This window comes from Pristiophorus japonicus, chromosome 20 (assembly GCF_044704955.1).
Source record: "Pristiophorus japonicus isolate sPriJap1 chromosome 20, sPriJap1.hap1, whole genome shotgun sequence".
NCBI classification, from domain to species: domain Eukaryota; kingdom Metazoa; phylum Chordata; class Chondrichthyes; family Pristiophoridae; genus Pristiophorus; species Pristiophorus japonicus.
In genome coordinates this window covers 90708283-90779715 of record NC_091996.1, presented here as the reverse complement: position 1 = coordinate 90779715, position 71433 = coordinate 90708283, and the positions used below count along the sequence as shown (strand labels likewise).

Here is a 71433-nt window from a genome sequence, read left to right as displayed (position 1 = left end):
ACTACTGACTTGTTTAATTGAATTGCAAGGTCAGAAGACAGATTGGTCTTTTAATGAATAGAGTGATAGCAAATGAAGAGCGAGATTAGATGCACCTCATTATGCTAATTTATTATTAGTTAGCTTTATGAATGGTGAATCCCTTTCGAAAGCTGCCAGGCTGTTTTGAGGCATAACTTGTACAGGCCCAGACTGAATCCTGGGATGGGAGGATTGTCCAATGAGTAAACAAGGCCTATCTTCTCTTGAGTTTCGACGAACAATAGGCGATCCCATCGAACCGTATCAAATTCCTGGAGGGCTCGACAGGGTAGATGCAGGGAGGATGTTTCCCCCCGGGCTGGGGAGTCTGGAACCAGGGGTCACACAGTCTCAGGATAAGGGGGCGGCCATTTAGGACTGAGATGAGGAGGAATTTCTTCACTCAGAGGGTGGTGAATCTTTGGAATTCTCTGCCCCAGAGGGCTGTGGAGGCTCAGTCTCCGAGTATATTCAAGACAGAGAGCCGTAGAATTTTGGATATTAAAAGAATCGAGGAATATGGGGACAGTGCAGGAAAGTGGAACTGAGGTAGAAGATCAGCCGTGATCTCATTGAATGGCGGAGCAGGCTCGAGGGGCCGAATGGCCAACTCCTGCTCCTATTTCTTATGTTCTTTTGTGCATAGAATGCTTCTGTGGAACACCATTACACCTTGATTTTGTGATTTCTTACCGTTGTTTTCAAACCCCTCCATGGCCTCTCCTGACCGCCGCACTTTCTTCCAGCCCCACAACCCTCTGCGATCTCTGCGCTCCTCCCACTCTGGCCTCTCACTCATCCCCCGCTTTGCGTCGCCCCGCCATCGGTGGCCGTGCCTTCAGCTGGCGAGGCCCCAAGCTCTGGAACTCCCTCCCTAAACCTCTCCGCTTCTCCGTCTCTGTCTAAGACGCTCCTGAAAGCCCACCCCTTTGACCAAGACCGGCCCCCTAACATCTCCTTATGTGTCTCGGAGTCGAACTTTGCCCCGCGAAGCGCCCTGGGGGGGGGGGGGGGGGGGGTGGGCGACGTTTAACTCTGTTGAAGGCGCTATATAGATGCACGTTGCTGGTGTAAATGGCCCCAAGGTGCTTCACCAAAGGCCAGTGTGCATAATGAGCAGTGGCAGAGGAATTGGCCTATCGGCACGGTGAGAGGGGTGAATACTGAAGAGGCATTTAAAGGGGGTGGCCGAGATGGAGGAACATGAAGGGGTTGCGGGCGGGAGTTCCTGAGTTGGGTTGAGTTTGGGAAGGCTGATTTTGGAGGGGAGCGGAGGGGGAAAATAAAAGACAGAGTCAGAGGACCTGACATCATAGTCTGGAGAGGGTGGCAGTGGTTGAGGGTGAGCTACCAGTCATCCTGGTTAACCCTTGCCACTGGACCAAGACCTCGCTCTGTCAAGTCCGTGTGGTGGCTGGTGTGCAACGGCCACCCCACGTTAAAACAATCCACCCACCGGCATCAATTAGTCCTTCATTGAAACACCCGCGAACTCATCCCTTTTCAAGAACATAAGAATTAGGAGCAGGAGTAGGCCATACGGCCCCTCGAGCCTGCTCCGCCATTTAATACGATCATGGCTGATCTGATCATGGACTCAGCTCCACTTCCCCGCCCGCTCCCCATAACCCCTTATCCCCTTATCGGTTAAGAATCTCGGTCTTAAATTTGTTCAATGTCCCAGCTTCCACAGCGAATTCCACAGATTTACAACCCTCTGAGAGAAGGTTGTAAAACTCATGTCAGTTTTAAATGGGCGGCCCCTTATTCTAAGACCGTGCCCCCTAGTTCTAGTCTCCCCCATCAGTGGAAACATCCTCTCTGCATCCACCTCGTCAAGCCCCCTCATAATCGATAAGATCGCCTCTCATTCTTCTGAATTCCAATGAGTAGAGGCCCAACCTCCTCAACTTTTCCTCATAAGTCGACCCCCTCATCCCCGGAATCAAGCGAGTGAACCTTCTCTGAACTGCCTCCAATGCAAGTACAGGGAACTCTCGTTTATCCGGATCGCTCGGGAATTCGGCAATTCCGGGTGAACGAATTTTCCGTTCGGGCGAGTTTACATTTTAAAGTAAAAACTTTAATGAATAAATACAATCAGCTACAAACAGTAACAAAAGATGGACGTTGCCTGCATGCATGGGCTTTCCCCCGGAGGCACGAATGCAGCACTGGGAGAGGCTGCAGTCGGCCTCGAGGAGGAGATTGTCTCGCTCCGGGTTCCTCAACGTCAGCGGTGGCCGCGAGAGACAGCGGCTGCAGCAGCACGCACACGCACACGCACGCATACGCACACGCGCACACACACGCACACACGCATACACACGCACACGCGCACCCACACACACACGCATACACACACGCACACGCACACGCGCACACACACACACACGCATACACGCACGCACACACACGCACACACACACACGCACACACACGCACACACACTCACACGCACTCACACACATGCACACACACGCACACACACTCACACGCACTCACACACATGCACACGCACACGCGCACACACACACGCATACACGCACGCACACACACGCACACACGCACACACACTCACACGCACTCACACACATGCACACGCACGCACACACGCACACGCACACGCACACGCACACACGCGCACACGCACTCACATACATGCACACACACTCACACACATACACGCACACACACACACACATACATGCACACACACTCACACACATACACGCACACACACACACGCACACACACTCACACTCACACGCACTCACACACATGCACACACACTCACACACATACACGCGCACGCACACGCACACGCACACCGGCAAAGCGAGGGCATTGGAGGGTGAACTTTTTAGATTTTTACAGTAGATTTTCTGAGTCCTTGCTCATGGTGAGTGTCACGTTGTGCAATTGTTATCGATTTTACAGCCGAAGGATCTGGATATGATATACGTCAAAGTGTTACGGGTGAGAAGTGGCGACTCAATATTTTTTATTCCGTTACAGCGGGGTTTTCCGTTACATCCGTATTTCCTGTACATCCTTTCTTAAATATGGAAACCAAGACTGCACGCAGTACTCCAGGTGTGGCCTCACCAATCCCCTGTAGAACTGTAGCAAGACTTCCCTGCTTTTATACTCCATCCCCTTTGGTGAAAGCGAGTCATCCTCGCTACGAGGGAGCGCCTCAGAAGAGAGACCCGACTATCAAGGGGCTGGAGTTGAGGGCAAAGACTTGTGGTGGAGGGCAGGACAGGGACAATGGGAAAATGGGACAACCTGAGAGGGCAGCCTGGGCCTCGGTTTAACGTCTCATCCCAAAGGCGGCACCTCCGACAGTGCGGCGCTCCCTCAGCGCTGCCCCGACGGGCTAGCCTGGATTACGTGCCCAAGTTTTAGACCAGGGTTGGAACCCACTGAGTACCTTCGGACTCAGAGGTCAAAGTGCAAGCACTGAGCAAAGGCCGAAGCCCAAAGGGACACCAGCTTGTTGTCCTACGAGAGAGCTGGGCTTCTCGATGGGCACGGACCGACAAAATTAGCACTTATTTGCCAATCTAATTCAGAGAGGCCGCACGACAGCGGGTCGGTGTTGTAGGGGGCGCCCTTCTGAGATGGTGGCTTCAAATCTCTTATGGGTTTGGGTCGAGCACGAACATTGACCTGCGCCCAGAAGGCATCTGCCTCTGCTGGGGTCATCAGATTTCTAAGATTTATAAATAATAACACAATACGCCAACAATAAAAATGAATATCTGAAATGATAGCAATGTCCTTCTGAAGTTACCTTGGAATTGTGTCAATATATCCAGGACCCCCCATTCACAGAATATCTAACCCCGTGCTGTACCTGCCCCGGGAGTGTTTGATGGGACAGTGTAGAGGGAGCTTTACTCTGTATCTAACCCCGTGCTGTACCTGCCCTGGGAGTGTTTGATGGGACAGTGTAGAGGGAGCTTTACTCTGTATCTAACCCCGTGCTGTACCTGCCCTGGGAGTGTTTGATGGGACAGTGTAGAGGGAGCTTTACTCTGTATCTAACCCCGTGCTGTACCTGCCCTGGGAGTGTTTGATGGGACAGTGTAGAGGGAGCTTTACTCTGTATCTAACCCCGTGCTGTACCTGCCCTGGGAGTGTTTGATGGGACAGTGTAGAGGGAGCTTTACTCTGTATCTAACCCCCTGTACCTGCCCTGGGAGTGTTTGATGGGACAGTGTAGAGGGAGCTTTACTCTGTTTCTAACCTCGTGCTGCACCTGCCCTGGGAGTGTTTGATGGGACAGTGTAGAGGGAGCTTTACTCTGTATCTAACCCTGTGTTGTACCTGCCCTGGCATTGTTTGATGGGACAGTGTAGAGGGAGCTTTACTCTGTATCTAACCTCGTGCTGTACCTACCCTGGGAGTGTTTGAATGGACATTTTGGAGGGAGCTTTACTCTGTATCTAACCCCATGCTGTACCTGCCCTGGGAGTGTTTGATGAGACAGTGTAGAGGGGAGCTTTACTCTGTATCTAACCCCGTGCTGTACCTGCCCTGGGAGTGTTTGATGGGACAGTGTAGAGGGAGCTTTACTCTGTATCTAACCCCCTGTACCTGCCCTGGGAGTGTGTGATGGGACAGTGTAGAGGGAGCTTTACTCTGTATCTAACCCCGTGCTGTACCTGCCCTGGGAGTGTGTGATGGGACAGTGTAGAGGGAGCTTTACTCTGTATCTAACCCGTGCTGTACCTGCCCTGGGAGTGTGTGATGGGACAGTGTAGAGGGAGCTTTACTCTGTATCTAACCCCGTGCTGTACCTGCCCTGGGAGTGTGTGATGGGACAGTGTGTAGTGGGAGCTGACACCAGTACGTTCTGCATCCTTTATAAACATAATTTCCTTTATTTATTGAGCTCGGTGAATACAATTCTCCAGGTCACGGTAATTATTGAGAGGAAGGTATTGACGTGGCAATGTCTGGAGCTGGCGGATGGTCGAGACATGTTTTGTTTCCCCAGGGGTTCGAAGTGGAACGGATTCTGCGACGAGGCGTTTGAGTTCGACACTTGCTTTGCCGGCTCGGAGGTGATTTCCTTCCTTGGGAAGTAGGGCTCCCCGACCTGTTCCGCCGCGGCTTCCAGCCAGTCGATGTAGTTTGAGAGCAGAGTGTACACACCTGGGCTCTGGGATTGGCCACAGCCTTTCCCCCAGCTCACAATCCCGATCTGGATCCACGCCTCCGAGTCTTTACCCTTGCACATTAAAGGACCGCCGCTGTCTCCCTGTAAAACAAACACGAGCCACTCGAGCATGAGACGCACGACGGTCAGCGGGCCGGGCGCGGCAAGCAGTTGGGAAGGCAAACGGAATACGGAGGGAAAATTGCTGGGAATACTCAGCGGGCCGGTCTGCATCTGTGGAGCGAGAAACAGAGTTGACGTTTCGGGTCCATGTCCCCTTCGTCAGAATGTTCGAAAAGAACGGGTTCTTAAAGGAGCACTGGAAGGGGGAGGGGGAGGAGGGGAGGAAAGAACAAAGGGGAAGGTCAGTGATTGGGTGGAAGGCAGGAGAGATTAGAGAGATCAAAGGAATGATGGGCCAAATTGAAATGGAAGGAGCTAGAAAAAGGTTAGTCGAGATAGGGTGTGAATGGCAGAGTAATGACCAGCTGCCATTGGAGACAGAGAAAAAAGATATAAGATCGAGGGGGCGGGTGTGGGGGGAGTGGGGAGGAGGAGGACAGAGAAAGGGAGCCTAAAATGGACCGAGGCCCTGGTCTGAAATTGTTGAACTCGATGTTGAGTCCAGAGGGCTGTAAAGTGCCTCAACGCAAGGTGAGGTGCTCTTCCTCGAGCTTGCGTTGAGCTTCATTGGAACAGTGTTGGAGGCCGAGGACGGAGAGGTCAGAGTGGGAGTGGGGCGGGGAATTAAAGCGACAGGCGACCGGAAGCTCGGGGTCACGCTTACGGAATGGATTGGAATGTTGGCCTTTACTGCAAGGGGGATAGAGCATAAAAGCAAAGAAGTCCTGCTCCAACTGTACCGGGTATTGGTGAGGCCACACCTGGAGTACTGCGTGCAGTTTTGCTCTCCGTATTTAAGGAGGGATATAGTTGCAATGGAGGCTGTTCAGAGAAGGTTCACTCGATTGATTCCTGGGATGAAGGGGTTGTCCTATGAGGAAAGGTGGAGTAGGTTGGGCCTCTACCCATTGGAGTTCAGAAGAATGAGAGGTGATCTTATCGAAACGTATAAGATTCTGAGGGGGGCTTGTCAGGGTAGATGCAGAGAGGATGTTTCCCCTCGTGGGGGAATCTAGAACTAGGGGGCAGAGTAAGGGGTCGCCCATTTCAAATGGAAATGAGGAGGAATTTCTTCTCTCAGAGGGTCGTGAATCTTTGGAATTTTCTGCCCCAAAGAGCTGTGGAGGCTGGGTCATTGAATATATTTAAGGTGGAGATAGACAGATTATTGAATGATAAGGGAGTGAAGGGTTATGGGGAGCGGGCGGGGAAGTGGAGCTGAGTCCATGATCGGATCAGCCATGATCTTATTGAATGGCGGAGCAGGCTCGAGGGGCCGAATGGCCGACTCCTGCTCCTATTTCTTATGTTCTTATGCTTAGGGATTGTATCTTTGAAAGCCTTTCCATTACGTTGTCTTCCTCACCAAGCCCGTCTACTTCCACCTCCATAGCATCGCCTGTCTCCGCCCAGTCTCACCTCATCAGATGCTGAAACCCTGAGCCGTGATATTGTTACCTCTACACTCCTGTCCCGCCTCCCACCTTCCACCCTCCGCACACTTGAGCTCATCCAAAACTTCTGCTGCCCCGTGTCCTAACTCGCACCGAGTCCCGCTCACCCATCACCCCCTGTGCTCGCTGCCCCGTGTCCTAACTCACACCAAGTCCCGTTCACCCATCACCCCCTGTGCTCGCTGCCCCGTGTCCTAACACGCACCCAGTCCCGCTCACCATCACCCTCTGTGCTCGCTGCCCCGTGTCCTAACACGCACCGAGTCCCATTCGCCCATCACCCCCTGTGCTCGCTGCCCCATGTCCTAACTCACACCCAGTCCCGCTCACCCATCACCCCCTGTGCTCGCTGCCCCGTGTCCTAACTCACACCAAGTCCCGTTCACCCATCACCCCCTGTGCTCACTGCCCCGTGTCCTAACTCACACCCAGTCCCGCTCACCCATCACCCCCTGTGCTCGCTGCCCCGTGTCCTAACTCGCACCGAGTCCCGCTCACCCATCACCCCCTGTGCTCGCTGCCCCGTGTCCTAACTCACATCCAGTCCCGCTCACCCATCACCCCCTGTGCTTGCTGCCCCGTGTCCTAACTCGCACCGAGTCCCGCTCACTCATCACCCCCTGTGCTCGCTGCCCTGTGTCCTAACTCGCACCGAGTCCCGCTCACCCATCACCCCCTGTGCTCGCTGCCCCGTGTCCTAACTCGCACTAAGTCCCGTCCACCCATCACTCCCCTGTGCTCGCTGCCCCGTGTCCTAACTCGCACCGAGTCCCGCTCACCCATCATCCCCCCTGTGCTCGCTGCCCCGTGTCCTAACTCACATCCAATCCCGCTCACCCATCACCCCCTGTGCTCGCTGCCCCGTGTCCTAACTTGCACCGAGTCCCATTCACCCATCACCCCCTGTGCTCGCTGACCTACATCAGCTCATGAGCATCGAGCAACACCTCGATTTTAAGCAGTTTTCAAACCCCTCCATGGCCTCAACCCCTCCCTATCTCTGTAACCTCCTCTAACCCCACAACATTCCGAGATCACCGCGCTCCTCCAATTTTGGCCTCCACCATTGGCGGCCGTTCCTTCAGTTGCCTGGGCCCTAACCTCTGGAGTTCCCTCCCTAACCCTATCCGCCTCTCTCTCCTCCTTTCAGAGGCTCCCTAAGATCTACCTGTTTGATCAAGCACTTGCTCATCTGTCCTGTTATCTCCTTATGTGGTTGGGTGTTGAAGTTTTAGCCTTCATTTCTGTTTGTTATTCTGTCTGAGCTTCCATATTGTCTTGGTGCGTGGCGCCTGCAATATTGGTAGCGAGCACTAACTGGCCATAGTGTGTCAGCCGTGGCTCAGTGGGTAGCACCCTTGCCTTTCATTCAGAAGGTTGTGGGTTCAAGCCCCACTCCAGGGACTTGAGCACCAAAATCGAGGCTGATGCTCCAGTGCAGTGCTGAGGGAGTGCTGCACTGTTGGAGGTGCCGTCTTTCAGATGAAAAATGGTACTATTTCGAAGGAGAGCAGGGGAGTTGTCCCTGGGGCCAATATTTATCCCTCAATCAATATTACTAAAAACAGATTATCTGGTCATTATCCCATTGCTGGCTGTGCACAAATTGGCTGCCACGTGTCCTATATTGCAACAGTGTCTTCATTTCCAGACCCAAGCTCTCTCTTGTCTTGCTTTCGCTATTCTTTGACAGGAAGATGCCAGAGGGTCTGGAAATGCAGTGGTGACGCTATTGTAATGTAGGACACGCAGGGCAGTCCACTTGTGCACAGCAAGCTCCCACAGATAGCACGGACTGTGAGATGAACGGACAGATGATTCACTCGCATCAGCTTTGGTCGAGGGCGGAATGTTGAACAGGACACCGGGAGACATCCCGTGCTCTTCTACAACTAGTCGTTCAAATAAAAACAGAAAATGCTGGAAACAGTCAGAACATCAGTTTGCTGTAGTGCGATGTTTAAATAGATTCTGTGGACTGTTTGCTATCATGCGATGTTTAAATAGATTCTCAGACTCTTTGGTGGAGTGCAATGTTTAAGTAGATTCTGTGGACTGTTTGATGTAGTGCGATGCTTAAATAGATTCTGTGGACTGTTTGATGTAGTGTGATGTTTAAATATCTTCTGTGGACTGTTTGCTGTAGTGCGATGTTTAAATAGATTCTGTGCACTGTTTGGTGTAGTGTTTTATTTAAATAGATTCTGTGCACTGTTTGGTGTAGTGCGATGCTTAAATAGATTCTGTGGAATGTTTGATGCAGTGCATTATTTAAATAGATCCTGTGCACTGTTTGATGCAGTGCACTGTTTAAATAGATTCTGTGGACTGTTTGGTGCAGTGCATTGTTTAAATAGATTCTGTGGACTGTTTGGTGTCGTGCGATGTTTAAATAGATTCAGTGGACTGTTTGGTGTAATGCGATGTTTAAGTAGATTTTGTGGATTGTTTGGTGTAGTGCGATTTTTAAATAGATTCTGTGGACTGTTTGGTGTAGTGTGTTATTTAAATATATTCTGTGGACTGTTTGGTGTAGTGCGATGTTTAAATAGATTCTGTGGACTGTTTTATGCAGTGTACTGTTTAACTAGATTCTGTGGACTGTTTGGTGTAGTGTGATGTTTAAATAGATTCTGTGCACTGTTTAATGTAGTGTACTGTTTAACTAGATTCTGTGGACTGTTTGGTGCAGTGCGATGTTTAAATAGATTCTGTGGACTGTTTCGTGTAGTGCGATGTTTAAATAGATTCTGTGGACTGTTTGGTGCAGTGCGATGTTTAAATAGATTCTGTGGACTGTTTGGTGGAGTGCGATGTTTAAATAGATTCTGTGGACTGTTTGGTGGAGTGCGATGTTTAAATAGATTCTGTGCACTGTTTGGTGTAGTGTGTTATTTAAATATATTCTGTGGACTGTTTGGTGTAGTGCAATGTTTAAATATATTCTGTGGACTGTCTGGTGTAGTTCGATGTTTAAATAGATTCTGTGCACTGTTTGGTGTTAAGAACATAAGAACATAAGAATTAGAAACAGGAGTAGGCCATCTAGCCCCTCGAGCCTGCTCCGCCATTCAATAAGATCATGGCTGATCTGGTCGTGGACTCAGCTCCACTTACCCGCCCTCTCCCCGTAACCCTTAATTCCCTTATTGCTTAAAAATCTATCTATCTGTGATTTGAATACATTCAATGAGCTAGCCTCAACTGCTTCCTTGGGCAGAGAATTCCACAGATTCACAACCCTCTGGGAGAAGAAATTCTTTCTCAGCTCGGTTTTAAATTGGCTCCTCCGTATTTTGAGGCTGTGCCCCCTAGTTCTAGTCTCCCCCACCAATGGAAACAACCTCTCTGCCTCGATCTTTCTATCCCTTTCATGATTTTAAATGTTTCTATAAGATCACCCCTCATCCTTCTGAACTCCAAGGAGTAAAGACCCAGTCTACTCAATCTATCATCATAAGGTAACCCCCTCATTTCTCGAATTAGCCTAGTGAATCGTCTCTGTACCCCCTCCAAAGCTAGTAGATCCTTCCTTAAGTAAGGTGACCAAAACTGCACGCAGTACTCCAGGTGCGGCCTTACCAATACCTTATACAGTTGCAGCAACACCTCCCTGCTTTTGTACTCCATCCCTTTCGCAATGAAGGCCAACATTCCATTTGCCTTCCTGATTACCTGCTGCACCTGCAAACTAACCTTTTGGGATTCATGCACAAGGACCCCCAGCATGTTGTAATTTCTCCCCATTCAAATAATATTCCCTTTTACTGTTTTTTTCCCAAGGTGGATGACTTCACACTTTCCGACATTGTATTCCATCTGCCAAACCTTAGCCCATTCGCTTAACCTATCCAAATCTCCTTGCAGCCTCTCTGAGTCCTCTACACAACCCGCTTTCCCACTAATCTTAGTGTCATCTGCAAATTTTGTTGCACTACACTCTGTCCCCTCCTCTAGGTCATCTATGTATATTGTAAACAGTTGTGGTCCCAGCACCGATCCCTGTGGCACACCACTAACCACTGATTTCCAACCCGAAAAGAACCCATTTATCCCGACTCTCTGCTTTCTGTTAGCCAGCCAATTCTCTATCCATGCTAATACATTTCCTCTGACTCCGCGTACCTTTATCTTCTGCAGTAACCTTTTGTGTGGCACCTTATCGAATGCCTTTTGGAAATCTAAATACACCACATCCATCAGTACACCTCTATCCACCATGCTCGTTATATCCTCAAAGAATTCCAGTAAATTAGTTAAACATGATTTCCCTTTCATGAATCCATGCTGCGTCTGCTTGATTGCACTATTCCTATCCAGATGTCCCGCTATTTCTTCCTTAATGATAGTTTCAAGCATTTTCCCCACTACAGATGTTAAACTAACCGGCCTATAGTTACCTGCCTTTTACCTGCCCCATTTTTTAAGCAGAGGCGTTACATTAGCTGCTCTCCAATCCGCTGGTACCTCCCAAGAGTCCAGAGAATTTTGGTAGATTATAACAAATGCATCTGCTATAACTTCTGCCATCTCTTTTAATACCCTAGGATGCATTTCATCAGGACCAGGGGACTTGTCTACCTTCAGCCCCATTAGTCTGTCCAGCACTACCTCCCTAGTGATAGTGATCATCTCAAGGTCCTCCCTTCCCACATTCCTATGGCCAGCAATTTTTGGCATGGTTTTTGTGTCTTCCACTGTGAAGACCGAAGCAAAATAATTGTTTAAGGTCTCAGCCATTTCCACATTTCCCATTATTAAATCCCCCTTTTCATCTTCTAAGGGACCAACATTTACTTTAGTCACTCTTTTCCGTTTTGTATATCTGTAAAAGCTTTTACTATCTGTTTTTATGTTTTGCGCAAGTTTACCTTCGTAATCTACCTTCCCTTTCTTTATTGCTTTTTTAGTCATTCTTTGCTGTTGCTTAAAATCTTCCCAATCCTCTAGTTTCCCACTAACCTTGGCCACCTTATACGCATTGGTCGTTGATTTGATACTTTCCTTTATTTCCTTGGTGTTGTGCGATGTTAAAGTAGATTCTGTGGACTGTTTGCTGTAGTGCGATGTTTAAATAGATTCTGTGGACTGTTTGGTGTAGTGCACTGTTTAAATAGATTCTGTGGACTGTTTGGTGTAACGAGCTGTTTAAACAGATTATTTTTGCTGAGTAAATAGTCTGATTGCTGTAAAATAAATGATCTGCTGTGAGTCTGTCATAATTCCCACCCCGCCTGGAACTTGCTGACTGACACCATGCATGGTGTCAACGGACACTCCTCTTCGAAGAGACGGCTTGAGCAACATCACTGCAGGTGCCGGTCCCAGTTAGTGATCGAGCCGGTGTTTCCGTCATAGATCTGTCCCCCCCCACCCATAACCTGCTGGGACCATGACCCAGCGCCTTGAGAACCGCAACGGCCTCGTGCAAACACCGCGGTTACCGATGGTTGCCGACGGTTACCGACGTGGCCCGGCGCACCATCCGAAGCGCTTGTGGGTGAAGCGCCAGCCGCAAGGCCTCGGCAGAACCAAAGGGTTGTCACGAGCCCATGCTGAGGAGTTTGACGGGTATTGGTGAGGCCACACCTGGAACACTGCGTGCAGTTTTGGTTTCCATATTTATGAAAGGATATACTTGCTGTGGAGGCAGTTCAGAGAAGGTTCACTCGGTTGATTCCAGGGATGAGGGGGTTGACTTATGAGGAAAGGTTGAGTAGGTTGGGCCTCTACTCATTGGAATTCAGAAGAATGAGAGGTGATCTTATCGCAACTTATAACATTATGAGGGGGCTTGGCAAGGTGGATGCAGAGAGGATGTTTCCACTGATGGGAGAGACTAGAACTAGGGGGCATGATCTTAGAATAAGGGGCCGCCCATTTAAAACTGAGAGGAGGAGGAATTTCTTCTCTCAGAGGGTTGTAAATCTGTGGAATTCTCTGCCCCAGAGAGCTGTGGAGGCTGGGTCATTGAATATATTTAAGGCAGAGATAGACAGATTTTTGAGCGATAAGGGAGTGAAGGGTTATGGGGAGCGGGCAGGGAAGTGGAGCTGAGTCCATGATCGGATCAGTCATGACACTAAGTTGGGTGGCAGTGTGAGCTGCGAGGAGGATGCTTTGAGGCTGCAGAGTGACTTGGATAGGTTAGGTGAGTGGGCAAATGCATGGCAGATGAAGTATAATGTGGATAAATGTGAGGTTATCCACTTTGGTGGTAAAAACAGAGAGACAGACTATTATCTGAATGGTGACAGATTAGGAAAAGGGGAGGTGCAACGAGACCTGGGTGTCATGGTACATCAGTCATTGAAGGTTGGGATGCAGGTACAGCAGGCAGTTAAGAAAGCAAATGGCATGTTGGCCTTCATAGCGAGGGGATTTGAGTACAGGGGCAGGGAGGTGTTGCTACAGTTGTACAGGGCCTTGGTGAGGCCACACCTGGAGTATTGTGTACAGTTTTGGTCTCCTAACTTGAGGAAGGACATTCTTGCTATTGAGGGAGTGCAGCGAAGGTTCACCAGACTGATTCCCGGGATGGTGGGACTGACCTATCAAGAAAGACTGGATCAACTGGGCTTGTATTCACTGGAATTCAGAAGAATGAGAGGGGACCTCATAGAAACGTTTAAAATTCTGACGGGTTTAGACAGGTTAGATGCAGGAAGAATGTTCCCAATGTTGGGGAAGTCCAGAACCAGGGGTCACAGTCTAAGGATAAGGGGTAAGCCATTTAGGACCGAGATGAGGAGAAACTTCTTCACCTAGAGAGTGGTGAACCTGTGGAATTCTCTACCACAGAAAGTAGTTGAGTCCAGTTCACTAAATATATTCAAAAGGGAATTAGATGAAGTCCTTACTACTCGGGGGATCAAGGGGTATGGTGAGAAAGCAGGAAGGGGGTACTGAAGTTGCATGTTCAGCCATGAACTCATTGAATGGCGGTGCAGGCTCGAAGGGCCGAATGGCCTACTCCTGCACCTATTTTCTATGTTTCTATCTTATTGAATGGTGGAGCAGGCTCGAGGGGCCAAATGGCCGACTCCTGCTCCTATTTCTTATGTTCTTATATTTGTTACCTCCAGACTTGACTATTCCAACGCACTCCTGGCTGTCCTCCCACATTTTACCCTACGTAAAGTTGAGGTGATCCATAACTCGGCTGCCCCGTGTCCTAACTCGCACCAAGTCCCGCTCACCCATCACCCCCTGTGCTCGCTGCCCCATGTCCTAACTCGCTCCGGGTCCCGCTCACCCATCACCCCCTGTGCTCGCTGCCCCGTGTCCTAACTCGCACCGAGTCCCGCTCATCCATCACCCCCTGTGCTCGCTGCCCCCGTGTCCTAACTCGCACCGAGTCCCGCTCACCCATCACCCCCTGTGCTCGCTGCCCTGTGTCCTAACTCGCACCGAGTCCCGCTCACCCATCACCCCTTGTGCTCGCTGCCCCGTGTCCTAACTCGCACCGAGTCCCGCTCACCCATCGCCCCCTGTGCTCGCTGACCTGTGTCCTAACTCGCACCGAGTCCCGCTCACCCATCGCCCCCTGTACTCACTGACCCGTGTCCTAACTCGCACCGAGTCCCGCTCACCCATCACCCCCTGTGCTCGCTGCCCCGTGTCCTAACTCGCACCAAGTCCCGCTCACCCATCACCCCCTGTGCTCGCTGCCCCGTGTCCTAACTCGCACCGAGTCCCGCTCACCCATCACCCCCTGTGCTCGCTGCCCCGTGTCCTAACTCGCACCAAGTTCTGCTCACCCATCACCCCCTGTGCTCGCTGCCCCGTGTCCTAACTCGCTCCGAGTCCCGCTCACCCATCACCCCCTGTGCTCGCTGCCCTGTGTCCTAACTCGCACCAAGTCCCGCTCACCCATCACCCCCTGTGCTCGCTGCCCCCGTGTCCTAACTCGCACCGAGTCCCGTTCACCCATCGGATTGGTCGATTCCCTTTGCGACACTTCAACATCGCTTGCCTTCCGCCGTAGGACTGGAGCGGATGTGTTCGCAGGTGGTGGGGAAGGCTCTCGATGGGTGGGGACTGGGGACACGAGAGTTGCTTTTCATTCACCACGGAAGCGCCCCAACCCCGCGATTACCTGGCAGGCATCTCGTCCGCCCTCCTCGAAGCCGGCACACAGCATGTTCCTGGTGATGTCGGGCACCCATTTCTGACAGTTGGCCCACTCAACCAGCTCCACCTCCACCTCCTGCAGGATCAGCGGTGTGTTTTCTGTGGAGCGGGATTGGCAAACGGGTTACTGCTTCATCCAGCTCCGGGCACAACCAACCGGGGTAGGAGGATGGGGGAACTGGGGAGGGGAAACAAGGGTGGGGTAGAAGGGGATTCGGGGGTGGGGGAGGAGAGGGTGGGTAGAAGGGAAACGAGGGAGGGGATCGGGGTGGTGGAATGGGGAGAGGGTGAGGGAACAAGGGTGGGGGAGGGGAGGGTGGGGTAGAGGGGGATCGGGGGTGGGGGTGGGGGGATGGGGGAGGGGGAACGGGGAGGGAAAGGGGGGGAAGGGGGAACGGGGGAGGCGAACCGGTGCAGTGGGGTAGGAGGATCGGGGGCAGGGGGAGGGTGAACGGGGGAGGGGGAAGTGGGGCGGGGAACCGGGGGAGCAGGTAGAGCGGGGGGCGTGGGGGGAAGCGGGGAGAGGAGGCACACTGGGGGGTGGGGTGAGGGGGTAGGCGAATCGAGGGAGGTGGAGGGGGAACTGGGGAGGGGTGAGGGCGCGGGGTAGAGTTGAGGGGGAGCGGGGGAGGGGAAGGGGGAGGGGGAATGTGGAGGGGGAACAGGGGAGGGGTGAGGAGGAACAATGGTGGGGGAGGGGGCGGGGTAGAGGGGGATCGGGTGTGGGGGAGAGGGAAACGGGGGAGGGAGAACGGGGGAGGGAGAACAAGGATGGGAGGGAAGGGAGTGTGAATGGGGAGGAGGGGAATGAGGGTGGGGGAGGAGGGGAGCGAGGGTGGGGAGTGACTTGACGCAGGGAGAGGAGGGGCTTGAGGATGGGAGCGAGGGTTGGAGAGGAGGGGGCGTGAGTTATCCCCGGTATCCTAGGGCCGATATGCATCCCTCAACCAATATCACTGAAGAACAGATTATCCGGTTACTTATCTCATTGCTGTTTGTGCGACCTCCCGCCTCCTCCCCCCCTCATTCCCCCTCCCCTACCCCTTTCCCCCCTCCCTGCCCCTTCCCCACCCTCGTTCCCCCTCCCCACCCTCCCCCGCCCTCATTCCCTCTCCCACACCCCATTCCCACTCGCCCTTGTTTCCTCCCTCAGTCTCGTTCCCCCTCCCCACTCTCCCTTCCCCTCCCCCTCCCCCGCCCTCATTCTCCCTCCCCCACCCTCGTTTCCCCTCTCCTACATTACAGCAGTGACTACACTCCACAAGTATCTCATTGGCTGTGAAGGACTTTGAGACTTCCTATGGCAGTAGAGAGAAGAGAGGCGATCTCATTGAAGCATATAAGAGCTTTAGCTGAGACCACCTCTCCTTCTTCTAAACTCCAGCAATTATAGGCCCATTCTACTCAATCTCATAGGAGAAGCCTCTCGTCCCAGGAGGCCATGAGCCAGCGACTTAGCAAGAGAGCCAATTCGGCACGGCGCGGTGTTCGAGACACCAACCCCACACCACCCTCAGTTTGGGCTCGGTTTGAGCCTAGGCCCCAAAGGTGAACGATCAGTGTCAGAGTCACCACACAGCCCGTGTTTCCTGGCCGCACTGTCGCTGTTCAAGCGACACGCTCCAAAGCCCCCGTGGATAGCAGGAGCGCGTTAAGTGCATTTTAAAGCAGCGGGTCCCAAAATAGATCCCTCGATTGTAGCTCAGTTCAGGAAGGCAGGGGGCACGGGGGAAGCTCTGGGCCATGGCTGAAGTGCTTGCTGTCAGATTTATTCACAGCCCGATAACACAAAAGTGCTTTGTGTGAAGTGCTCCGAGGGTTCGGGACAATGTGTGTTAGCACGGAGTGGCTGTCTGCTCTACTGAAGATTGTTACGTCCGCCGTCGCCCCATAGCTGTATGCCCGCAGATTGCCCCAGGCCAGCTCGTAATAAGGAGCGACATCAGTGCCCTGTTTTAGCCACCACTCATATATTTCACCCTGAAGGGCCTTCTGCTTCAATTAAAGTTCAGCCTTACTGCTATCCATTGTTCGATGTGTAATCCTCTGACTGTCGCCCCTGTTCGATCGCAGCCTGTAACTCACTCCCGGGTATCTGTTATTCTATATATAGCCCCCCGAACCCCTCGATTAGATTCCAGCCTGTAACTCACTCCCGGGTATCTGTTATTCTATATATAGACCCCCCGAACCCCTCGATTAGATTCCAGCCTGTAACTCACTTCCGGGTATCTGTTATTCTATATATAAACCCCCCGAACCTTCGATTAGATTCCAGCCTGTAACTCACTCCCGGGTATCTGTTATTCTATATATAGACCCCCCGAACCCCTCGATTAGATTCCAGCCTGTAACTCACTCCCGGGTATCTGTTATTCTATATATAGACCCCCCGAACCCCTCGATTAGATTCCAGCCTGTAACTCACTTCCGGGTATCTGTTATTCTATATATAGACCCCCCGAACCTTCGATTAGATTCCAGCCTGTAACTCACGCCCGGGTATCTGTTATTCTATATATAAACCCCCCGAACCCCTCGATTAGATTCCAGCCTGTAACTCACTCCCGGGTATCTGTTATTCTATATATAGACCCCCCGAACCTTCGATTAGATTCCAGCCTGTAACTCACTCCCGGGTATCTGTTATTCTATATATAGACCCCCCGAACCCCTCGATTAGATTCCAGCTTGTAACTCACTCCCGGGTATCCGTTATTATATATATAAACCCCCATTGAACCCCTCGATTAGATTCCAGCCTGTAACTCATTCCCGGGTATCTGTTATTCTATATATAGACCCCCCGAACCCCTCGATTAGATTCCAGCCTGTAACTCACTCCCGGGTATCTGTTATTCTATATATAAACCTCTCGATTAGATTCCAGCCTGTAACTCACGCCCGGGTATCTGTTATTCTATATATAAACCCCCCCGAACCCCTCGATTAGATTCCAGCCTGTAACTCACTCCCGGGTATCTGTTATTCTATATATAAACCCCCCGAACCCCTCGATTAGACTCCAGCCGGTAACTCACGCCCGGGTATCCGGTGTGACAGGCTCATTGAGAGACTCACCGTGGTGTGTTAATCCCCAGCCAATGACGAAGCAAGGTGCCCAGTTCGCGAGGTTGAACTGGTCGCTGGGGGGCAGGATCACGGGCATCTGGTCACTATCGTACCGGATCGGCGTTTTCAGCAGCAGTATGGCGATGTCATTGTCAAACGTCGAATGGTTGTAGGCCTCGTGAATCAGGATCTCCGTCACCTTGTGTGTCCGGGCTGCGCTGTGACCCAGTTCTACCGATCCTGTCTCCACGGAGATGAGGGCAGCTCTGGGATGTTGGAGGGGGGAGGTGTAAAGGATTCCATTATTTTCTGCCCTGGCCTTTCCCCTTTCATCTCCCTCTCAGGCCTCCTCCCGCTATCTCACAATGTCAGCCGTGGCTCAGTGGGCAGCACCCTCGCCTCTGAGTCAGAAGGTTGTGGGTTCAAGTCCCACTCCAGGGACTCGTGCACATAAATCCAGGCCGACACTCCCAGTGCAGTGCTGAGGGAGCGCCGCACTGTCGGAGGGGCAGTACTGAGGGAGCGCCGCACTGTCAGAGGGGCAGTACTGAGGGAGCGCTGCACTGTCGGAGGGGCAGTACTGAGGGAGCGCCGCACTGTCAGATGGGCAGTACTGAGGGAGCGCCGCACTGTCGGAGGGGCAGTACTGAGGGAGCGCCGCACTGTCAGAGGGGCAGTACTGAGGGAGCGCCGCACTGTCGGAGGGGCAGTACTGAGGGAGCGCCGCACTGTCGGAGGTGCCGTCTTTCGGATGAGACGTTAAATCGAGGCCCTGTCTGCTTTCTTGGGTGGATGTAAAAGATCCCATGGCACTATTTCGAAACAAAGCAGGGGAGTTCTCCCCGGTGTCCTGGAGCCAATATTTATCCCTCAACCAACACCACTAAAACAGATTATCTGGGTCATTTATCACGCTGTTGTTTGTGGGAGCTTACTGTGCGCAAGTTGGCTGCCGCGTTTCCCACATTACAACAGTGACTACACTCCAAAAGTACTTTACTGTAAAGTGCTTTGAGACGTCCGGTGGTCGTGAAAGGCGCTATATAAATGCAAGTCTTTCTTTTCTTTCAAGTGCCGATCCCTCAAGAAGGAACCTTGACAGATCGGCCCAAATTTACACAGGCCCCGCGCCTTATATTGGAGCTACCACTGGCCATGTTTAAGGAGGGGGTTGTGGGTTGGGGACTCTGCCTGTCCCAAGCAAGGCCAGTGATGCAGAGGGCCCAGGATGCCCTTGCAATGGGACTTCCTGCTTCTTCTACGCTAATGAGGCCTTGTGTACGTTTGAAGGCCGGGAAGCCCAGTGAGATGAGGTGTACTGACCTCTCGAAGAGCATAAGGTTGACCAAGTGTGAAATTGGTTGGGCCAGGGACAGAGGGGATTAAGAGACACCAGTCAGTGTACAGATATCTCCCTGAGGGAGAAAGACTGAGAGACACCAGTCAGTGCACAGATATCTCACTGAGAGAGAGGGACTGAAAGACACCAGTGTACAGATATCTCCCTGAAGAAGAGGGACTGAGAGACACCAGTCAGTGTACATATATCTCCCTGAGGGAGAGGGATTGAGAGACACCAATTAGTGTACAGATATCTCCCTGAGGGAGAGGGACTGAGACACACCGGTCAGTGTGCAGATATCTCCCTAAGGGAGAGGGGCTGAGAGACACCAGTCAGTGTACATATATCTCCCTGAGGGAGAAAGACTGAGAGACCCCAGTCAGTGTATAGATATCTCCCTGAGAGAGAGGGACTGAGAGACACCAGTCAGTGTACAGATATCTCCCTGAGGGAGAGGGACTGAGAGACCCCAGTCAGTGTACAGATATCTCCCTGAGAGAGAGGAACTGAGAGACCCCAGTCTGTGTATAGCTATCTCTCTGAGGGAGAGGGGACTGAGAGACACCAGTCAGTGTACAGATATCTCCCTGAGGGAGGGCGATTGAGAGACACCAATCAGTGTACAGATATCTCCCTGAGGGAGAGGGACTGAGAGACACCGGTCAGTGTACAGATATCTCCCTGAGGAAGAGGGACTGGGAGACACCAGTCATTGTACAGATATCTCCCTGATGGAGAGGGGACTGAGACACCAGTCAGTGTACAGATATCTCACTGAGAATCTCACTCGCAGGTTTTATTCTCTGGATCGATTCCTATGAACTGGAGGGTAGCTAATGTAACACCACTTTTTAAGAAAAGAGGGAGAGAGAAAACGGGTAATTATAGACCGGTTAGCCTGACATCAGTAGTGGGGAAAATGTTGGAATCAATTATTAAAGATGAAATAGCAGCACATTTGGAAAGCAGTGATGGGATCGGTCCAAGTCAGCATGGATTTAAAAAAAGGGAAATCCTGCTTGACAAATCTTGTAGAATTTTTTGAAGATGTAACTGGTGGAGTGGACAAGGGAGAACCAGTGGATGTGGTGTATTTGGACTTTCAAAAGGCTTTTGACAAGGTCCCACACAAGAGATTGGTGTGCAAAATTAAAGCACATGGTATTGGGGGTAATGTATTGACATGGATAGAGAACTGGTTGGCAGACAGGAAGCAAAGAGTCGGGATAAACGGATCCTTTTCAGAATGGCAGGCAGTGATTAATGGGATACCGCAGGGTTCAGTGCTGGGACCCCAGCTATTTACAATATACATCAATGATTTGGATGAAGGAATTGAGTGTAATATCTGCAAGTTTGCAGATGACACTAAGCTGAGTGGCGGTGTGAGCTGTGAGGAGGACGCTCAGAGGCTGCAGGGTGACTTGGATAGGTTAGGTGAGTGGGCAAATGCATGGCAGATGCTGTATAATGTGGATAAATGTGAGATTATCCACTTTGGTACCAAAAACACGAAGGCAGAATATTATCTGAATGGTGGCAGATTAGGTAAAGGGGAGGTGCAACGAAACCTGGGTGTCATGGTTCCTCAGTCATTGAAAGTTGGCATGCAGGTTCAGCAGGTGCTGAAGAAGGCAAATGGCATGTTAGCCTTCATAGCTAGGGGATTTGAGTATAGGAGCAGGGAGGTCTTACTGCAGTTGTACAGGGCCTTAGTGAGGCCTCACCTGGAATATTGTGTTCAGTTTTGGTCTCCTAATCTGAGGAAGGACGTTCTTGCTATTGAGGGAGTGCAGCGAAGGTTCACCAGACTGATTCGCGGGATGGCGGGACTGACATATGAGGAGAGACTGGATCGACTGGGCCTTTATACACTGGAGTTTAGAAGGATGAGAGGGGATCTCATAGAAACATATAAAATTCTGCCGGGATTGGACAGGTTAGATGCAGGAAGAATGTTCCCGATGTTGGGGAAGTCCAGAAGCAGGGGACATAGTCTAAGGATAAGCGGTAAGCCATTTAGGACCGAGATGAGGAGAAACTTCTTCACTCAGAGAGTTGTTAACCTGTGGAATTCCCTGCCGCAGAGAGTTGTTGATGCCAGTTCATCGGATATATTCAAGAGGGAGTTAGATACGGCCATTACGGCTAAAGGGATCAAGGGGTATGGAGAGAAAGTAGGAAATGGGTACTGAGGTGAATTTGGAACCAGTTCTGGGGGAGGTGGGACTAGTACAAAGTGGACGGTCTGCACCTGGGCAGGACCGGAACCAATGTCCTAGGGGGAGTGTTTGCTAGTGCTGTTGGGGAGGAGTTAAACTAATATGGCAGGGGGATGGGAATCAATGCAGGGAGACAGAGGGAAACAAAAAGGAGACAAAAGCAAAAGACAGAAATTAGATGAGGAAAAGTGGAGGGCAGAGAAACAAAAGACAAAAAACAAAAAGGGCCACTGTACAGCAAAATTCTAAAAGGAAAAATGGTGTTAAAAAAACAAGCCTGAAGGCTTTGTGTCTTAATGCAAGGAGTATCCGTAATAAGCTGGATGAATTAACTGTGCAATTTGATGTTAAAAAATATGATGTGATTGGGATTACGGAGACTTGGCTCCAGGATGATCAGGGCTGGGAACTCAACATCCAGGGGTATTCAACATTCAGGAAGGATAGAATAAAGGGAAAAGGAGGTGGGGTAGGCATTGTTGGTTAAAGAGGAGATTAATGCAATAGTTAGAATGGACATTAGCTTGGATGATGTGGAATCTATATGGGTAGAACTGCAGAACACCAAAGGGCAAAAAACGTTAGTGGGAGTTGTGTACAGACCTCCAAACAGTAGTCGTAATGTTGGGGAGGGCATCAAACAGGAAATTAGGGGTGCATGCAATAAGGGTACAGTAGTTATAATGGGTGACTTTAATATGCACATAGATTGGGCGAACCAAACTGGAAGCAATACGGTGGAGGAGGATTTCCTGGAGTGCATAAGGGATGGTTTTCTAGACCAATATGTCGAGGAACCAACTAGAGGGGAGGCCATCTTAGACTGGGTGTTGTGTAATGAGAGAGGATTAATTAGCAATACCGTTGTGCGAAGCCCCTTGGGGAAGAGTGACCATAATATGGTGGAATTCTGCATTAGGATGGAGAATGAAACAGTTAATTCAGAGACCATGGTCCAGAACTTAAAGAAGGGTAACTTTGAAGTTATGAGGCGTGAATTAGCTAGGATTGATTGGCGAATGATACTTAAGGGGTTGACTGTGGATGGGCAATGGCAGATATTTAGAGACTGCAACAATTGTAGATTTCTGTCTGTCGTAAAAATAAAAAAGGGAAGGTGGATCAACCGTGGCTATCAAGGGAAATCAGGGATAGTATTAAAGCCAAGGAAGTGGCATACAAATTGGCCAGAAATAGCAGTGAACCCGGGGACTGGGAGAAATTTAGAACTCAGCAGAGGAGGACAAAGGGTTTGATTAGGGCAGGGAAAATGGAGTACGAGAAGAAGCTTGCAGGGAACATTAAGACGGATTGCAAAAGTTTCTATAGATATGTAGAGAGAAAAAGGTTAGTAAAGACAAACGTAGGTCCCCTGCAGTCAGAATCAGGGGAAGTCATAACGGGGAACAAAGAAATGGCGGACCAATTGAACAAGTACTTTGGTTCGGTATTCACTAAGGAGGACACGAACAACCTTCCGGATATAAGAGGGGTCAGAGGGTCTAGTAAGGAGGAGGAACTGAGGGAAATCCTTATTAGTCGGGAAATTGTGTTGGGGAAATTAATGGGATTGAAGGCCGATAAATCCCCAGGGCCTGATGGACTGCATCCCAGAGTACTTAAGGAGGTGGCCTTGGAAATAGCGGATGCATTGACAGTCATTTTCCAACATTCCATTGACTCTGGATCAGTTCCTATCGAATGGAGGGTAGCCAATGTAACCCCACTTTTTAAAAAAGGAGGGAGAGAGAAAACAGGGAATTATAGACCGGTCAGCCTGACATCGATAGTGGGTAAGATGATGGAATCAATTATTAAGGATGTCATAGCAGCGCATTTGGAAAGAGGTGACATGATAGGTCCAAGTCAACATGGATTTGTGAAAGGGAAATCATGCTTGACAAATCTTCTAGAATTTTTTGAGGATGTTTCCAGTAGAGTGGACAAGGGAGAACCAGTTGATGTGGTATATTTGGACTTTCAGAAGGCTTTCGACAAGGTCCCACACAAAAGATTAATGTGCAAAGTTAAAGCACATGGGATTGGGGGTAGTGTGCTGACATGGATTGAGAACTGGTTGTAAGACAGGAAGCAAAGAGTAGGAGTAAATGGGTACTTTTCAGAATGGCAGGCGGTGACTAGTGGGGTACCGCAAGGTTCTGTGCTGGGGCCCCAGCTGTTTACACTGTATATTAATGATTTAGACGAGGGGATTAAATGTAGTATCTCCAAATTTGCGGATGACACTAAGTTGGGTGGCAGTGTGAGCTGCGAGGAGGATGCTATGAGGCTGCAGAGCGACTTGGATAGGTTAGGTGAGTGGGCAAATGCATGGCAGATGAAGTATAATGTGGATAAATCTGAGGTTATCCACTTTGGTGGTAAAAACAGAGAGACAGACTATTATCTGAATGGTGACAGATTAGGAAAAGAGGAGGTGCAACGAGACTTGGGTGTCATGGTACATCAGTCATTGAAGGTTGGCATGCAGGTACAGCAGGCGCTTAAGAAAGAAAATGGCATGTTGGCCTTCATAGCGAGGGGATTTGAGTACAGGGGCAGGGAGGTGTTGCTACAGTTGTACAGGGCATTGGTGAGGCCACACTTGGAGTATTGTGTACAGTTTTGGTCTCCTAGCCTGAGGAAGGACATTCTTGCTATTGAGGGAGCGCAGCGAAGGTTCACCAGACTGATTCCCGGGATGGCGGGACTGACCTATCAAGAAAGACTGGATCAACTGGGCTTGTATTCACTGGAGTTCAGAAGAATGAGAGGGGACCTCATAGAAACGTTTAAAATTCTGACGGGTTTAGACAGGTTAGATGCAGGAAGAATGTTCCCAATGTTGGGGAAGTCCAGAACCAGGGGTCACAGTCTAAGGATAAGGGGTAAGCCATTTAGGACCGAGATGAGGAGGAACTTCTTCACCCAGAGAGTGGTGAACCTGTGGAATTCTCTACCACAGAAAGTTGTTGAGGCCAATTCACTAAATATATTCAAAAAAGAGTTAGATGTAGTCCTTACTACTAAGGGGTTCAATGGGTATGGTGAGAAAGCAGGAATGGGGTACTGAAGTTGCATGTTCAGCCATGAACTCATTGAATGGCAGTGCAGGCTCGAAGGGCCGAATGGCCTACTCCTGCACCTATTTTCTATGTTTCTATGTCTCTATGAATGATCAGCCATGATCTTATTGAATGGTGGTGCAGGCTCGACGGGCTGAATGGGCTACTCCTGCACCTACTTTCTATGTTTCTATGTTTCTATGTCATTTGAAACTCTCGCTCCCCGCCCCCTCCCCCCACCCCACGTCCCCCACCCTTGTGCTCACCTGAAGTGCTTCATGCAGTGTGCTGCGGTTAAGACCAACCATTGGTTGAGGATGGATCCCCCACAGATGTGATTCATTCGCTTGCGGAGACTGACTTGCCAAGGCCAGGTGCCAGGCTTGGCATCGCCGCCCCCGATGATCTGCGACTCCAGGCGCTTCTGCCTGTAATGGGATTGACCTCTGCAGCCTGAAAGCACACAGCCGCGTTACCTGCAATGCACAGCACAGAGGCAGGCCTTCCTCCCTCCCTCCCTCCATCTTCCACATCTCAGCCCATCAACATAACCCTCGGTAATGTGCGCGTTATCTGCGCGTGCTCGCAGGTTTGTAGAACACTTGCCGGAGCAGAGCGGGCAGGTCAGAAGGCCTCCTCGTGGGCCTTGGCCAAGGTGGCCATTAACCGGTCCGGGCAGCCGGCGGTCGAGAGGGCCTTTCAGCCCGACTACCCGCCTCTCTTCCACGGCTACATCCGAGCCAGGGTGTCCCTGGAGACGAAGCACGCAGTGTCCACCGGTACGCTCATGGCCTTCCGCGAGAGGTGAGCGCCGGAGGGACTGGAGCGCATCATCACCCCTGGTAACAGAGTTCAAATCTGATCGGCAAAGTTCCCAGTTAATTTCTTAATGAATGGGTTCTGGTGCCCTTGCCACAAGGGGGCGCTTGATTTAAAGTTATGTTTTAAAATAGTTGTAGAGTTGTTGAGTCGGGAGTGGCTTAGCCAATCACGTGATGTTCACAAGACTCAATAAAACCCCGGCCGGTTGGGTTCGGGGCAGGTGGTTGTGAGCCTGGTAGATGAACTGGTAATGTGTAGTGTGATTGTTAAACCTTTGCTCGTGAACCAACTAGTTCTTAATAGCAATGTGTTGCTATGAATTCTTAGGCAAAGAACACATGAATCAAATACATTACATTATCTGTTCCCTTCTCCCTCATGTGTTTAATCCAGCTTCCCCTTAAATGCATCGATACTATTCACCTAAGCTATTCCCTATGGTAACGAGTTCCACATTCTCACCACTCTCCCAGTGAAAAAGTTTCTCCTGAAATGTTCGCTCACCAGCCGTAACTCAGCGGGTCGCCCCTCTTGCCTCTGCGTCAGGAGGTTGTGGGTTCAAGATCCCCCTCCACAGATTGGAGCGCAAAAAATACGCTGCACTGTCGGAGGCTCCGTCTTGTCGAATGAGATGTTAAACAGAGGCCCCGTCTGCTCTCTCAGGTCATGTGCCACTATTTCGAAGAAGAGCAGGGGAGTTCTCCCCGGTGTCCTGGGGCCAATATTTATATCTCAATCAACATAACAAACACAGATTATCTGGGCCACTTTCACATTGCTGTTTGTGGGAGCTTGCTGTGCGCAAATTGCCTGCCGCGTTTCCCACATTACAACAGTGACTGCACTCCAAAAAATACTTCATTGGCTGTAAAGCGCTTTGGGACGTCCGGTGGTCGTGAAAGATGTTATATAAAAAGAACGAAAGACTTGCATTTATATAGCACCTATCACAACCACCGGACGTGCCAAAGTGCTTTACAGCCAATGAAGTACTTTTGGAGTGTAGTCACTGTTGTAATGTGGGAAACGCGGCAGCCAATTTGTGCACAGCAAGCTCCAACACACAGCAATGTGATAATGACCCAGATAATCTGTTTTAGTGATGTTGATTGAGGGATGAATATTGGCCCCAGGACACCGGGGAGAACTCCCCTGCTCTTCTTCGAAATAATGCCACGGGATGTTTTACGTCCACCTGAGAGAGCAGACGGGGCCTTGGTTTAACATCTCATCCGAAAGAGGGCACCTCCGACAGTGCGGCACTCCCTCAGTAGTGCCCCTCCGACTGTGCGGTGCTCCCTCAGTACTGCCCCTCCGACAGTGCGGCGCTCCCTCAGTACTGCCCCTCCGACAGTGCGGCGCTCCCTCAGTACTGCCCCTCCGACAGTACGGCGCTCCCTCAGTACTGCCCCTCCGACAGTGTGGCGCTCCCTCAGTACTGCCCCTCCGACAGTGCGGCACTCCCTCAGTAGTGCCCCTCCGACTGTGCGGTGCTCCCTCAGCACTGCCCCTCCGACAGTGTGGTGCTCCCTCAGTACTGCCCCTCCAACAGTGCGGCTCTCCCTCAGCACCGCCCCTCCGACAGTGCGACTCTCCCTCAGTACTGCCCCTCCGACAGTGTGGCGCTCCCTCAGTACTGCCCCTCCGACAGTGTGGTGCTCCCTCAGTACTGCCCCTCCGACAGTGCGGCTCTCCCTCAGCACCGCCCCTCCGACAGTACGGCGCTCCCTCAGTACTGCCCCTCCAACAGTACGGCGCCCCCTCAGTACTGCCCCTCCGACAGTGCGGCGCTCCCTCAGTACTGCCCCTCCGACAGTACGGCGCTCCCTCAGCACTGCCCCTCCGACAATATGGCACTCCCTCAGCACAACACTGTCAGCCTAGATTTATATGCTCATCTCTGGAGTGGGATTTGAACCCACAACCTTCTGACTCAGAGGCGAGAGTGCTGCCCAATGAGACACAGCCTATACAACAGGAAGGGAGTCGTCCTTGTGTCCTGCTCGGACTCCTCTGCCTCATCGTTGCTTCGTGGATGCAAATTGGCTGCTGGGTTGTCCTATATTGCCCTCCGAACTCAAATTCCCATCCTTGTTTACAAATCCCTCCATGGCCATCGCCCCTCCCTATCTCTGTAATCTCTTCCAGCCCCACAACCCTCCCGAGATGTCTGCGCTCCTCTAATTCTGCCCTCCTGAGCATCCCTGATTATAATCGCCCCACCATCGGTGGCCGTGCCTTCTGTTGCCTGGGCCCCAAGCTCTGGAACTCCCTCCCTAAGCCTCTCCACCTCTCTCTCCTCCTTCAAGACGCTCCTTAAAACCTACCGAGGTTTTGGTCTCCTGCGCTAATTTCTACTCGAGTGGCTCGGTGCCAAATATTAATTCTTGTAATACTCCTGTGAAGCGCCTGGGGACGTTTCACCAGGTTAAAGGCACTATAGAAAGTTTTTGTTGTTGTTGATTGATGTTAATGTTGCATAAACACAGCGGCCAAACTTGGAGATCCATTCGACGAGTAGGGAGTCCGGTTCCCTCTGCTGGTCAAACCCGAGAACAACCCTTGAGGCCGACTACAGGCTCCCACTGCTGGCTCTCCGCCTCTCAGAGAATCAGAGAATGATACGGCACAGGTGGCGGCCATTCGGCCCATCGAGCCTGTGCCGGCTCTGTGAAAGAACGATCCAATTAGTCCCACTGCGCTTTCCCCATAGTCCTGTCGTTTTCTAGTCCCATTCAAGTATTTATCCAATTCTCTTATGAAAGGCACTATTCAATCTGCTTCCACCACAGGAACAGGAGGAGGTCCATTCAGCCCCTCGAGCCTGTTACACAGGAACAGGAGGAGGCCATTCAGCCCCTCGCGCCTGTTACACAGGAACAGGAGGAGGCCATTCAGCCCCTCGAGCCTGTTACACAGGAACAGGAGGAGGCCCATTCAGCCCCTTGAGCCTGTTACACAGGAACAGGAGGAGGTCATTCAGCCCCTCGAGCCTGTTACACAGGATCAGGAGGAGGCCCATTCAGCCCCTCGAGCCTGTTACGCAGGAACAGGAGGAGGACCATTCAGTCCCTCGAGCCTGTTACACAGGAACAGGAGGAGGCCATTCAGCCCCTCGAGCCTGTTACACAGGAACAGGTGGAGTCTAATTCAGCCTCTTGAGCTTGTTACACAGGAACAGGAGGAGGTCCATTCAGCCCCTCCAGCCTGTTACACAGGAACAGGAGGAGGTCCATTCAGCCCCTCGAGCCTGTTACACAGAAACAGGAGGAGGCCCATTCAGCCCCTCGAGCCTGTTACACATGAACAGGAGGAGGCCCATTCAGCCCCTCGAGCCTGTTCTGCCAGTCAATGAGATCGTGGCTGATCTGCGACCTAACTCCATCCACCCGCCTTTGCCCCATATCCCTTAATAACTTTGGTGAACAAACATCTCAGATTTCTCTAACCGTTGTCCCAGCATCGATTACTGTTTGTGGGAGAGAGTTCCAAACTTCTCCCACCCTTTGTGTGTAGAAGTGTTTCCTAATTTCAGCCCTGAAAGGTCTGGCTCTAATCTTTAGACAATGCGCCCCTAGTCCCAGACTCCCCAACCATTGGAAAGAGTTTATCTCTGGTTAGTGTCAGCTGTGGCTCAGTGGGCAGCATACTCCCCTCTGAGTCAGAAGGCTGTGGGTTCAAGTCCCACTCCAACCACTTGAGCACGTAAATCTCGGCTAACACTCCCAGTGCAGTACTGAGGGAGCGCCGCACTGTCGGAGGGGCAGTACTGAGGGATCGCCGCACTGTCGGAGGTGCAGTACTGAGGGAGCGCCGCACTGTCGGAGGGGCAGCGCTGAGGGAGCGCCGCACTGTCGGAGGGGCAGTGCTGAGGGAGCGCCGCACTGTCGGAGGGGCAGTGCTGAGGGAGCGCCGCACTGTCGGAGGGGCAGTGCTGAGGGAGCGCCGCACTGTCGGAGGGGCAGCGCTGAGGGAGCGCCGCACTGTCGGAGGGGCAGCGCTGAGGAAGCGCCGCACTGTCGGAGGGGCAGTAGTGAGGGAGCGCCGCACTGTCGGAGGGGCAGTGCTGAGGGAGCGCCGCACTGTCGGAGGGGCAGTGCTGAGGGAGCGCCGCACTGTCGGAGGGGCAGCGCTGAGGGAGCGCCGCACTGTCGGAGGGGCAGCGCTGAGGGAGCGCCGCACTGTCGGAGGGGCAGCGCTGAGGAAGCGCCGCACTGTCGGAGGGGCAGTAGTGAGGGAGCGCCGCACTGTCAGAGGGGCAGTGCTGAGGGAGTGTCGGAGGGGCAGTGTTGAGGGAGCGCCGCACTATCTGAGGGAGTGCCGCACTGTCGGAGGTGCAGTACTGAGGGAGCACCGCACTGTCGGAGGGGCAGTACTGAGAGAGGGCCGCACTGTCGGAGGGGCAGTACTGAGGGAGCGCCGCACTGTCGGAGGTGCCGTCTTTCGGGTGAGACGTTAAACCGAGGCCCTGTCTGCTCTCTCAGGTGGACGTAAAAGATCCCATGGTGCTATTTCGAAGAAGAGCAGGGGAGGTGTCCCAGGGCCAATATTTATCCCTCAATCAACAGAACAAAAAAACAGATTATCTGGGTCATTATCACATTGATGTTTGTGGGAGCTTGTTGTGCGCAAATTGGCGTTTCCCACATTACAACAGTGATTACACTCCAAAAGTATTTCATTGGCTGTAAAGTGCTTTTGGGCGTCCGGTGATCATGAAAGGTGCTGTCTTTCTATTTCGGTTTAACGTCTCACCCGACAGACAGCTCCTCCGACAGTGCGGAGCTCCCTCGGTAACTGCTGAGCCAGATAAAAGGGTTGGCGGTGCCCACAGCCAAGTTGGGCACAATAGCAGAGTGGCCTCTGCTTTCTTTAAACCTTTCTGTCAATAACCTCCAATAATTGAGGCCTAGTCGCTGATCTGCCCTCTCCACGGATTGGCTGCCTTTCCCTTCAAAGGCACTGTGCTCAGGGATCACTTCGATTCCCTCCTTAAATAGAAGGAGGTGCCATGATTAAAGGGCCACTCCCTTCATTAAAGGGGCAGTGCTTTTGGTTTCATTTGAACATAAGGTCATCAGAATTAGAAGCAGGAGTCGGCCATTAGGCCCCTCAAGCCTGCTCCGCCATTCAATGAGATCATGGCTGATCTTCGACCTCAACTCCACTTTCCCGCCCGATCCCCATATCCCTTAATTCCCCTAGAGACCAAAAATCTATCACTCTCCGTCTTGAATATACTCAAAGACTGAGCCTCCACAGCCCTCTGGGGCAGAGAATTCCAAAGATTCACCACCCTCTGAGTGAAGAAATTCCTCCTCATCTCAGTCCTAAATGGCCGACCCCTTATCCTGAGACTGTGAGACCCCTTGGTTCTAGACTCCCCAGCCCGGCGGGAAACATCCTCCCTGCATCTACCCTGTCAATCCCCCTCAGAACCTTGTATGTTTCACTGAGATCACCTCATTCTTCTAAACTCCAGAGAGCATAGGCCCAATCTACTCAATCTCTCAAAATAGGACAACCCTCTCATCCCAGGGATCAACTTCTGTTTCACTGCCTCCAAGGCAAGTATATCCTTCCTTAGATAAAGTGACCCAAACTGTGCACAGTACTCCAGGTATGGTCTCACTAAGGCCCTGTACACTTGAAGCAAGACTTCCTTACTCTTATACTCCAACCTCCAGCAATAAAAGCCAACATACCATTTGCCTTCCTTAGTGCTTGCTGTACCTGCATGCTCGCTTTCTCTATTTCTGGAGATAGGTTGCAGATCAGCTATGGTCTCATTGAATGACTGAACAGGCTCGAGGGGCTGAATGGCTGTGTGTGTGTAAGTATGTGTGTGTGTGAGTGTGTCTGTGTGTGTGTGTGTGTGAGTGTGTATCGGTGTGTTGAGGGATGCACGGTGTGTGTGTGTGTGAGTGTGTATCGGTGTGTTGAGGGATGCACGGGGTGTGTGCGTGTGTGAGTGTGTATTGGTGTGTTGAGGGATGCACGGTGTGTGTGTGTGTGTGTGTATCGGTGTGTTGAGGGATGCACGGTGTGTGTGTGTGTATTGAGGGATGCACGGTGTGTGTGTGTGTGTGAGTGTGTATCGGTGTGTTGAGGGATGCACGGTGTGTGTGTGTATCGGTGTGTTGAGGGATGCACGGTGTGTGTGTGTGTGTATTGAGGGATGCACTCCGCACTATTTCTATAATACTGATCACCCCGTCTGAACCCATCCAATGTGGACACTCACCTGTTGGACTGTGCTCGATGCAGATTAACAATAAGAAGAGGTAGAAAGGGATCATCTCCCCTGTGGTTAATATTCTCTCAGAAAGAGCATTATCAGATTGCAGAGGAGAAAACCAGGAACGCTGCAGGGCACTTCTGGGCAACACAGCATGACCCTAAAAAGCAGTGCTGGTCAGGCAGGTACACCGCACATTTGGACCCATCACTCCGAGTCAGTCACTGTGACATCACCTCCATCATCGCACGCCCATTACAAAGCAATGACTTCATAATCAGCCCCACCGATGACATCATAATCACTGTCTCACCGATGACATCATCATCACTGACCCACCAATGACATCATAATGTGTCCCACCGATTACATCATAATCAGTGTCCCACCGATGACATCATAATTACGGTCCCACCAATGACATCATAATCAATGCACCACCCAATGACATCATATTTCCTGCCCCACCGATGACATCAATTGTACTGCCCAACCGATGACATCATATTTCCTGCCCCACCAATGACATAATGTTCCCTGTCCCACCAATGATGTCATAATCACTGCACCACTGATGACATCATAATGACTGCCCCACCAATCAACACGCATCGGTCACAGTACACTACATCTGATAGATCAATGAGGATCTTGTCCATTTCATCATCACAGCAGACTGCAAACAACTACTTATAATATTAGATCTGCACTGCACCCATTGGCCCATTGGCCTCATCGGTTCCTGCATTCTCGGAAGGTGATTGGATGCATTGTGGTGAAGTAATTACACAAGCCCCACCAATGGGACAGACTCTGTCTGGCTTGGTTGAACCATGTACATCCTGTATCCTGTCCCGTGTCCTAACTCGCACCGAGTCCCACTCGACCATCACCCCCTGTGCTCGCTGCCCCGTGTCCTAACTCGCACCGAGTCCCACTCACCCATCACCCCCTGTGCTCACTGCCCCGTGTCCTAAATCGCACCGAGTCCCGCTCACCCATCACACCCTGTGCTCACTGCCCCGTGTCCTAAATCGCACCAAGTCCCGCTCACCCATCACCCCCTGTGCTCGCTGACCTACATTGGCTCCCGGTTAAGCAACGTCTCCATTTCAAAATTCTCATCCTTGTTTTCAAATCCCTCCATGGCCCTCGCCCCCTCCCTATCTCGGTAATCTCCTCCAGCCCCACAACCCCCCGAGATGTCTGCGCTCCTCTAATTCTGCCCTCCTGAGCATCTCTGATTATAATCGCTCCACCATCGGTGGCCGTGCCTTCTGTTACCTGGGCTCCAAGCTCTGGAACTCCCTCCTTAAACCTCTCTGCCTCTCTACCTCTCTTTCCTCCTTCAAGATGCTCCTTAAAACTGACCTCTGTGACCAAGCATTTGGTCACCTGCGCTAATTTCTACTTATGCGGTTCAGTGTCAAATTTTTGTCTCATAACGCTCCTGTGAAGCACCTTGGGATGTTTCACCACGTTAAAGGCGCTATATAAATACAAGTTGTGGTTTCTTCATTTTACCCTGTTTTCAACATTCTTATCCTGAAATTATTGACTCTCACTGGGGTACTCCAACTCTCACTGGGGTACACCGACTCTCACTGGGGTACACCGACTCTCACTGGGGTATACTGCCACTCGCTGGGGTATACTGCCACTCACTGGGGTATACTGACTCTCACTGGGGTACACCGACTCTCACTGGGGTATATTGACACTCACTGGGGTATATTGACACTCACTGGGATACACCGACTCTGGGGTATACTGACTCTCACTGGGGTACACTGACTCTCACTAGGGTATACTGACTCTCACTGGGGTACACTGACTCTCACTGGGGTACACTGACTCTCACTGGGATACACTGACACTCACTGGGGTACACTGACTCTCACTGGGGTATACCAACTCTCACTGGGGTATACTGACACTCACTGGGGTACACTGACTTTCACTGGGGTACACCGACTCTCATCCCTTTTGTCTCTCTAATCTCTCCTGCCTTCCACCCTATCACAGACCTTCCCTTTTGTTCTTTCCTCCCCTCCCCTTTCCCCGCCCCTGCACTTCCTTAAGAGCCTGTTACATTTCGAACTTTTCCAGTTCTGACGAAGGGTCATCAACTCTGTTTCTCTCTCCGCAGATGCTGCCTGACCCTGCTGAATATTCCAGCATTTTATCCATCTCGCCATCTAACCATCTATCTATCTGTCTGTCTGTCTATCTATCTACCTGTCTATCTATCTATCTGTCTGTCTGTCTATCTATCTACCTGTCTATCTATCTATCTGTCTGTCTGTCTATCTATCTACCTGTCTATACCTATGTATAAATGTCTGTCTATCTATCTTTATGTGCCTCTATCTGTGTACTGTATATCGATGTATCTGTCTACTTCCGTCTCTCTCCCTGTACCCTGACAGTACGTGTCTGGTGATTGTGAGTGGCTCAGTGTTGTACTGTCCTGGGCACAGTCCCACTAAACGTGCCAATTCTGAACCTTCCTTGTGGTCCAACCCCTGTCCTTTCTCTCTCTCTCTTTCTCTGTGTGTGTGACAGATTGCCCTAGAGACCATTTGTGCTTGTGGTTCAGCAGTCAGCAGGTTTCAAAGGGCTGGTTAGTCGGCTGGCAAATCAAGGCGCAAGTTTAACAGAAGAGTGGGTTTATTACCGCGACAAATACACAGGCCTGAATCAGTTCTTTAGAAGCAGATTTGTGGTTCCCTTACATGTAAACCTACCCTCTTTGTTTGGATAAGAACAAGGATATATTGGGCCAGAAATTCGCCTTGGGTGGGGGGAATAATTCAGCCGGTATCAGATCGGCTGTGCGTTATACTATCTGTGATGTTCCGCGCCATTGACTGCCTGTTAGTGCTCACCCCAAAACTAATTTCGAGACCAAAGAGATTGCAAACGTAGAAACGCTGGAATCAAACGAGGACCCATCGGAAACACAAAGCAAAATACCGCCGATGCTGGAAATCTGAAATAGAAACACGGCAATACTCAACGAGTCGGGCAGCATCGGTGAGGAGAGAAACAGAGTTAACGTTTCAGGACGATGACCCCTTCGTCAAAACTGGGAAAAATTCGAGATGTAACAGGTTGGGAAAATGCTGGAGTCCATTATTAAAGAAGCAGTAGCAGGACATTTGGAGAAGCAAAATTCGGTCAGGCAGAGTCAGCATGGATTTATGAAGGGGAAGTCATGTTTGACAAATTTGCTGGAGTTCTTTGAGAGTGTCACAAACAGGCTGGATAAAGGGGAACCAGTGGATGTGGTGTATTTGGACTTCCAGAAGGCATTTGACAAGGTGCCACATAAAAGGTTACTGCACAAGATAAAAGTTCACGGGGTTGGGGGTAATATATTAGCATGGATAGAGGATTGGCTAACTAACAGAGAACAGAGAGTCGGGATACATGGTTCATTCTCGGGTTGGCAACCAGTAACTAGTGGGGTGCCGCAGGGATCAGTGCTGGGACCCCAACTATTTACAATCTATATTAACGACTTGGAAGAAGGGACCGAGTGTAACGTGGCCAAGTTTGCTGATGATACAAAGATGGGAGGAAAAGCAATGTGTGAGGAGGACACAAAAAATCTGCAAAAGGACATAGACAGGACATAAGTGAGTGGGCAAAAATTTGGTAGATGGAGTATAATGTTGGAAAGTGTGAGGTCATGCACTTTGGCAGAAAAAAATCAAAGAGCAAGTTATTATTTAAATGGAGAAAGATTGCAAAGTGCTGCAGTACAGCGGGACCTGGGGGTCCTTGTGCATGAAACACAGAAGGATAGTATGCATGTACAGCAAGTGATCAGGTAGGCCAATGGTATCTTGGCCTTTATTGCAAAGGGGATGGAGTATAAAAGCAGAAAAGTCTTGCAACAGTTATACAGGGTATTGGTGAGGCCACACCTGGAATACTGTATGCAGTTTTGGTTTCCATATTTATGAAAGGATATACTTGCTGTGGAGGCAGTTCAGAGAAGGTTCACTCGGTTGATTCCGGGGATGAGTGGGTTGACTTATGAGGAAAGGTTGAGTAGGTTGAGCCTCTACTATTGAAGTTCAGAAGAATGAGAGATGATCTTATCGAAACGTATAAGGTTATGAGGGGGCTTGACAAGGTGGATGCAGAGAAGATGTTTCCACTGATGGGGGAGACTAGAACTAGGGGGCACAATCTTAGAATAAGGGGCCGCCCATTTAAAACTGAGATGAGGAGAAATTTCTTCTCTCAGAGGGTTGTAAATCTGTGGAATTTGCTGCCTCAGAGAGCTGTGGAAGCTGGGACATTGAATAAATTTAAGACAGAAATAGACAGTTTCTTAAACGATAAGGGGATAAGGGGTTGTGGGGAGCAGGCGGGGAAGTGGAGCTGAGTCCATGATCAGATCAGCCACGATCGTATTAAATGGCGGAGCAGGCTCGAGGGGCCATATGGCCTACTCCTGCTCCTATTTCTTATGTAGGTTTTAAGGAAGTGCAGGGGGCGGGGAAAGCAGGGGAGGGGAGGAAAGAACAAAAGGGAAGGGCGATGATAGGGGGGAAGGCAGGAGAGATTAGAGAGACAAAAGGAGATGGTAATTGAAAAGTTAAGAAACAAACGATGAGTCTAGATAGAGTGTCAATGGAAATGGCAGAAACATCAACCACTGCCGTGGGAAAGAGGGTAAAAACCAGAAAAGATGAAAAGAAAATAGGGCCAGAGGCTCTGGACTGAAATTGTTGAACTCGATGTTGAGTCCAGAAGGCTGTAAAGTGCCTAAACGCAAGATGAGGTGCTGTTCCTCGAGCTTGCGTTGAACTTCGTTGGAACAGTGTAGGAGGCCGAGGACGGAGAGGTCAGAGTGGGAGTAGGGCAGAGAATTAAAGTGACAGGCGACCGGGGTCACGCTTATGGACTGAACGGAGGTGCTCCGCAAAGCGGTCACCCCAATCTGCGTTTGGTCTCCCCAATGTAGAGGAGACCACATCGTGAGCAGCGAATACGGTATACTACATTGAAGGAAGTCCTAGTAAATCGCTGTTTCACCTGGAAGGAGTGTTTGGGGCTGTCATGTGTGTAGGCTTGGGTTTACTAGGGGGCGCCACTGTTGGAGGTCATTGGGCTGTGCGCACGTGTGTGCGGCCCGGGTATAAAAGGCCAGCCATCTTGTAATGTAATCACGTTGGGCCCTAATAAATCAGGGCCAGGTTTGTACCTGTGTTAGTTTGCAGTCTTCAATCTATTGAGTTATTGCTTACACAACAGGGGCCCTGGCTAGTGGGAAGGGAGGAAAAGGGCAGGTGTTGCATCTCCTGCGCTCGCTATTGGAAATGGGCAATTAGTACAAAAATCGGGTTTGCGATTTATATTAAAATAAATCGTTCACGGGATGTGGGCATCGCTGGCAAGGCCGGCATTTATTGCCCGTCCCCAATCGCCCTCGAGAAGGTGGGTTGTGAGCCGCCTTCTTGAACCGCTGCAGTCCGTGTGGTGAAGGTGCTCCCACAGTGCTGTTTGGGAGGGAGTTCCAGGATTGTGACCCAGCGACGATGAAGGAACGGCGATGGGCGCTTTTCATTTGAACTCTTTGGGAGAATTAAATTGTCATAGAGGGACAAACTACATCGGATTACACAGGATTACACCGGATATACGACACAGAAACAGGCCATTCGGCCCAACCAGTCCATGCCGGAGTTTATGCCCCACTCGAGCCTCCTCCTGTCTTTCCTCATCTAACTCTATCAGCATAACCCTCTATTCCCTTCTCCCCCATATGTTTGTCCAGCCTCCCCTTAAATGCATCGATACTATTCGCCTCAACCCCTCCCTGTGGCAGCGAGTTCCACATTCTCACCGCTCTCTGGGTAAAGAAGTTTCTCTTGAATTCCCCATTGGATTTCTTGGTGACTATCTTATATTGATGGCCTCTATGCTCTTCCCCACAAGTGGAAACATTCTCTCTGTATCCACTCTATCAAAACCTTTCATCATTTTAAAGAACTCTATTAGGTCACCCCTCAGCCTTCTATTTTCAAGAGAAAAGAAACCCAGCCTGTTCATCCTTTGCTGATATGTACACCCTCGCATTTCTGGTATCATCCTTGTAAATCCTCTCTGCACCCTCTCCAGTGCCTCTGTATCCTGTTTATAATATGGCGACCAGAACTGTACGCAGTGCTCCAAGTGTGGTCTAACCACGGCTCGATACAGGTTTAGCATAACTTCCCTACTTTTCAATTCTGTACTTCTAGATTCAAAAACCCTAGTTCTTGGTTTGCCTTTTTATGGCCTTGCTCACCTGTGTCACAACTTTTATCGATTTGTGTATTTGTATCCGAGATCCCTTTGTTCCTCTACCCCACCCAGACTCACACCCTCCCAGAAATTAGTGACCTCCCTATTCTTCCTATCAAAATGTAATACCTCGCATTTATCGGTGTTGAACTTCATTTGCTAATTATATGCCCATTCTGCAAGTTTATTAATGTCCCCCTGTAATTTGTTGCAGTCCTCCCCAGTATTGACAATCCCCCCCAAATTGACGCCATCCGCAAATATAGAAATTGTGTTTTTGATTCCAAAGTCTAAATCATTAATGTAAATTGTGGCCCCATCCTTGTAAATCTTCTCTGCACCCTCTCCAGTGCCTCTATACCCTTTTATAATATGGCGACCAGAACTGCACACAGTGCTGTGGTCTCATCATCATCATCATAGGCAGTCCCTCGGAATCGAGGAAGACTTGCTTCCATTCTAAAACATGAGTCCTTAGGTGGCTGAACAGTCCAATACGAGAACCACAGTCCCTGTCACAGGTGGGACAGACAGTGGTTGAGGGAAAGGGTGGGTGGGACTGGTTTGCCGCACGCTCCTTCCGCTGCCTGCGCTTGCTTTCTGCACGCTCTCGGCGACGAGACTCGAGGTGCTCAGCGCCCTCCCGGATGCACTTCCTCCACTTGGGGCGGACTGGTCTTTGGCCCAGGGACTCCCAGGTGATCAGTGGGGGATGTTGCACTTTATCAAGGGAGGCTTTGAGGGTGGTCGAGGACGCTAATGTTGGTGCGTCTGTCCTCTCGGGGGATTTGTAGGATCTTGCGGAGACATCGTTGGTGGTATTTCTCCAGCGTCTTGAGGTGTCTGCTGTACATGATCCATGTCTCTGAGCCATACAGGAGGGCGGGTATCACTACAGCCCTGTAGGCCATGAGCTTGGTCTAACCAAGGTTCGATACAGGTTTAGCACAGCTTCCCTACTTTTCAATTCTATCCCACGAGAAATAAACCTGAGTGCTTGATTTGCCTTTTTTTAATGGTCTACAATTACGTTGGTCAAAAGTTGCCCTTTTTCTTTGTCACCTTTGAACCGCCCGACACCTTAATACCGTGAGTTTGGAATACCCAGCCTGTCTCTGAGCTATTTGGCAAGTGCGGCACTCTGAAATCTCACTGAGCCTTCATGCTACAGTTGGTTTGGGATGTGGAGACAGTTGCTAAGCGACAGCACCACGTCACCGGAGGTTCTGGGCCCTATAGGGAAAGCAGGAAAATCAGTTTAATTTTCATTGTGAACATATGAAGCTGCTCGTCTCTCTCTCTCTCTCTCTCTCTCTCTCTCTCTGTCTCTCCGCCTTCTGACAATCCTCAGTGCAAAGAGGCCAGGGAGTGCGAGACTGGGCGGCGACACTGTTGTGGATGGGTGGAGGTTCAATCCTTTGAGTGATTTCGACCCGGGGAGCATGAGAGAGAGAGAGAGAGAGCGAGCGCCTTTGTCCTGGTCTATCTATAGAAGCAGCTTCGGTAAGCAACGCATCTCATTCATCTTGCGCACGGTGTGTAAACAGCGCATGCAACAATTGTCCCTTGCCGAATTGAAAGGTGTGTTTCGCAGTCGGGAGGTCCCTGGCTTCTTGGTGGGACCGACGCGCGGAGACGATTCTAACACCCGGTGTATCCATCATTTCGTGACTTGTCCCACCTCCAGGGCTTGTTTTAATTCTCTCTCTCTCATCTCCCCGCCCCCCTCCCCCTTCTTTCTCCTTGACAGAGTCCACGGGAGAGTGAGGAAACAAGAACCTGCTGCGTTGGAGGGGAGCCCCAGAAGGAGGGGATCTTCTGCCTGCGGAGGAGACGGAGGAGGAGGAGGAGGACGAGAACGGGGGAAGGGGGTGGGGGGGGGGGGGGAAGGGAGAGAAACGGACGGCAAGACACAGCGCCCGTACACCGGCCAGGATTATGTATGCCGGCTCCCTGCTGTTGGTTCTCATAGCTCGCGGATTGGCGCGGAGCTGCCCGGTGTCTTGCACCTGCTGGAACAAAGCGGCGGACTGCAGCCGGAGGGGTCTGGCCATGGCTCCGTCCGGCCTGCCCGTGGACACCACCAACCTCAGCCTGGCGCACAACAAGGTGCCCGCCCTGCCCGCCGGCTACTTTGCCTGCTTCGCCCAGCTGGCCGTGCTTGACCTGCGCAACAACTCGCTCACCGACCTGCCGGCCGGCCTCTTCCTGCCGCTGGAGAAGCTGGTCCACCTCGACCTGAGCTACAACAACCTGACCCGCCTGCGCGCCGGCCTGCTGCAGGCTGCGCACCGCCTGGCCCTCCTGGTCCTCAGCCACAACCCCGGCCTGGCCGCCATCGCCCCCCAGGCCCTGGCCGGACTGCCCCACCTCCAGCACCTGGACCTCAGCCACAACGGCCTCACCGGCATCGGCCCCGAGCTGCTGGACGGACTCCCGGCCTCCGTCTCCCTGCGCCTGGCCGGCAACCCCTGGATCTGCGGCTGCACCATGGAGCCCCTCCTCAAGTGGGTGGCCAGAAACCTGCACCAATGCAACTCGGGTAGGCTGCACGGGGGTGGGGGGGCAGGGAGGGTGAGGGCAGGGGGCGGGGGTGGTTGGTAGAGTCATAGAAATTTACAGCACGGAAAAGAGGCCATTTCGGCCTATCGTGTCCGCGCCGATCGGCCAAGAGACTAACCAGCCTCATCGCAAAAAACAGGAAGGCAGAATATTATCCGAATGGTGACAGATTAGGAAAATGGGAGGTGCACCCGAGACTGGGGTGTCATGGTACATCAGAAATTGAAAGTTGGCATGCAGGTACAGCAGGCGGTGAAGAAGGCAAAAGGCATGTTGGGCTTCATAGCTAGGGGATTTGAGTATAGGAGCAGGGAGGTCTTACTGCAGTTGTACAGGGCCTTAGTGAGGCCACACCTTGAATATTGTGTTCAGTTTTAGTCTCCTAATCTGAGGAAGGACGTTCTTGCTATTGAGGGAGTGCAGCGAAGGTTCACCAGGCTGATTCCCGGGATGGCAGGACTGACATATAAAGAAAGACTGGATCGACTAGGCTTATATTCACTGGAATTTAGAAGAATGAGAGGGGATTTCATAGAAACGTATAAAATTCTGACGGGACTGGACAGGTTAGATGCGGGAAGAACGTTCCCGATGTTGGGGAAGCCCAGAACCAGGGGTCACAGTCTAAGGATAAGGGGTCAGCCATTTAGGACTGAGATGAGGAGAAACTTCTTCAGTCAGAGAATTGTGAACCTGTGGAATTCTCTACCACAGAAAGTTGTTGAGGCCAGTTCGTTAGATATATTCAAAAGGGAGTTATATATGGCCCTTACAGCTAAAGGGATCAGGGGATATGGAGAGAAAGCAGGAATGGGGTACTGAGGTGAATGATCAGCCATGATCATATTGAATGGTGGTGCAGGCTCGAAGGGCCGAATGGCCTACTCCTGCACCTACTTTCTATGTTCCTATGTTTAATCCCACTTTCATAAGAACATAACAACATAAGAAATAGGAGCAGGAGTAGGCCATATGGCCCCTCGAGCCTGCTATGCCATTTAATACGATCTGATCCGATCATGGACTCAGCTCCACTTCTCCGCCCGCTCCCCATAACCCCTTATTCCCTTATCGTTTAAGAAACTGTCTATCTCTGTCTCAAATTTGTTCAATGTCCCAGCTTCCACAGCTCTCTGAGGCAGCAAATTCCACAGATTTACAACCCTCTGAGAGAAGAAATTTCTCCTCATCTCAATTTTAAATGGGCGGCCCCTTATTCTAAGACCATGCCCCCTGGTTCTGGTCTCCCCCCCATCAGTGGAAACATCCTCTCTGCATCCACCTTGTCAAGCCCCCTCATAATCTTTCCAGCTCTCGGTCTGTAGCCCTGTGGGTTACGGCACTTCAGGCGCACATCCAAGTACTTTTTAAATGTGGTGAGGGTTTCTGCCTCTACCACCCTTTCAGGCCGTGAGTTCCAGACCCCCACCACCCTCTGGGCGAAAAATTGTCTCCTCAAATCCCCTCTAAACCTCTTCCCAATTACTTTAAATCTATGCCCCCTGGTTGGTGACCCCTCTGCCAAGAGAAATAGGTCCTTCCTATCCACTGTATCCAGGCCCCTCATCATTTTGTACAGCTCAATAAGATCTCCCCTCAGCCTCCTCTGATCCAAAGAAAACAGACCCAGCATCTCCAATATTTCCTCATAGCCAAAATTCTCCCGCCCAGGCAACATTCAGGTCTCAATGGGTTGTTCAAACCACGATGGATTGCCTTTACTGTAGCAAAGGTTCATCAACTGCCGAAGCCCTCATCCGTGTCTTTGTTACAACTTCAGATCGGCTGTGATCTTATTGAATGGCGGAGCAGGCTCGAGGGGCCGTATGGCCTACTCCTGCTCCTAGTTCTTATGTAACTACAACAACAACTTGTGTACTGATATAGCGCCTTTAATGCAGTGAACCGTCCCAAGGTGCTTCACAGCAACGTGTTACAACACAAAACAGATACATTTGACACCGAGACACATGAGAAGAAATTAGGGACAGGTGACCAAGAGCTTGGTCAAAGAGGTCGGTTTTAAGGAGCGTCTTGAAGGAGGCGGGAGAGGCGGAGAGGTTTAGGGAGGGAGTTCCAGAGCTTGGGGCCCAGGCAACAGAAGGCACGGCCACCAATGGTGGAGCGATTATAATCAGGGATGCTCAAAAGGGCAGAATTTGACCTACATTAGCTCCCGGTTAAGCAATGTCTCGATTTCAAAGTTCTCAACCTTGTTTTCAAATTCTCTCCATGGCCCTCGCCCCTCCCTATCTCTGTAATCTTCCTGCAGCCCCACAACCCCCCGAGATGCCTGCGCTCCTCTAATACTGCCCTCTTGAGCATCCCTGATTATAATCGCTCCAACATCGGTGGCCGTGCCTTCTGTTGCCTGGGCCCCAAGCTCTGGAATTCCCTCCCTAAACCTCTCCGCCTCTCTTTCCTCCTTCAAGATGCTCCTTAAAACCGACCCCTCTGGCCAAGCTTTTGGTCACCTGTGCTAATTTCTACTTTTGTGGCTCGGTGTAAAATTTTTTAACTCATAACATTCCTGTGAAACGGCTTGGGACGCTTCACGACATTAAAGGCGCTATATAAATACAGGTTGTTGTTGCTTTTGTTGTAAGACGTTTCATGGGAGCTATTATCAGACAAAAATTTACAAGCAGTTATAATCAGGGATGCTCAGGAGGGCAGAAATCTCGGGGGTGCGGTTGTGGGGCTGGAGGAGATTACAGAGATAGGGAGGGGGCGAGGGCCATGGAGGGATTTGTAAACAAGGATGAGAATTTTGAAATCGATGCGTTGCTTAACCGGGAGCCAATGTAGGTCAGCGAGCACAGGGGGTGATGGGTGAGTGGGACTCGGTGTGAATTAGGACACGGGGTCAGTGAGCGGGACTCGGTGCGAGTTAGGACACGGGGTTAGTGAGCACAGGGGGTGATGGGTGAGTGGGACTCGGTGCAAGTTAGGACACGGGGTCAGTGAGCACAGGGGGTGATGGGTGAGCGGGACTCGGTGCGAGTTAGGACACGGGGTTAGTGAGCGGGACTCGGTGCTAGTGAGCACAGGGGGTGATGGGTGAGCGGGACTCAGATGGTGCGAGTTAGGAAATGGGGTCAGCGAGCACAGGAGGTTATAGTTTATGGTTTCATTTATACCTTTAAGGAAGAATGTTGAGGCCTTGCAGAGGGTGAAGAAGAGATTTACCTGAAAGAAAGACTTGGATTTATATCGCACCTGTGGATGTCTCAAAGCGCTTTACAGCCAATGAAGTACTTTTGGAGTGTGGTCACTGTTGTAATGTGGGAAACACGGCAGTCAATTTGCGCACAGCAAGCTCCCACAAACAGCTATGTGACAATGACCCAGATAATCTGTTTTTTTTGTTATGTTGATTGAGGGATAAATATTGGTCCCAGGACACCGGGGTGAACTCCCGCTGTTCTTCTTTGAAATAGTGCCACGGGATCTTTTACGTCCACCTGAGAGGGCAGACGGGGCCTGGGTTTAACATCCCCCTCAATGTCTTTGTTCTGATGGCACCTCTGACAATGCAGCACTCCCCTGGGAGTGTCCGCCTGGATTTACATGCTCAAGTCCCGGGAGTGGGACTTGAACCCACAACCTTCTGACTCAGAGGCAAGTGTGCTGCCCACTGAGCCACAGCTGATACTGGCCACAGAGATGAGGGATGTCAGTGACGTGGAGAGACTGGAGAAGCTGGGGTTGTTCTCCTCGGAACAGAGAGGATCAAGGGGAGATTCAACAGCGGTGTCCCAGATCATGAGGGGCTTTGACAGAGTAAATAGGGAGTCACTGTTTTCAATGGCGGAATGGTCGGTAACCAGATGACACAGGTCATCATCATCATAGGCGGTCCCTCGAACGAGGAGGACTTGCCTCCATTACGAGTCCACAGATGTTTCAATGAAGGACCCGATGTTCCAGGTCCTGAACTCCAATTGAGGGGGTGGAAGATGCCTGTGGGTGGATTTTTTTAACGTGGGGTGACCGTTGCACACCAGCCACCACACGGGGCTTGACAGAGCGAGGTCTTGGTCCAGTGGCAAGGGTTAACCACGACGACTGGAGACCTGCTCTGCTGCACGGACCCAGTGCTCGCACATATCGCACAGTGTGGGCTGGGCCCGTGCTGCCCCTGGGTCCCTCGCCTCTTCTGGGCCCCCGTCCCCTCATTCGCCGCACCTCCGCCCCAAGGTAAAGAACCGGAGGCAACGCGAGGAAACAGGTTTTTTACGCGGCGAGTCATTGTGATCTGGAATTGGCTGCCTGGAAGGGCGGTGGGAGCTGATTAAGTAGAAACATTGACAAGGGTGTTGGAAATATACTTGAAGGGGAAAAGGTTGCAGGAATACGGGAAAATAGCAGCGTGAGTGGGACTAATTGGATCGTTCTTTCAAAGAGCTGGCACATGCACAATGGGCCAAATGGCCCCCCCCCCCGCCCCCCCGCGCTTAATATTCTATGATTCGGGTCATCTGAGGACATGGGGATTTTGAAAAGTTTTTTTTTCCCTTTCATGAATTTAATGATTCTCATAATTATGGTTTACATTAAAAGAAAAGACTTGCATTTATATAGCGACTTTCATGATCCACCAGAAGTTTCAAAGCGCTTCACAGCCGATGAAGTACTTTTTGGAGTGTGGGCACTGTTGTAATGTGGGAAATGCCAATTTGCGCACAGCAAGCTCCCACACACAGCAATGTGATAATGACCCGGATAATCTGGTTGTGATGTTGATTGAGGGATAATTATTGGCCCCAGGACACCGGGGAGAACTCCCCTGCTCTTCTTCCAAATAGTGCCGCGGGATCTTTTCCGTCCACCTGAGAGGGCAGACAGGGCCTTGGTTTAACGTCTCATCCGAAAGATGGCACCTCCGACAGTGCGGAGCTCCCTCAGTACTGCCCCTCCAACAGTGCGGCGCTCCCTCAGTACTGCCCCTCCGACAGTGCGGAGCTCCCTCAGTACTGCCTCTCCGACAGTACGGCACTCCCCTCAGTACTGCCCCTCCAACAGCGCAGCGCTCCCTCAGTACTGCCCCTCCGACAGTGCGGAGCTCCCTCAGTACTGCCCCTCCGACAGTGCGGCGCTCCCTCAGTACTGCCCCTCCGACAGTGCGGCGCTCCCTCAGTACTGCCTCTCCGACAGTGCGGAGCTCCCTCAGTACTGCCTCTCCGACAGTACGGCGCTCCCCTCAGTACTGCCCCTCTGACAGTGCGACGCTCTCTCAGTACTGCCCCTCTGACAGTACGGAGCTCCCTCAGTACCGCCCCTCTGACAGTGCGGTGCTCCCTCAGTCCTGCCCCTCCGACAGTATGGGGCTTCCTCAGTACTGCCCCTCCGACAGTGCGACGCTCTCTCAGTCCTGCCCCTCCGACAGTGCGGAGCTCCCTCAGTACTGCCCCTCTGACAGTGCAACGCTCTCTCAGTACTGCCCCTCCGACAGTGCGACGTTCCCTCAGTACTGCCCCTCTGACAATGCGGAGCTCCCTCAGTACGGCCCCTCCGACAGTGCGGCGCTCCCTCAGTACTGCACTGGGAGTGTCGGCCTGGATTTATCTGCTCAAGTAGGAGAGGGAAAAGGGCAGAGGCGTGGGAGGAGGCCTATTTCTGTGCTGTAAATTCTATGTAACTGTAACATTTCAACTAACGTTATCTGTACATCCTTCTTTGTGGTTTCAACCCTATAAAGTAGAAGAGGGGAGAAACATTGGGGTAAATTTTCAACGCAAATTAAAATTGGGGCCTTTTTTTACCAATGGGCAAAGCTAGTTTCATGGATGCATCACTGGGATCACTCACACTCATCCTCATAGGCAGTGCCTCGGGGTCGAGGATGACTTGCTTCCACACTACAAATGATGAACTCACTTTAAGCGGTGGAAGATGCCTGTGCATGAATTCTTTTAACGTGGGGTGGCCGTTGCACACCAGCCACCACACGGGCTTGACAGAGCGAGGTCTCGGCCCAGTGGCAAGGGGAGTTCGGAGACGACTGGGCAAGTGCCAATACGTGCACACACACACAAACTCAAACACACTCCCATCTCCCCACAGGACCTCGCCCCACGTGGAATTCATAGTCCGCAATGTGAGCCTCACGTCCTGACAGCCTCCCTATTGGCCCGTGCTGCTCTTTCCCTTGGTCTTGTTCAAGCTGCTCCACCTCTGGGCCTTTGCTACCTCCAGACTTGACTATTCCAACACACTCCTGGCTGGTCTCCCACATTTTACCCTACGTAAACTAAAGCTGATCCAAAACTCAGCTGCCCCGTGTCCTAACTCGCACCGAGTCCCGTTCACCCATCACCCCCTGTGCTCGCTGTCCCGTGTCCTAACTCGCACCGAGTCCCGCTCACCCATCGCCCCGTGTCCTAACTCGCACCGAGTCCCGCTTACCCATCACCCCCTGTGCTCGCTGCCCCGTGTCCTAACTCGCACCAAGTCCCGCTCACCCATCACCCCCTGTGCTCGCTGCCCCGTGTCCTAACTCGCACCGAATCCCGCTCACCCATCACCCCCTGTACTCGCTGCCCCGTGTCCTAACTCGCACCGAGTCCCGCTCACCCATCACCTCCTGTGCTCGCTGCCCCGTGTCCTAACTCGCACCGAATCCCGCTCACCCATCGCCCCCTGTGCTCGCTGCCCCGTGTCCTAACTCACACCGAGTCCCGCTCACCCATCGCCCCCTGTGCTCGCTGCCCCGTGTCCTAACTCGCACCGAATCCCGCTCACCCATCAGCCCCTGTGCTCGCTGACCTACATTGGCTCCCGGTTAAGCAACGCTGCGATTTCAAAATTCTCATCCTTGTTTTCAAATCCCTTCTTTGGCCTCGCCCCCTCCCTATCTCTGTAATCTCCTCCAGCCCCACAAACCCCCCCCCCCCCCACTGAGATGTCTGCGGTTCCCCCCTCACTCACACTACACGCTCAACAAAGGAGGCAAGGAGATTTTGGCTGGGGGCATTGGCGTGTAGGTTGGATATCGAGGTCCCAAGCGGCTCCGCAATGAAGTGTGTATAAGGTGGCCAACCTCCCCCTCCCCCAGGGAGTCTCACTCCACCGGGCGGGCTTTGACTTTTGGGGGACCGACCGGGAGTGGCCGGGGGGTGGGGGAGGGGCGCAAAGTGGCCCACCCGCCATTTTGAAGCCTCGCTTAAACCTGGCAATCTGGAGGACGCCTCACTCACCTCAAAATTGAAGCCTCAAGATCAAGTTGGGTCAAGACTTGCTTTTGGCTGGGCCTCTTTGGTTCCGATGGCCTGAGTGAACTCAGTTCAGGCTGGGTGTCGTCCGAAAGTGGCCATCGGGGTCCTATTTACATCACAGGACTCCGATTCACACCTTACCAGGGACTTAAAGGTGTCAGCTATGGCTCAGTGGGCAGCACTCTCGCCTCTGCGTCAGAAGGTTGTGGGTTCAAGTCCCACTCTAGGGACCTGAGCACAAAAATCCAGGCCGACACTCCCAGTGCAGTGCTGAGGGAGCGCTGCACTGTCGGAGGGGCAGTGCTGAGGGAGCGCTGCACTGTCAGAGGGGCAGTGCTGAAGGAGCCCTGCACTGTCGGAGATGCCATCTTTTGGATGAGACGTTAAACCGAGGCCCCGTCTGCTCTCTCAGGTGGATGTAAAAGATCCCACGGGCACTATTTCGAAGAAGAGCAGGGGGAGTTCTCCCCGGTGTCCTGGGTCCAATATTTATCTCTCAATCAACATCACTAAAACAGATTATCTGGGTCATTATCACATCGCTGTTTGTGGGAGCTTGCTGAGCGCAAATTGCCGCGTTTCCCACATTACAACAGTGACCACACTCCAAAAAGTACTTCATTTGCTGTAAAGCGCTTTGAGACGTCCGGTGGTTGTGAAAGGCGCTATATAAATGCAAGTCTTTCTTCTTTCTTACCACCTGAAAAGAGGCAGGCAGGATGCTGACCCCATTTTAAGGCCAGTCCCCTCCTCTCCCACTCCCCCCCCGGAAAAGTGGTTGAAAATCAGCTCCCCTCTTTCCAGTGAACCCACAGCCTTCTCCTGGAGTGAAACCGTTTCATTTGCCGTGATTTTGCAGACCAAGTTTGTCCTGATTAGTGAGACTGGGATTGCAATATAGAAGGGCTCTGTTTTAGTTCAGAGTGTTCTGTTTTGCTGCCCTTAATTTCCTAGATCCACCTATAAATACATAGCTTGCGTCTCACAAACACTTATATTTGAGGAAGCGTGTGACTGAGTGGTAAGGCATTATTTTTGGAACTAGTCATGTGTTCTCCACTCCTGTGTTTTCGTTTTCTGGGGTAGATGTTCAACTCTCTCTTTCTGTCTCTCTCTCGCTGTCTCTCTTTCTGTCTCTATCTCTTTATCTCTGTCTCTGTTTCTCTGTCTCTCTATCTTTCTCTGTCTCTCTCTCTCTCTCTTTCTTTCTGTCTCTTTCTGTCTCTCACTTTCTGTCTCTCTCTTTCTGTCTATGTCTCTGTCTCTCTCTTTCTTTCTGTCTCTCTCTGTTTCTCTTTCTCTCTCTGTCTCTCTCTCTCTCTCTGTCTCCCCCTCTCCCTCTCTGTCTCTCTCTTTCTGTCTCTATCTCTGTCTCTGTCTTTCTATCTCTCTCTGTTTTTCTCTCTCTCTCTGTCTCTCTCTCTCTCTCTGTCTCCCTCGCTCCCTCTCTGTCTCTCTCTTTCTGTCTCTATCTCACTATCTCTGCCTCTGATTCTCTGTCTCTGTTTCCCTGTCTCTCTCTGTCTCACTCTGCTTTTCTCTCTCCATCTCTCTTTCTCTCTCCCTATCTGACTCTAGTTCTATCTCTCTCTATCCATCTGTTTCTCTCTCTCTATCATTCTCTGTCTCACTCTCTATCACTGTCTCTCTGTCAGCCTCTCTCTGTCCATGTCTCTCTCTGTCTCTCTTTATCTCTCTATCTCTGTCTCTCAATGCCGCTCCCACTCTGTCTCCCTTTCTCTCATTTTCTGTCTGGCTCTCTCTCGCCATCTCTCTCTTTCTATATCTGTATCTCTCTCTCCTCTCACTTTCTGTCTCTCTCTATATATCTCTCTCTGTGGCTCCCTCTCCCTCTATCTTTCTCTCAGATTCTCTCTCTCTTAGATAAAACATATGGCCAATAGAATTAAATGAACATTTCCCAAATAAGACTTTGGCCCACATAAGTTTGAAATGCATACTTTTGTTTAATTTTTTGTTCTGAAAATCCCGTTTGATAACTTCAGGCTCATTTTCCAGCCTCCTGCACTGTAGCGTACGCACTGACCCCGATAGTTTCCTGTAATTGGCTTTAACTATGGCTGGGTAAATGTGCAGAGATCATTAATCTTTCAGTGCAGATGTTGTCGCACAGATAAAACAATTCTCCGGACCCGCCTTTGCAGGTGCGGTTTCAATTCAGGTACTGGGTCGGGTACAGTGGAACTGGTGGACCTGAGTCATACTGCCGGCTCAACATAGTTGTCAAGTCCTGCGAAGCCCCCAAACAACGACCATGTGGTGATTGAGTTGTAGCATTAACCTATAAGCAGCTGGACACCAGACTCCGAGCAACATTATCAATGGACAAAGCGAAAGGTCCCCAGGACTCAGTGACTGGTTCAAAGACAAAGGAGTGTGAGACTATCTACTTGAGGAGAAACCAATTCCTTGAGGCGAGACCACCTCCTTGAGGTGAAACCTTCTCCTTGATGTGAGACTGCTTCTTCCAGGTACGACTACCTGTATCTCCTTTCACTGACACTATCTTCTCCAAACAAGGCCACTTCCTTGACATTGAGTCTAGCTTCATCGGGTTCGAGAATCTCCTTGAGGTGAAATTAACTCCTCGAGACAGGATGAGTTAATAAGTTAGATGAATCGCCTTGAGATGGTCACACATTGTTTCAGATAGTCTCACGCTGGCATGGTCTTACGTAGTTTATGATGGCCACACACTGTTTGAAATGGTCACACACTATTTGAGATGGTCACACACTATTTGAGATGGTCACACACTGTTTGAGATGGTCATACACTGTTTGAGATGGTCTTACACTGTTTGAGATGGTCACACACTATTTGAGATGGTCACACACTGTTTGAGATGGCCACACACTATTTGAGATGGTCACACACTGTTTGAGATGGTCTGACACTGTTTGAGATGGAAACACATTATTTGAGATGGTCACACACTATTTGAGATGGTCACACACTGTTTGAGATGGTCACACACTATTTGAGATGGAAACACACTATTTGAGATGGTCACACACTATTTGAGATGGTCTGACACTATTTGAGATGGTCACACTATTTGAGATGGTCACACACTGTTTGAGATGGTCACACATTGTTTGAGATGGTCTCACACATTGTTTGAGATGGTCACACATTATTTGAGATGGTCACACACTGTTTGAGATGGTCTCACACTGTTTGAGATGGTCTCACACTATTTGAGATGGTCACACACTGTTTGAGATGGTCACACACTATTTGAGATGGTCACACACTGTTTGAGATGGTCACACACTATTTGAGATGGTCAGAATAAGTGGCTGTCCATTTAAAACGGAGATGAGGCGAAATTTCAGAGGGTAGTAAAATCTGTGGAATTCTCTGCCCCAGAGAGCTGTGGAGGCTGGGTCATTGAATAAATTTAAGGTGGCGATAGACAGATTTTTGAGCGATAAGGGAGTCAAGGGTTATGGGGAGCGGGCGGGGAAGTGGAGCTGAGTCCATGATCAGATCAGCCATGATCTTATTGAATGGCGGAGCAGGTTCGAGGGGCCAAATGGCCGACTCCTGCTCCTATTTCTTATGTTCGTATGGAATCATGTGTAAGCACAGACTGGGTAGGGCCAGCTAGTTCCCTTCCCGGGAGAACATTAGCTAACCAGTTGGGTTTTTAACCAACATCCCAGCAAACTTTTGCAGACAATTTTCCCTCTGTTACCAGCCCACAGGTTGCCAGATTTATTGAATTTACGATCCCAGCTCGTTCTTTGAACGGGATAGATGAGGGACGACCAGGGAATCATGCTCTCAACATGGGGAAGTCCAGAGCTAGGCTAGATGTCAGGTGATGGGTCTTTCTCCAGACACTAGTGGGACCTCTGGAACAGGCTGCTGTCTCGTGAGGTGCACGGCGATTGTCTGCATTCCTTCAAGCGAGAGCTCGACCTGTTTCTCGATGGGGCGGAGATCACCTCTTACATAGAAACATAGAAACATAGAAAATAGGTGCAGGAGTAGGCCATTCGGCCCTTCGAGCCTGCACCACCATTCAATAAGATCATGGCTGATCATTTTTACAACTTCAGTACCCCATTCCTGCTTTCTCTCCATACCCCTTGATCCCTTTAGCCGTAAGGGCCACATCTAACTCCCTTTTGAATATATCAAACGAACTGGTCCCAACAACGTTCTGTGGTAAAGAATTCCACAGGTTCACAATTCTCTGAGCGAAGAAGTTTCTCCTCATCTCGGTCCTATATGGCTTACCCCTTATCCTTAGGCTGTGACCCCTGGTTCTGGACTTCCCCAACATCGGGAACATTCTTCCTGCATCTAACCTGTCCAATCCCATCAGAATTTTATATGTTTCTATGAGATCCCCTCTCATTCTTCTAAATTCCAGTGAATGTAAGCCTATTCGATCCAGTCTTTCTTCATATGTCAGTTCTGCCATCCTGGGAATCAGTCTGGTGAATCTTCGCTGCACTACCTCAATAGCAAGAATGTCCTTCCTCAGATTAGGAGACCAAAACTGTACACAATATTCAAGGTGTGGCCTCACCAAGGCCTTGTACAACTGCAGTAAGACCTTCCTGCTCCTATACTCAATTCCTCTCGCTATGAAGGCCAACATGCCATTTGCCTTCTTCACCGCCTGCTGTACCTGCATGTCAACTTTCAATGACTGATGTACCATGACACCCAGGTCTCGTTGCACCTCCCCTTTTCCTAATCTGTCACCATTCAGATAATATTCTGCCTTCCTGTTTTTGCCACCAAAGTGGATAACCTCGCATTTATCCACATTATACTGCATTTGCCATGCATTTGCCCACTCACCTAACCTGTCCAAGTCCCTCTTAGCATCCTCCTCACAGCTCACACTGCCACCCAGCTTAGTTTCGTCTGCAAACTTGGATATATTACATTCAATTTCTTCGTCCAAATCATTAATGTATATTGTAAATAGCTGGGGCCCCAACACTGAACCTTGCGGTACCCCACTAGTCACTGCCTGCCATTCTGAAAAGGACCCGTTTATTCCTACTCTTTGTTTCCTGCCTGCCAACCAGTTCTCTATCCACGTCAGTACATTACCCCCAATACCATGTGCTTTAATTTTGCACACCACTCTCTTGTGTGGGACCTTGTCAAAGTCCAAATACACCACATCCACTGGTTCTCCCTTGTCCACTCTACTAGTTGCATCCTCAAAACATTCTCGAAGATTTGTCAAGAGGAGAGTAGTTGGTATCGTGAATCAGGGTGAAGCACTCCTGGACTCGTGTCAATCACCTAAGGGGGTCGGAGAGGAAGTTTCCAGATTTCCTCCCCCTAATTAACTCTTGGTACTTTATCTGGTTTTTCGCCTCTCCTGGGAGATCAACTTGCTTTTATATAAGCGCCTTTAACGTAGTGAAACGTCCCAAGAACGTCACAAGGGTGCTTTAAGACAGAACCAATAAATTTGACAGCGAATCGCATGAGAAGAAATTAGGGCAGGTGACCACAAGCTTGGTCAAAGAGGTTGGCTTTAAGGAGCATCTTAAAGGAGGAGAGCGAGGCGGAGAGGTTTAGGGAGGGAGTTCCAGGGGTGCACAGGGATGATGGGTCTTAGATCACACAGCTTCCAGCTGGTTGGAAGCATCTGTATCCTGATGCGTATGGCATCGTAGTTGTGTGAGATGACGACAACAACTTGCATTCATATAGCGCCTTCAAAGTATTAAGTGCCCCAAGGAGCTTCACAGCAGCGCGATCCGACAGAAATTGACAATGAGCCACATAAGGAAATATTAGGGCAGGTGAGCCAACGCTTGGTCAAGGAGGTGGGTTCTAAGGAGAATCTTAAAGGAGGAGAGAGAGGCGGAGAGGCTTGGGGAGGGAGTTCCAGAGCTAATGGCCTCTATGGCTGAAGGCACAGACGAAAGGGTTGGACTACGGGAGTGGGATATGCACAAGAGGCCAGAATGGGACTGGAGGAGAGCAGAGATCTCGGAGGGTTAGAAGGAGGCTACTGCGATAGGGATGGGGGCGAGGCCAATGGAGGGATTTGCCTAAACGGCGGTGAAGAATTTTGAATTCGAGGCGTTGCCGGACCGGGAACCAATATAGGGCAGGGAGCACAGTGGGTGATGGGCGAACGGGACTTGGTGCGAGCTCGATTATGGACGGCCAAGTATTGAATGAGCTCAAAATCATGGAGAGTCCAATAGGTCTCTTAGAATCATAGAAGTTTACAGCGTGGAAAGAGGCCATTTCGGCCCATCGTGTCCGCGCCGGCCGACAAAGAGCCACCCGGCCTAATCCCACTTTCCCGCTCTCGGTCCGTAGCCCTGCAGGTTACGGCACTTCAGGTGCACATCCAAGTACTTTTTAAATGTGGTGAGGGTTTCTGCCTCTACCACCCTTTCAGGCAGTGAGCTCCGCCCCAGACCCCCACCACCCTCTGGGTGATGACATTTCCCCTCAAATCCCCTCTAAACCTCCCCCTGGTTACTTTAAATCTAAGCCCCATGGTTGTTGACCCCTCTGCCAAGGGAAACAGGTCCTTCCTATCCACTCTATCCAGGCCCCTCGTAATTTCATACACCTCAATCAGGTCTCCCCTCAGCCTCCTCTGTTCCAAAGAAAACCACCCCAGCCTATCCAATCTTTCCCCATCGCTAAATTTCTCCAGTCCAGGCAACTTCCTGGTAAATCTCCTCTGCATCCTCTCTAGTGCGATCACATCTCTCCTGTAATGTGGTGACCAGGACTGCACGCAGTACTCCAGCTGTGGCCCCCCCTAGTGTTTTGTACAGTTCAAGCATAACCCTCCCTGCTCTTGTATTCTTTGGCTCGGGCTAATAAAGGTCTTTTCCCGTCCATCAGTTTTCATATGCTTGTATGGCACCCCAGGTCGGCAGAATTCTAACTCGCAACCAGCAGATTACGAATCTTGTACCGGTCGAGCGTCCGAAATCCCAGAGTTCCAAAATTCGGAAAATTTCCGGAATTCGGACACTGGGCCGATCCGCGGCGGGGTCGTCCGGAAACCGGAAAATGCTCCGAAATGCGGACTCCCTCTGCCTCGGCGACCCAACTTCGCCCCGAGCCCTACCTTGCCCCTTGCCCTTGGCGGCCCGACCTAACCCCGACCTTCAGCGGCCCGACCTCGCCCCAGCCCCGGCCCCTGCCGCGCCCCGCTCCCCCCACCCCCATGTCTTCTCCCCCTTACTTCGGTGAGCCGAAACCCGGAATCAGGAACGGCCTCGGTCCCCGAGGTTTCCGGGTTTCCGACGCTCAACCCGCGCTGTGATCACTGCCACATGGAGTGTGTTCAGAATCAGAGTAGCCTCTCTGGAGTGCCGGGGAGACAGTTATTTATCTTGTCTACTATTGCAGTGAGAGCTCGTATGGTCGTCTCAACCCAGAGATTTATTACAGGCTGTAAATTGCCTTCTCTTCCTGCATCCATTCATCTTCTCCTCAATTTTCTTGTCAACTCGGCATGAATTGAATATGGAAGAGCTTGTATTTTTTTCTCTTTTAGAACTGGCAGGTTCCTCGGGCCCCCTGAAGAATTGATCTACCCATTCAGTGACCTAGTTCCCATTAAGTTCTGCTGTTGCGGTTTGCCTCGATCACAGTCACGGCCTCTCAGACATTGCTTTCGAAAGTACCAAACCTACCGAAACATCCAAACACTTTGTTTTCGCTTTGCAATGCCAACGCAATTGTGAACATAGAAACATAGAAAATAGGTGCAGGAGCAGGCCATTCGGCCCTTCGAGCCTGCGCCACCATTCAATATGATCATGGCTGATCATGCAACTTCAGTATCCCATTCCTGCTTTCTCTCCATACCCCCTGATCCCTTTAGCCGTAAGGGCCACATCCAACTCCCTTTTGAATATATCCAACGAACTGGCCTCAACAACTTTCTGTGGTAGAGAATTCCACAGGTTCACAATTCTCTGAGTGAAGAAGTTTCTCCTCATCTCGGTCCTAAATGGCTTACCCCTTATCCTTAGACTGTCACGCCTAGTTCTGGACTTTCCCCAACATCGGGAACATTCTTCCTGCATCTAACCTGTCCAATCCCGTCAGAATGTTATATGTTTCTATGAGAACCCCTCTCATTCTTCTAAATTCCAGTGACTATAAGCCTAGTGAACGAGAGATGGTCTTTCAAAACTCATCCTGTTCGTGAAGGAGATGGACTGAATCGAGGTGGACAAGAGATGGAGTCATTCTCTGAGACTCCTCAACGTTTCTTCCGCTGTAACTTCAGTAGAAGCCCAGTTAACACGGGCTTCTGCTAAATTTGTGTCTCACACAGTGCCGCCTTGTTTTAGTCTCCCCTAGCGGTGGAAATATCCTCTCTGCATCCACCTTGTCGAGCCCCCTCATTATCTTATAAGTTTCAATAAGGTCACCTCTCATTCTTCTGGACGCCAATCTGTATAGGCCCAACCTACTCAACCTATCCTCCACTCCAATCACACCCCTTCTCAGACTGGGCCTCCACATGACTCCAGTCCTAGCTCCACCCAGTCTCGGCCTACATGTGACTCCAGCCCCACTCCTCCCTAATCTGGGCCGACACGTAATTCCATCTCCACATTTCATGGCCGACCCTGCTGTTAGAGATGGACATCAACAATAGGGAAGGAATTCACTTTGGGGATGTTTAGGGCACTGGTATTATAGTCCTCTCCCTCTGCAATTTCCACAGAGGCATTTAACCCGTGTAAAATGAATGAATACTACTCAAATAATGTGGAGGATGGAAAGGGGTCTGGGGACTTTCAGCCCAGATGACAGTCAGCAGCACATGGGTTGAACCACGTTGCTGATAAGGGGTTAAATTATCTACAGCACCCATATAAGACACATAACTAGTGGAATATTACACAGTCCCAACCTGTGACATCCGATCCATGTAAGATAGATCACAGCCTGGGAGCATGCACCTTTCCGATCTGCGTGTCCCTAATGTTCCACCCCGAAACCATCCACAGGTTGGACGGGCCAAGAAATCATAGAAACATAGAAAATAGGTGCAGGAGTAGGCCATTCGGCCCTTCTAGCCTGCACCGCCATTCAATGAGTTCATGGCTGAACATTCAACTTCAGTACCCCATTCCTGCTTTCTCGCCATACCCCTTGATCCCCCTAGTAGTAAGGACTTCATCTAACTCCTTTTTGAATATATTTAGTGAATTGGCCTCAACAACTTTCTGTGGTAGAGAATTCCACAGGTTCACCACTCTCTGGGTGAAGAAGTTCCTCCGCATCTCGGTCCTAAATGGCTTACCCCTTATCCTTAGACTGTGACCTCTGGTTCTGGACTTCCCCAACATTGGGAACATTCTTCCTGCATCTAACCTGTCTAACCCCGTCAGAATTTTAAATGTTTCTATGAGGTCCCCTCTCATTCTTCTGAACTCCAGTGAATACAAGCCCAGTTGATCCAGTCTTTCTTGATAGGTCAGTCCCGCCATCCCGGGAATCAGTCTGGTGAACCTTCGCTGCACTCCCTCAATAGCAAGAATGTCCTTCCTCAGGTTAGGAGACCAAAACTGTACACAATACTCCAGGTGTGGCCTCACCAATGCCCTGTATAACTGTAGCAACACCTCCCTGCCCCTGTACTCAAATCCCCTTGCTATGAAGGCCAACATGCCATTTGCTTTCTTAACCGCCTGCTGCACCTGCATGCCAACCTTCAATGACTGATGTACCATGACACCCAGGTCTCTTTGCACCTCCCCTTTTCCTAATCTGTCACCATTCAGATAATAGTCTGGCTCTCTGTTTTTACCACCAAAGTGGATAACCTCACATTTATCCACATTATACTTCATCTGCCATGCATTTGCCCACTCACCTAACCTATCCAAGTCGCTCTGCAGCCTCACAGCATCCTCCTCGCAGCTCACACTGCCACCCAACTTAGTGTCATCCGCAAATTTGGAGATACTACATTTAATCCCCTCATCTAAATCATTAATGTACAGTGTAAACAGCTGGGGCCCCAGCACAGAACCTTGCGGTACCCCACTAGTCACTGCCTGCCATTCTGAAAAGTACCCATTTACTCCTACTCTTTGCTTCCTGTCTGACAACTAGTTCTCAATCCATGTCAGTACACTACCCCCAATCCCATGTGCTCTAACTTTGCACATCAATCTCTTGTGTGGGACCTTGTCGAACGCCTTCTGAAAGTCCAAATATACCACATCAACTGGTTCTCCCTTATCCACTCTACTGGAAACATCCTCAAAAAATTCCAGAAGATTTGTCAAGCATGATTTCCCTTTCACAAATCCATGCTGACTTGGACCTATCATGTCACCTCTTTCCAAATGCACTGCTATGACATCCTTAATAATTGATTCCATCATTTTACCCACTACCGATGTCAGGCTGACCGGTCTATAATTCCCTGTTTTCTCTCTCCCTCCTTTTTTAAAAAGTGGGGTTACATTGGCTACCCTCCACTCCATAGGAACTGATCCAGAGTCAATGGAATGTTGGAAAATGACTGTCAACGCATCCACTATTTCCAAGGCCACCTCCTTAAGTACTCTGGGATGCAGTCCATCAGGCCCTGGGGATTTATCGGCCTTCAATCACATCAATTTCCCCAACACAATTTACCGGCTAATAAGGATTTCCCTCAGTTCCTCCTCCTTAATAGACCCCCCGACCCCTTTTATAACCGGAAGGTTGTTCGTGTCCTCCTTCGTGAATACCGAACCAAAGTACTTGTTCAATTGGTCCGCCATTTCTTTGTTCCCCGTTATGACTTCCCCTGATTCTGACTGCAGCGGACCTACGTTTGTCTTTACTAACCTTTTTCTCTTTACATATCTATAGAAACTTTTGCAATCCGTCTTAATGGTCCCTGCAAGCTTCTTCTCATACTCTATTTTCCCTGCCCTAATCAAACCCTTTGTCCTCCTCTGCTGAGTTCTAAATTTCTCCCAGTCCCCAGGTTCGCTGCTATTTCTGGCCAATTTGTATGCCACTTCCTTGGCTTTAATACTATCCCTGATTTCCCTTGATAGCCACGGTTGATCCACCTTCCCTTTTTTATTTTTATGCCAGACAGGAATGTACAATTGTTGTAGTTCATCCATGCGGTCTCTAAATGTCTGCCATTGCCCATCCACAGTCAACCCCTTAAGTATCATTCGCCAATCCATCCCAGCCAATTCACGCCTCATACCTTCAAAGTTAGCCTTCTTTAAGTTCTGGACCATGGTCTCTGAATTAACTGTTTCATTCTCCATCCCAATGCAGAATTCCACCATATTATGGTCACTCTTCCCCAAGGGGCCTCGCACAATGAGATTGCTAATTAATCCTCTCTCATTACATAACATCCAGTCTAAGATGGCCTCCCCCCTAGTTGGTTCCTCGACATATTGGTCTAAAAAACCATCCCTTATGCACTCCAGGAAATCCTCCTCCCCCGTATTGTTTCCAGTTTGGCTGGCCCAATCTATGTGCATATTAAAGTCACCCATTATAACTGCTGCACCTTTATTGCACGCACCCCTAATTTCATGTTTGATGCCCTCCCCAACATCACTACTACTGTTTGGAGGTCTGTACACAACTCCCACTAACGTTTTTTGCCCTTTGGTGTTCTGCAGCTCTACCCATATAGATTCCACATCATCCAAGCTAATGTCCTTCCTAACTATTGCCTTAATCTCCTCCTTAACCAGCAATGCTACCCCACCTCCTTTTCCTTTTATTCTATCCTTCCTGAATGTTGAATACCCCTGGATGTTGAGTTCCCAGCCCTGATCATCCTGGAGCCACGTCTCCGTAATCCCAATCACATCATATTTGTTAACATCTATTTGCACAGTTAATTCATTGGTTAAATCGACCAATACCACACCAGCACTTGCCTTAGGGCAGAATTCAGGCCCTGGGAGTGTGTGATGGGACAGTGTAGAGGGAGCTTTACTCTGTATCTAACCCCGTGTTGTACCTGCCCTGAGAGTGCTTGATGGGACAGTGTAGAGGGAGCTTTACTCTGTATCTAACCCCGTGCTATACCTGCCCTGGGAGTGTTTGATGGGACAGTGTAGAGGGAGCCTTTACTCTGTATCTAACCTCGTGCTGTACCTGCCCTGGGAGTGTTTAATGGGACAGTGTAGAGGGAGCTTTACTCTGTATCTAACCCGTGCTGTACCTGCCCTGGGAGTGTTTAATGTGACAGTGTAGAGGGAGCTTTACTCTGTATCTAACCCCGTGCTGTACCTGCCCTGGGAGTGTTTAATGTGACACTGTAGGCTTACACCGGACATACGGCACAGACACAGGCCATTCGGCCCAACCAGTCCATGCCGGCGTTTATGCCCCACTCGAGCCTCCTCCCGTCTTTCCTCATCTAACTCTATCAGCATAACCCTCTATTCCCTTCTCCCCCATGCGCTTGTCCAGCCTCCCCTTAAATGCATCGATACTATTCGCCTCAACCCCTCCCTGTGGCAGCGAGTTCCACATTCTCACCGCTCTCTGGGTAAAGAAGTTTCTCCTGAATTCCCCATTGGATTTCTGGGTGATGATCTTATATTGATGGCCTCTAGTTATGCTCTTCCCCACAAGTGGAAACACTCTCTCTGTATCCACTCGATCAAAACCTTTCATCATTTTAAAGACCTCTATCAGGTCACCCCTCAGCCTTCCTTTTTCTGGAGAAAAGAGACCCAGCCTGTTCATCCTTTCCTGATATGTATACCCTCGCATTTCTGGTATCATCCTTGTAAATCTTCTCTGACTCTCTCCAGTGCCTCTATATCCTTTTTATAATATGGCGACCAGAACTGTACGCAGTGCTCCAAGTGTGGTCTAACCACGGTTCGATACAGGTTTAGCATAACTTCCCTACTTTTCAATTCCATACCTCTAGAAATAAACCCTAGTTCTTGGTTTGCCTTTTTATGGCTAATCTGTGTCGCAACTTTTGGCGATTAGTGTATTTGTACTCCGGGATCCCTTTGTTCCTCTACGCCACCTAGACTCTCACCCTCCCAGTAATAACCGACCTCCGATTCTTCCTACCAAAATGTAATACCTCACATTGCACTGCATTTGCCAATTATTTGCCCATTCTGCAAGTTTATTAATGTCCTCCTGTATGTTGTTGCCATCCTCCTCAGTGTTGACTGTCCCCCAATTTGTTGTCATCCGCAAATTTAGAAATTGTGTTTTTGATTCCAAAGTCTCAATCGTTAATATAAATTGTGAACAGCAGTGGTCCCAGCTCTGATCCTTGTGGAACACCACGACCTACCTTCTGCCCCTGTGAATAGCGACCCTTTACCCCCATTCTCTGCTTTCTGTCTTGCAGCCAGCTAGCGATCCATGCTACTACTTGTCCTCTGACTCTGCATTCTCTGACCTCGTTCGTCGGTCTATTATGGGGTACCTTATCAAAGGCCTTTTGAAAATCTAGATACATTACATCTACTGCATTACCCTTGTCTACTCTCTCTGTTACCTCTTCTTAAGGCAGCTTTAATCTGTATCTAACCCCGTGATGTACCTGCCCTGGGAGTGTTTGATGGGACAGTGTAGAGGGAGCTTTACTCTGTATCTAACCCCGTGCTGTACCTGCCCTGGGAGTGTTTGATGGGACAGTGTAGAGGGAGCTTTACTGTGTATCTAACCCCGTGCTGTACCTGCCCTGTGAGTGTTTGATGGGACAGTGTAGAGGGAGATTTACTCTGTATCTAACCTTGTGCTGTACCTGCCCTGGGAGTGTTTGATGGGACAGTGTAGAGGGAGCTTTACTCTGTATCTAACCCCGTGCTGTACCTGCCCTGTGAGTGTTTGATGGGACAGTGTAGAGGGAGCTTTACTCTGTATTTAACGTGTGCTGTACCTGCCCTGGGAGTGTTTGATGGGACAGTGTAGAGGGAGCTCTACTCTGTATATAACTCGTGCTGTACCTGCCCTGGGAGTGTGTGATGGGACAGCGTAGGTGGAGCTTTACTCTGTATCTAACCTCGTGCTGTACCTGCCCTGGAAGTGTGTGATGGGACAGTGTAGAGGGAGCTTTACTCTGTATTTAACCTGTGCTGTACCTGCCCTGGGAGTGTTTGATGGGACAGTGTAGAGGGAGCTCTACTCTGTATATAACTCGTGCTGTACCTGCCCTGGGAGTGTTTGATGGGACAGTGTAGAGGGAGCTTTACTCTGTATTTAACCGTGCTGTACCTGCCCTGGGAGTGTTTGATGGGACAGTGTAGAGGGAGCTTTACTCTGTATCTAACCCCATGCTGTACCTGCCCTGCGAGTGTTTGATGGGACAGTGTAGAGGGGGCTTTACTCCGATCTAAATTCAGAAAAATGTACCGTGGTGCATACATAATTTTGGTCCATTCTCTAAGTGTATAAATAGTAGTCGTTGGAATGAAATGCAGAGATTATTAGATCAGGAATTTGCTGAGTGACAGTGATTTGCGTTTAGTCAGCTGATGAAGCTCGGTGGTACAGCCACTCCGGCACTGCCTTGAGTTCCAGTGTTTGTGAGACTGGTTTGAAGAGTGACTCACAAGATCTTGAATCAAAACGACCGCACCCCAGCTTTTTGTAGTTGGGACTCCGCCTGTCTTAAAAATGACAGCACACCTCCCGAAACAAGCTCTCATTCACCACCTGGTTATGCTGCAGCCACAATGGGCTGTGCCTGTTTGAAGCGTCTGTTTGGTACAGCCCACAGGCATACATCGATTCCTCTATCAGTCGCTTCACACCTGATCAATGGCTGCAAAAACCCTTGGAATGGAAGAACACACCCACTGCAAAGGGTGCGTGAGAATCCCACTGCCCCACTCTCTCCCCATACGCCTGTATTAATCCCAAACTAATCCCACTGCCCCGCTCTCTCCCCATAGCCCTGTATCAATCCCAAGCTTATCCCACTGCCCTACTCTCTCCCCACAGCCCTGTATCAATCCCCAAACTAATCCCACTGCCCCACTCTCTCCCCATAGCCCTGTATCAATCTCAAACTAATTCCACTGCCCCACTCTCTCCCCATACGCCTGTATCAATCCCAAACCAATCCCACTGCCCCGCTCTCTCCCCATAGCCCTGTATCAATCCCAAGCTTATCCCACTGCCCTACTCTCTCCCCACAGCCCTGTATCAATCCCCAAACTAATCCCACTGCCCCACTCTCTCCCCATAGCCCTGTATCAATCTCAAACTAATCCCACTGCCCCACTCTCTCCCCATACGCCTGTATCAATCCCAAACCAATCCCACTGCCCCGCTCTCTCTTCCGATAGCCCTGTAATGGAAACAAAAATACTCAATGCAGACACATAAAGGAAGAGCAAAACTCTGCGGTTCTGGAACTCATAAAAACAGGAAATACTGGAAATACTCAGCAGGTCGGGCAGCTTCTGCGGAGAGAGAAAGAGAGTTAGCGTTTCGGGTCAATGAGCCTTCGTCAGAACTGGGTGAGGTTAGAGATGTAAGAGGGTTTTAAACAAGTGCAGGGTGAGGGATATTGGGAGGGGAGGAAAGAACGGAAGGGATAGGGCGGAAGGCATGAGAGATTAAATGACAAAAAGTGATGATGGTGTCAGGCTAAACGGAGACGGTGATGGGGCAGCTATTGGTCACGATTCTGCTGTTTCCATTTACACGTCCTCTAGACCCATCTATGGTTTCTTTACTTGTTCCGTTACTCTGAAACGTTAACTCTGTTTCTCTTTCTCCACAGATGCTGTCTGACCTGCTGAGTATTTCCAGTATTTTCTGTTTTTATTTTATGAATGATGAAAGTACTTACATTTCTATAGCGCCTTTCACAACTTCAGGACGTCCCAAAATGCTTCACAGCCAATGAAGTCACTCGGCTCACACTACAGTGCAGTGCTGAGGGAGCGCCGCACTGTCGGAGGGGCAGTGTTGAGGGAGCGCCGTACTGCGCTGTCGGAGAGGAGTACTGAGGGAGTGCGCATTGCGCTGTCAGAGGGGAGGTACTGAGGGAGCGCTGCACTGTCGGAGGGGCAGTACTGAGGGAGCAAAAACTGTCGGAGGGGCAGTACTGAGGGAGTGCCACACTGTCGGAGGGGCAGTACTGAGGGAATGCCACACTGTCGGAGGGGCGGTGCTGAGGGAGCGCCGCACTGTCGGAGGGGCAGTGCTGAGGGAGCGCCGCACTGTCGGAGGGGCAGTGCTGAGGGAGCGCCGCACTGTCGGAGGGGCAGTACTGAGGGAGCGCCGCACTGTCGGAGGGGCAGTACTGAGGGAGCGCCGCACTGTCGGAGGGGCAGTACTGAGGGAGCGCCGCACTGTCGGAAGTGACAACTTTCGGATCAGACATTAAACCGAGGCTCCGTCTGCTCTCTCAGGTGGATGTAAAAGATTCCATGGTAGTATTTCGAAGTAGAGCAGGGGAGTTCTCCCTGGTGTCCTGGGCCAATATTTATCCCGCAATCAACATCACTAAAACAGATTATCTGTTCTGCAATTATATCGGGCCCTGGTGAGACCACACCTGGAGTATTGTGTACAGTTTTGGTCTCCTTGCCTAAGGAAGGATATACTTGTCGGAGAGAGAGTGCAACGAAGGTTCACCAGACTGATTCCTGGGATGGGGGGATTGTCCTATGAGGAGAGATTGAGTAGACTAGGCTGATATTCTCTCGAGTTTAAAAGAATGAGAAGGTTCACTCGGTTGATTCCGGAGATGAGGGGGTTGACTTATGAGGATAGGTTGAGCAGGTTGGGCCTATACTCATTGGAGTTCAGAAGAATGAGAGGTGATCTTATTGAAACATAAGATAATGAAAGGGCTCGACAAGGTGGATGCAGAGAGGATATTTCCACTGATGGGGGAAACTAAAACTAGGGGGCATAGTTTCAGAATAAGGGGTCGCGTATTTAAAACTGAGATGAGGAGGAATTTCTTCTCTCAGAGGGTTGTAAATCTGTGGAATTCTCTGCCCCAGAGAGCTGTGGAGGCTGGGTCATTGAATATATTTAAGGCAGAGATAGACAGATTTTTGAGCGATAAGGGGATAAGGGGTTATGGGGAGCGGGCGGGGAAGTGGAGCTGAGTCCATGATTGGATCAGCCATGATCTTATTGAATGGCGGAGCAGGCTCGAGGGGCCGTATGGCCTACTCCTGCTCCCAGTTCTTATGTGCTTATGATCTCATTCAAACATACAAAATTTTTACAGGACTTGACAGGGTAGATGCAGGGAGGATGTTTCCCCCCCGGGCTGGGGAGTCTAGAACCAGGGGTCACACAGTCTCAGGATAAGGGGTCGGCCATTTAGGACTGAGATGAGGAGAAATTTCTTCACTCAGAGGGTGGTGAATCTTTGGAATTTGCTACCCCAGAGGGCTGTGGAGGCTCAGTCGTTGAACATATTCAAGACGGAGATCGATAGATTTTGGGATATTAAGGGAATCGAGGGACATGAGGATCGAGGGGCCGAATGGCCGAATCCTGCTCCGATTCTGCTCTTATGGTCATTGTCACATTGCCACTTGTGGGGAGTTTGCTGTGTGTAAATTGACGGTTACATTTGCCTACATTACAAGAGTGACTACACTTGAAAAGTGTTCTCAATTGGTTGTAAGGTGCTCTGGGATGACCTGCGGATGTGGAAGAGGCTACAGAAATGCAAGTTCTTTCTGTAGATGTTTGTCTGGAGTATGTTTTGTTTCTGGGTCTGCTTTCTCTCAAACCATGAGCACACTGCAGGCGCTTCAGTGACACTTTAGAGGAGCATTCATGCAGAAAGGCGCTAAATTTAATTAGCCCCGTGAATATTGAGATCGACCCGTTGACTGCTCTGGTGTCCCATCCCACACAGCCTCCAAGCTAACATGATTGCTAATCATAGATATAAAGTTCTCTCCAATAGGACTCCGCTGCCCTCATCCATTCCTTAGTTACCTCCAGACTTGACTATTCCAACGTACTCCTGGCCGGCCTCCCACATTCTACCCCACGTAAATTTGAGGTCATACAAAACTCGGCTGCCCATGTCCTAACTTGCACCAAGTCCCGCTCACCCATCATCCCCTGTGCTCGCTGATTCTGTGTCCTAACTCGCACTGAGTCCCGCTCACCCATCACCCCGTGTTCGCTGCCCCGTGTCCTAACTCGCACCGAGTCCCGCTCACCCATCACCCCCTGTGTTCGCTGCCCCGTGTCCTAACTCGCACCGAGTCCTGCTCACCCATCAGCCCTGTGCTCGCTGCCCCCATGTCCTAACTCGCACCGAGTCCCACTCACCCATCACCCCCTGTGCACATTGCCCCGTGTCCTAACTTGCACCGAGTCCCGCTCACCCATCACCCCCCTTGCTCGCTGACCCCGTGTCCTAACTCGCACCGAGTCCCGCTCACCCATCACCCCCTGTGCTCGCTGACCTACATTGGCTCCCGGTTAAGCAACGCCTCGATTTCAAAATTCTTATCCTTGTTTACAAATCCCTCCGTGGCCCTCGCCCCCTCCCTATGTCTGTAATCTCCTCCAGCCCCACAACCCCCCGAGGTGTCTGCGCTCCTCAAATCCTGCCCCCCTGAGCATCCCTGATTATAATCACTCCACCGTTGTTGGCCGTGCCTTCTGTTGCCTGGACCCCCAAGCTCTGGAACTCCCTCCCTAAACCTCGCTACCTCTCTTTCCTCCTTCAAAACGCTCCTTAAAACCAACCTCTTTGACCCAGCTTTTGGTCACCTGCCCTAATTCATATTCATGCGGCTCAGTGTCAAATGTTTACCTCATAATGGTCTCTATGATATGTCTTGGGACGTTTCTACCGACCTTTTTGACCAAGATTTTGGTCACCTGCCCTAATTTCTCCTTATGTGGCTCGGTGTCAAATTGTTTCCCTCATAATACTCCCTGTGAAGCGCCTTGGGACGTTAAAGGCGCTATATAAATGCGAGCTGTTGTTGTTGTTAATGTTGTGTGTAGAATGGACTGGAGCGCTCCTGCCCTTTGGTAACGTTCTGAGGTCTTTGTGTCAGATTCCAGGGACGTGGAGTGTGCGGGCCCAGAGGCGGTCAAAGGCATTCCACTCGTCACCTTGACCGAGGAGAGCTTCAAGGCCTGCCGTTTCTCCCTGTCGCTGGACGACTATCTCTTCATCGCCTTCGTGGGCTTCATTGTGTCCATCGCCTCGGTGGCCACCAACTTCCTGCTGGGCATAACGGCCAACTGTTGCCACCGTTGGAGCAAGGCGAGCGAGGAGGAGGAGATGTGACAGCCCGGCTGACCGACGTGCCTGCGATCGCAACCAGCGAGCTGCCGGGAAGGTTTAGATTTTGACTCCTTGATATCGGCCCCTCCCGCTGGAGAGAGTAAAGGAGAGACCGGTGCGGGGGGAGTGTGGTTGTGGGGGGGGGCGGCGGGAAGGGAACGCGATCGGCAGGCGAGGCGAGGGCGTGACGCGTTTTTGCCGGGAGCTGAGACCTCCCCCCCCCTCCCCACACCCCAACCTCCCCGGGGGGGGGAGGGGGTGTTCGCCAAGAAGCAACTTTCACCTTTTATAATACTTTGCCGTCTCCGGCGGTGAAAAGCCCGCGAGGAAGACACGGATTTGGCGGGCCGCCGATCGGGAGAGGGCTGCGGAGAAAAGGAAAAAGAAAGACTTGCATTTATACAGCGCCTGTCACGACCACCGGACGTCGCGAAGCGCTTTGCGACCAATGAGCCACTGTTGCAACGTGGGAAACGCGGCAGCCCACTTGCGCACAGCAAGCTCCCACGCACAGCAAGTGACCCAGATCATCTGGGGTTTTTTTGGTGATGTTGATTGCGGGATAAATATTGGCCCCTGGACACCGGGGGGGGGGGTGGGGGAACTCCCCTGCTCTTCTTCGAAATCGTGCCCTGGGATCTTTTACATCCACTGGAGAGGGCAGACAGGGGGGGAGCAGTTTAAAGACGGCACCTCCGACAGTACTGGCGCTTGGAGTGTCAGCCTAGATTTACGCGCTCAAGTCGCTGGAGTGGGACTTGGACCCATAGCCTTCCGACTCAGAGGCAAGTGAGAGAGAGAGTGCTACCCTGCTGAGCTACAACTGACAACAGGGCATTTGGGTGCTGTTGGAGGGAGTGATTTGAAGAAGCTACAGTTGTATTTGGACTTGTGGTTGGACAATCGGACCGAGGTGAAGCCACCAGACTTTGCCAGCACTGGAACAGAATGGCCTTTAAAAGAGCCTCATGTCTCTTGTCCAATTGCTAGTGGATCTGAAGGGTGACGTCTTCTTCTCTGTGCTGTTTCTACACTCGGCGAGTTGACTTCCAGCAGCAATTCCAAGCGGTTTCCTCTGTGGCGGAGACGAAGACCAACAAGGAACGAGCATCGTGATGAGAGCGGAAGGCAAGGCATCAATTGTCAAGCAAGGAAGACGAGAGTTGGATCTTAATCTTAAGCCAAATCTTAACCGGGGTTGCAAAGCGACCGACCCGTTCCGATTTCAAAAGTTGGGATGCGACCGAGGAGCTCGGACCCCTCGCTTACATTCACTGCGAGGAATTGAGGAAGATGACATTGAAGAATGTCCCACAGCCGAAGACAAGAGTCAGTTTGCCCGGCGCTCCGTCTTGAAACGGAGGAAAGATTAGAACGGACTCTTCATCGGGGACGGAGGGTGGAGGAAGAGGAAGACAGCGTTGCATTCCGGGCGGCGTGTCGCCAAATGGCTTCGGCCACCCAGCTGGGCTTCAGACGCACAGGATGGGAAGGAAAGCAGAGGACAATGATTTGCCCGCTTGACGGCGGGCCAGATTTCCGAGCGAGAGTGAACAGCAAACGGAGCGTACAGCACAGAAAGCGGGCCCAACAGGGCGGGCCGGTGTTAACGTTCCACACGAGCCGACTCCCAAGCCCTATTTCATCTCGCCCCAGCAGCATGACACCGCCGAGCAGATGGTAGGGAGGTTTACTGATCTGTACGGGAGATCTTTGAGGCTATGTGACTCTTGTACACATCGTGTGCTCACCCCTGGGCAGAGGCGGCCCTGGAGATACAGAGCTGATGCTCAGCTCCGAAAACGATGTGTGAGCAGAGCTATTATCAGATTAGGGTTCGAGCACCCAAGGAGTTCTCGATGGGCGAGGAGACGACAGCTTCGCAAACAATTTTAATGGAATATAACTCAGTGATGCAAATTATGTGGGCATCTGATCATTAATCTGACATCTCCCGCTAACCACCTGAATTTTAAACATTATATAAATATGAAGAGCTTCATAGCTGTTTGACTGTTTAGAACAAAAATTGCAGAGGCATTGAAACACCGCTTTCTGAAAATAAAACTGAGTGAGAACGACATTGTCAGAATTGGTGCAGGGAAGTGAATGACCCCGAGAGTGTGTGGGGGTGGATTAACATGCACGGTAGAAACCAAATTCACAGAATCATAGAATGTTTACTGTAATGTATTTGCTTCATGGGGTCTTTGCTTAAGAATGCACAGCAACACGCTACTATTAAGAACTAGTTGGCTTATTAACAAAGGTTTAACAATCACACGACACATTACCAGTTCATCCACCAGGTTCACAACCACCTGCCACATCGTGGATCCCCCGAATCCAACTGGCCGGGGTTTTATTGAGTCCGGTGAACATCACCTGACTGGCTAAGCCACTCACAGTACAACAGCTCTACAATTATTTTTAGTTCAACATTATTACAAGTGCCCCCTTATTAAAGGGGCACTAAATCGACAAAATTAATCAATTCAGCTTTTAACCTTCAAGAATCAAATTAAATTTTGGTTGCCGGGGGTGATGATGCACTCCAGTCCCTCCGGCGCCCACCTCTCGCGGAAGGCCGCGAGCGTACCGCTGGACACCGCGTGCTCCATCTCCAGGGACACCCCGGCTCGGATGTAACCGCGGCAGAGAGGCAGGCAGTCGGGCTGAACGACCTCCTTGACCTCCCGCTGCCTGTACCGGCTGATGGCCCCCTTGGCCAGGCCCAGGAGCAGGCCTACGAGGAGGCCCTCGGACCTGCCCCGCTCCCCTCCGCACAGGGTGCCCAAAGATCAGGAGCGCGGGACTGAAGTGCAACCAGGATTTGAGGAGCAGCCCCTTCAAATATTGGAATAGGGGCTGCAACCTCACACACTGAACATACACGTGGAACACGGACTGCTCCAGACCGCAGAAATTGCAGGCGGCCTGGGAGCCCGTGAACCGACTTAAAAACCGATTGCACGGGACTGCTCCGTGCACCACCCTCCAGGCCAAGTCCCCAATAAATAGATGGAGGACTCCCACGCAGAGAGCACTCCATTAGGGACCCCCACCTCCTCCGGACGGCAAGATGGTTCGCCATGGCTTGTCCGGACGGCAGACGAGGATGGCAAGGTGGAGAGTGTGCAGGAGCAGCCCGTACAGGAATCCCCCTCCGCGCAGAACTGAAAGCCACGGAGGGGATTTCCCGGAGGAGGCTCAAGTTGTGAGGCGCCGGCTCCCGAGGGAGGTTTCGGGGCTTGGCTCCGATGAGGAAATCCGTCCGGACAGGAGTCAGTTTGGATGGGATCTCCCAACGTGCTTGAGCCTCCTCGACACACCTAACTCAACAGCTCTACAAGCGTGTGAGCATACATTACGGTTACAGCACAGAAGGAGGCCATTCGGCCCATCGAGCCCGTGCCGGCTCTCTGCAAAAGCACCTCAGCCAGTCCCACTGCCCCCGCCCTTTCCCCGTAGCCCTGCAATGGTTTTTCCTTCAGATACTTAACCAATTCCCCTTTGAAAGCCACGATTGAGTCTGTCTCCACCACCCTCTCAGGCAGCGCATTCCAGATCCTAACCACTCGCTGCGTAAAAAGGTTGTTCCTCATGTCGCAAAACAGCCTATCCCACCAAGCACAACTACAACTTCAAACTTTAAACCTCTAGCCCAATAAAAACATCACAAAGTGTTTCACAGGAGCGTTATCAGACCAAATTTGACAACGAGCCATCGAAGGCAATATTAGGATGGCCAAAAGCTCAAAGAGGTAAACATAGAAACATAGAAAATAGGTGCAGGAGTAGGCCATTCGGCCCTTCGAGCCTGCACCACCATTCAATATGATCATGGCTGATCATGCAACTTCAGTACCCCATTCCTGCTTTCTCTCCATACCCCTTGATCCCTTTAGCTGCAAGGGCCACATCTAACTCCCTCTTGAATATATCCAACGCACTGGCCTCAACAACTCTCTGTGGTGGAGAATTCCACAGGTTCACCACTCTCTGGGTGAAGAAGTTTCTCCTCATCTCGGTCCTAAATGGCCTACCCCTTATCCTTAGACTGTGACCCCTGGTTCTGGACTTCCCCAACATTGGGAACATTCTTCCTGCATCTAACCTGTCCAGTCCCATCAGAATTTTATATGCTTCTATGAGATCCCCTCTCATTCTTCTAAATTCCAGTGAAGATAAGCCTAGTCGATCCAGTCTTTCTTCATATGTCAGTCCTGCCATCCCGGGAATCAGTCTGGTGAACCTTCGCTGCACTCCCTCAATAGCAAGAATGTCCTTCCTCAGATTAGGAGAGCAAAACTGCACACAATACTCAAGGTGTGGTCTCACCAAGGCCCTGTACAACTGCAGCAAGACCTCCCTGCTCCTATACTCAAATCCCCTCGCTATGAAGGCCAGCATGCCATTTGCTTTCTTCACCGC

The 71433-nt window shown here is 50.8% G+C and overlaps 2 protein-coding genes across 2 annotated transcripts; one reads left to right on the top strand and one right to left on the bottom strand.

Annotated features, from left to right (window-relative positions):
• Positions 1–4912: 4912 nt before the first annotated feature.
• Positions 4913–31723, bottom strand: LOC139232830 (serine protease 55-like). Its single transcript, XM_070863323.1, has 5 exons — positions 31669–31723; positions 24869–25055; positions 17983–18239; positions 14867–15000; positions 4913–5425 (listed from the first exon to the last, which is right to left on the bottom strand). The coding sequence occupies exons 1-5, from the start codon at positions 31721–31723 to the stop codon at positions 4913–4915; spliced, it is 1146 nt and encodes a 381-aa protein (XP_070719424.1).
• Positions 31724–39903: 8180 nt separating this feature from the next.
• On the top strand, positions 39904–67002 carry LOC139233002 (leucine-rich repeat-containing protein 55-like). Its single transcript, XM_070863511.1, has 2 exons — positions 39904–40507; positions 66767–67002. Exons 1-2 carry the CDS (start codon positions 39904–39906, stop codon positions 67000–67002), a joined length of 840 nt encoding a protein of 279 aa, XP_070719612.1.
• The last annotated feature ends 4431 nt before the right edge of the window (positions 67003–71433 follow it).

What these genes read in the sequence shown, in the direction of transcription:
- LOC139232830 (XM_070863323.1), bottom strand. Translation starts at nt 31,723, where the DNA reads ATGATCCCTTTCTACCTCTTCTTATTGTTAATCTGCATCGAGCACAGT. An exon ending in CTGGGGATTAACACACCACG is followed by an intron (nt 15,001 to 17,982) that starts GTGAGTCTCTCA and finishes CCCGCTCCACAG; the next exon opens with AAAACACACCGCTGATCCTG. An exon ending in GCGGACGAGATGCCTGCCAG is followed by an intron (nt 5,426 to 14,866) that starts GTAATCGCGGGG and finishes CTCGCTCCACAG; the next exon opens with ATGCAGACCGGCCCGCTGAG.
- LOC139233002 (XM_070863511.1), top strand. Translation starts at nt 39,904, where the DNA reads ATGTATGCCGGCTCCCTGCTGTTGGTTCTCATAGCTCGCGGATTGGCG. An exon ending in CCTGCACCAATGCAACTCGG is followed by an intron (nt 40,508 to 66,766) that starts GTAGGCTGCACG and finishes TCTTTGTGTCAG; the next exon opens with ATTCCAGGGACGTGGAGTGT.